Raw genomic sequence first — 53149 nt, 5'->3', positions numbered from 1 at the left:
TGTGCACCTCTTTCAGCTCACCTCTGTCTCAAGGCTCTGTATTATCCAGCATGCCAGACACGAGGAGACAACTTCATGCAGACTAAATGCAACTTTCAAGGCAGACAGATGTGTCCAGAGCCAACCCCAAAGCATCGCTGTGCTCCTGGCTAACTAACTGCTGTACCCTGGCCTGTCACAGCACGTATCCTCCCTGTGGCGTGTTACTAGCCACCCACAAATCCCAGCATGACGGGGCAGATGGGCTGAGGAAATGTGCGGTAGCGGCAGGACTGCCCCAGCTCTGCCCACGTTGCTTCACTTTAGTCCCTGCCAGCCTCACTCACGCTCCCGTCATCCACCTGAGTGGGCCAGCAACGATGCTGCCTCAAAGAGGAGCCATGTCACGCTAACCTGATCCCTCTGGCACTGCTCGCTCCTTCCTGCTTTTCAGCTGTGCGCCCGCTCACAGCAAGGAAACTCTCCATCACAAACTCTTTTCTGAGCTTCCTGAATTTCCAGTCTCCTCCTGCCTTCGTTTCTGTAGAAAACACAAAATAAATCATTTTAAAAAGATACTGTTAATCAGAGAACGAATCTAACAAGTCTTGCTCTCCCCTCATTCCTCATGATTCATGCTAACCAAACGAATTGGCATGAGCTTTTAAAATAAGCATGCATTACATGAAGGAGTTATTTTCCTGAGAATGGCAGGCACCAGAAATCATATTTGCTCTATCCACTTACACTCTCTGCATTTTAGTTTGGAGCATCAGGGAATTCAGGAAAGATCACGCGACCAGGCCCTTTCCACAAACTGCATTTCCTCTGGGTGAGGTGGCTCACAGGACAGCCTGCGGGTGCTGTGCTGGAGATGCTGTACGGCAGCGGAACGAAGTCTGGACCCAGGTCTGCAAAACAGTATAAAGATGTAACTGAAGGGAGAAACCATCCCCCACCATGAAGGGCCTGCAATATGAAATGGAAAGTAAGGGATACATGGTGGGAAGACATTCATCAAGGTACAAAAGAGGAATTTGAAAGTACAAACAGGTCTACTTTGCAATAAAGCAAAAATTGCTTTGCCAGCTCAAATAGGTAAAAGCACTTTCCACTTCTATTTCTTTAAGACATTTATTGATATTGCAAGTGAAGTGAGATGCAGAATTATGAACATTTGATGATTCCTATGAGAAAAAATGCTCAAAAACATGACATAAACAGCCAGAAGTCAACATTTTCCTAGAACTTTACAAAAAATGCTGCTACATGAGAGGGAGAACTGAAAGAAAAATTAGCAGATAATGAATAAAACCAGTTTAGCATGTTATGAGGAATATCTGGTTTTATTCATACCAAATGTATCCCTCAAAGCAGAGGTGTTCCTCCTCTCAGGGACTGGCACACCATCTCTGTGGTGGTCTCAGAACAGGGGAGCAATGGCTCTTGGTGTTGGGAAGTTCAGGAGAAAATGCCAAACAGTGGAAGGTCCTGAAAAAAGCCCTGGCGAAGGAAGTACAAGTCAGGGCTTGTACTTACCTAGCACAGAAGTGCTGGTGTTAGTGAATGAAGCAGTTGCCAGCCTCACCTTAATTAACCTGTTATTTTCCCCTTGAGTAAAGAACATTTTCACATCCCCAGTGTTACCTGCATGAAGGCAAGATGTGAATAAAGTAATAGCTGAGTCCAGTTTTGCAGAACCACCAACTACTTGATCTACTACACAGATAAACTGTTGCCCTCCTCCTGCTGTGGGACAGTGTGGGCATTGCAGAAGTCATGCAAGCCAAATGGGACCTTTACTTTCATACAGATCATTAAAACTGCATTGCTTAATAAAAATACTATGCAGTTAGCATGCATCTCTTCAGCACTTTGAGGGACTGAGCAACTGCAGAGAGATTATGTCTTTCTGCTACTGTGCATATGACCTTCAAGACAGTTTCCAGAAGCATAATGACAGGGTAGAAAGATCCATTATACTTGATGGAGTAGAGAGGTAAGTCCTGACAGTTTTATGTAGATAAAATAATGTATAAACTGCTAGACTACCTTGGCTCCTCATAAATCTTCTGTGCCCTAAATCCTCTTGTAGACAAGTCATGAGGTGCTGCTACCATAAATGGAAGCGTGAAGTTCAAGAGTATTAAGTTCAAGTCACACAGTTACCCAACACGAACACCCGTCTATCACAAAAGAAACATGAACATAGTGAGAACATTTATAAGGAAAGGATGCTATTTTTTAGGCAGAAGAGTCCTGTCTGTGCAAAGCAACTTTTACAGCAACAAGCACTGATTTCATATCAGAAGCAGTGAATATGAAGATTTCTGTAATCGCTTCAGTATCTCATAAAACAGGGATTTATAAGAAGACATGAAATCCGCAGGTTGGAATCCTTTGCGCTCAGCTGTAGATAGTGTTAATCATAATGTTGTTACTCATTACACACAGTAGTTACTAACAATTTTCCAGGTAGTCCAAGCTGTCAAGTTTGCAGTTGTTTTATCTGCTATTAACTAGTCACTATTGCTGTGGTTTGTCGGTGTGATTTCACCGTGTCTGTGAAACAGAAATTGGGGAATGCTGGGCCAAGAAAGCTACGTGGCCTTATGGGTGAGGAAGAGGCAACTGAGCTTTTTCCCCCCGCAGATCTGAGGGAAAGAGCAAATGCTTCTTCCATCAACTTACCTCTGAACACCCATTTTTATTCAGTTGTTCAGTAAGAGCATTTCCTAAACGCCCCTATTTGGTCTTTGTAGCGTGCAGGAGCAAAGGGCCTTTTCACATATGTAAAATCAGCTTATAAGGCAGGGAAGACTCAAAAGAAACCTGCCTGCCCCCTTGACTCTTTCCCAGCCTGACTCCAAAGGTAACTGTATGCTTTCTGTGATTCATCTTCCTCCCTGTTATGAGACTCCTGCCCCAGCGCGCAGGGCTGCCAGCATCACGGAGGGCCAGGAATAACGGGAAATACTAGACTGCTATCATTCAACAGACCCTTATTAAAGGGGTGTTAGGCATCTAACGAGGACGCTGAACCCTACAAGGAAACACTAGTACTCATTTACAAACAGAACTCAGCATTTTTATTCATTGATTGACTTCCTGCCAGTTTTGATATTTGCTATTACCAGAGAAGAGCATAAAGACACAGTACAACATTGTTAACCAGTTACGAAGGCTGGAAGGGAAAGCAAATCCCAGTACAATTGCAAAAAACTTGGTGGAGTTTTCAGATTTTTGAACTGATCAGCAATGAAGCAATAAAGATCCTGCTGTACTGAACCAACAATAGGACTTCCACTAAATTTGTGGTTTATTGCATTACATTTTAAAACTAAACATATCCATCATGATACATTTGTTCACCAACCAGGCAGATGACATTTTTCTTCATGTGTTATATGCTAAATGGCTAAAATTATGCAGTAGTTGAACTAGACTAGGACTAGTAGAGGTAGATATTTAATGGGCAGTGCCAGGCAGAAATATTTTGTAAAAGTACTTTTTGCCTTTTGTTATGAACAGTTAGCAAATGTAACATTTTCAATTAAAACAACAAACACCTTAGGAGAGCTATTCTAAGATGCTTTGGATTTTCTAGTAATACTTATCTTGCAACGTTCTTACCAACCCTTTGCGATGGTCCCTTGTAAACTGACAATCTTTGCCCTCCGAGTTTTCTGCCATGATTTACTTGAAGACCAACATACAAAGCTAGAATCTCTGTGAACATACTACTGTTTGATTGTACCACTCTAAAAGTGATACACGCTTACAGCCTCCTTGACACAGGAAGACTGTATTTACAGTATTTACAGCTTCAGTAATCTTCCCACTAATAATAAAAAAGCTACTTTACACTTAATCTAAAATGGAATTTCTATTATGCCACCTTCCCATAACTTCTTAGTCTCCTTTTGCCCAGCTGCTTTATCAGTTTCTCTTTGCCATTCTCAATGCTGGCTGTATGCTCTTGGGAGGGCAAGTCTGTGCCCAAAAGAGGCATTACAATTGGCGGTTAGACTGTAGCTTTAGTTTCCAGAAAAATACAATCATAATGAAACGACTGAGTTTTGTTAAAGTGTATGCCTTTGCTTCTTAAAATATCAAGTAGTTCATAATTGGAACTGAAAGCAAGAGTCTTTCCCAAGCTCAGCAACCATTTTTTCCTACATCTGAAACAGCTTCCATTAACGAACTTACAAACTATTTGATTGCTCACCGATATTACTAATTATTCTACGTCTGCATCATTTTCCTCCACAGAATCCCAAAGCGGTAGGTCAGAATTTATTGTGTATCAACAAGAACAACTCTCACTTTCGCATAGTTTGAGCTATTTTACATTTATCAGTCAAGTACAAACTGCATTCATAGAACAAACTTTCTTGGAGGGGGGGAAGGTAGGAGAAAGACCTCAAAACTAGCTAGATATTCAACACAGAACACATACAGAAAACATTTAAAACTATCATGAAAATGGAAAAAAAAATATTTTGATTCAGGAATATATAGCTGGATTATTGTATCAAGTGCTTTTGTTAGTGTTAGTGTTACAGGTCCAAAGCACGTGCAAGGCAAGCACTGCAGGAATCATGGCACCACTGCTCTAGCCCTCCCTCAAGGCATTGTGTAAGACAAAGATCTGAAGTTTTTATATTTGAACTTGCTCACATGATACTGAAATTGTATTTGCACCTCTGGTTTCTTGGACTGATCTCACCCTACTCTCACTGGTGTTTTCCTTCTATAAAGATGATGACAATTCAGTCTGGCAGAAGATCAACTTGTTACATCAACTTCTAGGGTCTACTGTACAGTGGAGCACCTCTAGATCTGTAAAAACAAACCAAACACTAAAGACATTTTATTAGGCTAATTACATGGAACTTTCTCCCTACTCTAGGAGAAAAACTGAACAACAAACTGCCTCCGGTATTCTGACTGACACACCACACATCAGACCTTGATTCCTTCCCTGTGAACATGGAAATACTAAAACTTGTACTGAAAAACTTAACTTTAGGACAATATAGAGGCTCTTAAGGCATTTAAGAGGCAAAGAAATGAGTTCCTGAATGGATCAATTCCAGAATATTTTACCTGTTCATTCACAGGTATTGTTTTTCTTTGTCTGAATGCTCTAGCTTTCCGAATGAACAAGGAACATGCTAAGCACCCCATGTATCATTTTGGGCCAGTAACTATTTTGAATTACTTAATAGCAATTTAAGTCCACTTCTGACATTGACATTGCTTCATGCAATGTGCATTAGCACAGTCTACAATCTCTGTCTAGGAAAAATCTGCTGAACTCACAAAAAAAAATATCCAAGGCATGTTTCATCAGCAGTGGCTCTATTTATGCTGGAAACCTCTTTCTCCAAAGGAAGTCTTGAAGAACTGAACCCAATTCTGTCATTAAGAAGCTGATGTTGCAGGTCACTGACCATGATGGCAGTCCCGGCATGTTGTGATGCCCTTGGTTTACTCGCCAGCTTTGGCAGCCTAGTACCAGGGACTATTTTGGATTTCAGACCATGAAGGAAAGTTTTCACTGTAGCACAGCACGCTTCTACTAGTTTGTAAAACACAGATTGCACTGGATTTAATTTCTAGCTCTGTAACTCTTCCTCAAAGTTAACATTGCATCTGACAGGAGAGATGGGAAGATGAAGGAATAACAATTCCTACACCACTTAAAGAACCTTCTTTTTCAAGAAACTCTTCATTTAGTCTCTCGCATTTCCTGGGACAGCAGTCTTCTGGAAGGGGATGAGGAACCTTTCTTTAATCTGAAAGCATTATCTCAGAAGCACTATGGATGCCCTTCAGCAAGGTTACAAGGAAGTGTCTTTGGGGGAGATCACAATAGTTGTGTGGATGGAGACTTCTGGAAGGTCCACAATAATATCCTTTCCCACTTGCATAATGAAAGATAACAAATACCTTCTTGCTTTTAGTTCATCTGCTTCAGCACAAAAATAGGCAGTGAGAAAGTACAGGAAGTAATCCCATTTATAGGCAGCACCCAAAAAAAACTGGAATGAGGAAAAAAGGTTTGCTTGATGCAATTCACAATCTGTTAAGAAGTATGAGCATTCATCTGCCTCCAGCTACAGCATCAGAAGCAAAGAAAATGGCAGCAATACTCAAGAGGCAAGGCCAAAAGCTCATAGCTTGTGTAGACAAGACCAAACTGTCTTCAGTAGTTGCAGAAAACATGCAGTCCAAGTATCTCAGGCTGCAGAAAAGACTGAAATCTAGACATATTTATGACTAGTCATAACTGACCAGACCATTAATTGACCAGAGTCAATTAAATGCTCTAAAAGTATTCTAGTCCCTAAAAGCCTGGCTGATTAAACACACAAATATAGCAACACAACTTATATTTCCAACATGAACCACAACATAAACATACACAAGCATAGTCTAACCACGAAGGGAAAGTGGTGCTGAATGTACAACAAAGAAAGAATTGTTCTTTCTACAGTTAGAAAACTACAAACCCCAATAATCTTCCAAAGTTTCTTAATTGTATGTGTCAATCATTGAATTCCATGATGTGGAAGAGGAACACCAGGTATGCACTTGATACTTCAACTAAAATCCTGCAGCAAAGAAGGCACTCACTTTAAAAGCTGTAGTTTATTTTCTCCTTGGTTTTATGTGATGAGCCTATAAAAAACATTTGAGTACTTATTTCTATATTATTGACACAGTAGACTTGTAGACTGTAGCTTGACTTGGAAAATAAAATTCAACATCACACTGGTGGAACTTAAAAGCCAAGTAGTAAAGCATTCTGTGTTATGGGACTTCCCAGACATTCAGCCTTCATATATAATGCATTTAAAACTTAATATATACTCAACATCCACGCATCAGCAATGACATTATTAGCATAACTGGACAGCACAGTAAGCCAACCCTGAGCTGCACTCTACTGAACCCATTCATTTTCAAAGTACAACAGAGATTGGTTTAAATATTCACACAATTGTTTTTCAAAACATTTTATTGCATTATATTTGGTACCTTATGTTTGACAAAGGAAATTACATCTGTAACTGCAGGAATAAGAAGCTGGTCTGTTATTGAAAAAAAATCTTGGGCCCCTTAAAAGTTACAAAGTCTTGGGCTTGCCTGAAACAACTGAGCAAGAAATATATTCTTAGAAATGTAGGGCTTCAAGTATTACAAACCTGTGACACTGTGGAAAAGTTCCAGAGGTATCTAAACTGCAGCACTTTTTTTTCTGCATAACGTGTACAAGGCCTGCTGAGGTTTTAAACTATTAGTCTCTTGATCAGTCAAAATGGTAGTCAGGAGTTCTTCTCTTTGCAACTTCAAGCCATAGTATGTTCTCATTTTATTTTCACTCTACGTGAAAAATGCATGCTATCTTTCTAATTAGTTGGTGCCACATCACAGTGCATAATTTTATTTGGTTCTTGCATTACAGTTTTAAAAAGTTTGGCCAACCTATGCTGCTAGGTTCATCTCAAAAACAGCAACGTTGATTCCCCCCAGCCCACCCCCCTAATTTTAATTCAAATACAGATATAGTTTTAACTGGTTCCTTCAGTTAAAAACTGTGGTGCAAGAACACCAAACTGATCGTGTACAGTGAATTTCAGAGACACAACAAGCTTATTGAACACACTATGTTTCTTAATTCTGCTTGGTATCTGTATGTCCCAGCTTCCACAACATCACATGTATGTTGTAGGTTTCTCTGTATATTCTGATTCACATTGCATACTTCCTATGGACAGAATCATCCCGTATCAAAATCAGTCAGATGCTAAAGCCCCAACAACTCTTTGTGCTCAGTGAAAGAATCCAGTGCTAAAACAGCATTTTTGCTGTCTGAGATAACAGTAATCTCACAAGACAATTTTAAAGTAATATTTCTGCCACACACCTGCTCTGACGGCTATGAGCCTCCAGATTTTATATAAATTAGTTTAAAAACATGGGTAGGTAGGAAAGGATAAGGGTTTTTTTCTTCAATTTTAGCAGCTTTTAATTTTTAAGAAACCGAACAACCTATATCCAGTAATATGTTAGATATTTTATATATATACTTTGTCAGCAGGATAAAAAAAGTAAAACTATTTGAAGGCAACGTTTTTTTTTCCTTCCATTCTCTGTGTAAGTTAGAACAATTCAGCAGGTGCGTGACAAAAATATTATACACCAGATATGGTCCAATGTTATTTTTTTCCAATAAAGTTGTTCATATTTCATTGGCCAGTTCTTCAGGTTCTGCAGAACTATCTCCATTAACTGTGATCTTCATATCCTCTTCATATCCAGGGGGCATGAAAGCCAAAGCATAAGGGAAAAGCTTATGACAATTTGCTCTGTAAGTTTCAGATGCTTCTTTACAGTCTCCAAGGCTACCGTCACATAAAGCTTCTAATACCTCCATACAAGTCTAATTAAAGACAAAAATAAAGAAGTGTTATGGTTTCTTAAACATTCATCTCAACACTCACAAACAAGAAATATGATACTCAGAAAACCCCCCACCTATTAGAAGCACTGTTTTCAGGTTTCTATCAAATGACATTTTTCTAGTTAGACACAACATGAGATACCAGTTCAGCCTGATTTCAAATAATTCATTTTAAAGTAATTAAAAAACCCACCCCAGCTAGAAAACTTAAATGAAGTTGAAAAATGCTATTTTTTTTTTAAATCTGTTCCGTATTTTCCTAAAAAGTTTGATTTTCACTGGTTGGCAACCAAGAAGTGGGCTGACTTGCAATTAAATGAGTGGGAGAGGGAGGTCCCCCACTAATCTGGGGATACATTAAGCATTTAAGCAATACATAGCATGCATTCAGATTTTTAATCTTCACAAATAGAAGCAATGAATCCAGAAATATATTATCATTTCCTAATAGTAGTTTCTATCAAAGTGCTTTCAGATAGAAATTGGAAGAATTCTAGAATATAACTGAAATGTAAAAACAGCATCAGCTGAATAAACATAATGTGATGTCATGACATTTCTGTTAGGGAAAAATATTTTACATTTAAGTGTGACAATAGAAGTGTGTCTGCAATTAGTGAATTGAGGCAGTTTATTCTGGTCATTACCACATCCTTCAGATATAGCTTCAGTTTTATATTCACTTTTCTTCATTATTTGGCAGAGGAAAATGAAGTTTCCTGCTTTTTTCAGCTTACATTCAAAAGGTGAGAAACTGCACTACTTACTGAGCTAGAAACTTCATAAACCAAATAAAGTTATATGTGCAGGTAAGAAGCTATTTTTTCAAAGGTTACTGCGATTTATAAAGTCTGTCTATATGATTTGCCGATGACTTGGTTCAAAGTTTAGCTTCCCTTCAAATTTAGGAAGGGAACACATTACTTGAATATTTTTAGCACGATGTACTAAGTAGGTCTTTATACAGACTATTGTTTCATCTTTAATTATCATTAAATTTAAGAAAACCTTAAACACAAATCTTAATTTCTTTTATCTTAAGGTGGAAAAATTATTTTCAAGTTCATATGAGAGCAGTAGATGAACACATCTTTTTAAGCATAAAGGGAGATGAACACACCTTCTAGAGTTAAAGCCTAGCTTTAAAATGAAGTTACTAGCTTTACTGGTTGCTAGGGCAAGTAATATTGGTATCTCTTCCAAGACATTCAGGCTATGAAACTGTGTAACTTATTCAGGCTTAAGCAATTAAAAAAATACATATATATATTTTATATCTCTCCATCTTGTCGCTGTAGTGCTTTCTTGCCTTTTACATGACAGGACCTATCTTTCACTCAAATCCATCAGTCAAAGGGCTTCACCAATACCCACTGGCACTTAACATCCTTCCACCTTGTGTATGCCAGCATTACTGTAGTAAACTAGTCTTTTCCACTCCTCTGACATTTACTGTAGCTTTTATTTGTTCTATAAAACCCTGCTTGGGGTTTTGAGGTGTTCTTCAACACTTTTCCTGCTATTAGCTTCATGTGACACTGGCCTCCATAGAAGGTCAAATATATCCAGATTTATGTCTGGAATGTGTCCCAAGACAATCGCTACTAAAAATCAAATGAGATGATAAAATTTAACCTCTTTGCTCATGAGAATGCCTAGACTTCTTCAGAAGTTGTCTTTTTAAAAGATGTTCAATTTTCCTTCTAAAAGTTTGGTAGAACTCCAATTCTTGCCTTACATTAGCACTAAGAGCACTTAAATTGAACTTTTTCAGTTTTTACCATGATGCTACCTATCTTTTTTATACATTGCCAAGTCAATAAATGCTTCTTCCAGTGCTACAAAATAAAGTTATGCCTCCAAAAACACCCAGTATTTTTGGTTACAGTCTAATCTTCCTCCAGTCCAATTCAATTCCATTCTTAGGCAAGAAATGCAGCTACAAGGCAATGAATGCTACTGAAGAAAGTTTAATTTTTAGTTTGTTTTCTCTCCAACTCTATTGATAATCTAAATTAAGCTCTTTGAGACAGCTCAAAAAAAAAAATAGTTTATAACCTGCTAAATATGTACTTAAGATATGAGAGATTTGCATTTACATCCCATAGCAAGATCAGCTAGAGAAAAGATGTGAATCCTCAACATCCAAGGCAAGTTTATAAACCACAGCAAATTGTCTTTTCCTGCCTCTGTCCCCTCTGTTTTGTCCAAAAATTCTAGTGGGGCCTTGCAAAATCCCTCACAGTTAAACTTCCACTTAACCCACCATATTCCCAAGAATGTGATTTTTAGAAAATGCTGATTTTTGTCAACAAAAGAGTATATTTTACTGGAAAACTTAACAATTCTACTTGCAATAGGTCTAAATATCCTGGAGTCCCCAGAGATAAAGAGCACAATAAAGTAATAAAGTGCCAGGGGAACTGAGAGAAATGAAGCATCCTACAGGTTGCCTGCCAACCTGCCTGCCTGTCTGCCAAAGAATCTCTTTAATACTTAATTAAATGTACTGGACGCTCTTACATTGATGCCAAAGGAAATGAGTTGATTGGGATACAGAAATAGTTTTGAAGAGACTCTTCCTTGTGAGTTCTTGGCTGTTGAACAGCTAAAGCTCTGACAGACTACAACCTTTTCCTACTGGGGAGCTTTAGCATCTTTTGCTATATGACTTCTCTTACGCTTTCCTGTTAGTTGTGGCAATAACGCACTTTCTTTTACTAGCTAGCTATTTTCATATCACGTATAGGACAAAACTACATTAATTCAAATGTGCAAAAAGGATATTAAATGCTTCAGTTCAGATGAACCCAATATACCTTTCTCTCACATGATATCCTAACCTCCTTACTACACATGCACAGTGATAGTTTCAGCTTCCTCTTATCTCCATAACTTGCATAAGACTTCTGTAGATATATGAAAAGAAGTTGTTTACCATTTATAAATGTCTGTTACCTGAAGATTTCTGTTAGTGAGGGATTCATCCAGGGTCATTGCCAGCTCTACTGCTCTTTTCTGACTGGAAGGATCTAAATAGTACATCATTTTGGCAGCTACAGGAGAAAAAGTTTCATCACTCAGTAGAAGACTGAATAAGTCTTAATATATACAACCATAAAATAAAGATATTAAGACTAAGAAAGGGGATGCTGAATTCTGTAGTAGTAGTTCAAAATGGAGACATTTGGAATGTTACGTTTGACATTACAGCAAATAGAAGCAGAGCTTCAAGTCTACTATCCAATGCTTACGAAGGTATATGGAAAAAGCGTTGAAACAGCTAGGCTATGTCTGCCCTGCAAGGTAGGAGCATTTTGCAGTGTACTGTGTAGTCCCTGAAGACAATGAAGAGAACAAATCAGACCTGCTGCAACACACCACAGTTGCTTTCTGGCAGCAGCGCTCAGGTTTCCTTCCCACAGAAACCAGGACACAGAAGAGATGGAGGACACATAGCTCTGGTTGTAACACGGTGTCAGGACACACACATGGCATGGTCCCAAGTCCCACCACAGAGATGTAGCTGAAGGGGCTTGATGTCAGAAGAGATACAGAGAATGAACTCGCTGCTTTTGGTGGCCACGTCTAGGCAGACCGAGCCACAACAGCAATGCTGCCCTGGGCAGTATACATCCTGTTTCTCATGGCGTAGTATAATACACACTGTAACATGTCATCATTATAGACAGATGGTCTTTTATGGCAGCTGTGGTAACCAGCACTACCTCAGCATCTCTTGCTTGGCACATCAATAGTTCTGGGTGTTAACTGGCTTTTTGGGCACTCAGCACATTTGTGCTGGCAGTCAGCTTCTCTAAATACCAGAAAAATCTCTCCAAATATCAGAAAACTTCATAAATTCAAAATATTACTTCACATACCATAGCCCATACAAATTATACCACAAATGCATTAAATATGTTTCCTTTAAAAAGTCTTATGATACATTCAGCATGTACCAGAAATGAAAACAGGGCAGGGAAAGTCCCAAAATTTGTATTTTAGCAGCACATAGAAGGAGAAACTGAAGAAATTCACAGACAAATTGAATGGTCATGTTTTCACAAAGACTCAGATAGATAGAAGAAAAGCATTCCTGATGGCAAGAGTGTTTTTTTACATCATTGCTGCAGATACTCAGAATCTATTGCTAGATAAGCACTGAGAAGAGACGGGGAGAGAAAAAGGATAGAGGCAAAATACCTGATAACCTATGTGGTAGTGAGTCATAGTTCTTTTTAAGGAAAGCTTCATTGAAGTTCTTTGGATTAGTTGCTCCAAAAAGCCTATTCATTTCTTGGTTTAACACTGTTCTGACTGCATCTGGCAGATCCTTACTTTCAGATACTATTAAATCGGGGGAAAAAAATTAATAGAAAGTGACACAGGCAATCACAGTACGATCTACTTCATATTAAATCCTTTTATTTTAATATTTGTTGCATTTACATTATTAGTATAATTGAAAAAATAAATCTCAAAGGCAGTTGCATAAAATTAAAAAAGGTAAATAACTGGAGCCAGCTGGAAAAAAACCTTAACTGTGACAGTTTTCTGATGCTTACAAAAATCCAAAGCCTTTTTGCTCCCCCCGCCCCCACCTTACTGATTAGTCTATTAGGCCTAAGACTGAGGTCATAAAAATATGTTCTTATATGTATCTTGTCTTTAGTCATTAACAGAAAAAGTGGCCTTTGGGGCAAGGAAAGAGAGAATCCTTCCAATCTTCTAAGAAAGTGGGACATGATTCTAACTTTCTCCTCATACACTGACACAGGCTGCGAGCAGAGAAGCCACATTCTTCATTCTGCAGTTCCCATTTCTGCAACCACCAGTGAGTTCACTTACTCTTTCAGAGGCACATTATACTCCTTAAAATCTTAAAGAGACTTACTAATACCTGTTGAAATAGTTACTAAACCCAGCTGTACTCATAAAGATACTTAATTTTAACACAAGTCACTTGTTTAAAAAGCTTTCCAATATGCATATTAAATATTTTGAATGAATTGTGTAAACAGTATGAGAACTAAAACCAATGACTGTATGTAAGTTAGATATCAGATGGAGGCATGCACAGATGAAGTCATATTAGATACATACCACTGCTGAAGAGATGAATCATACACTCGTGAAGCCAAGGATGACTGGAGTCAATAGCAAATGCTCTCTTCACAGACTGAAGCATCAGAAGGAACTTCTCTGGAAAAGAAAGCATTGACAAAGGGTCAAAAAACTGTAGTTGGAACTAACTGCATTGTGTTGCAGTATTATTTAGCGTTTGAAATTACAATGATCAGAACAAATTAAAAGCTGAGCATGCTACAAAAGCCATTTTTCTAACACTCCTTTAACCACTGAATTACTTTTCAAACTAGTGACTACATTTGAATGTAATAAGCTCTTAAAGCATAATATTTAACTGATACCAGAAGAATTCAAAAGTCAAGTAGCTACCAGAAGTAGCTCAAAAGCCCACTTTTCATAGCAACTGCATAGCATTTCTAAATTATACAGCAAATAGTTTTGTCAACACTTGAATTTGATGAATGACTACAGATGAAAATGAGTAACTAGGAGAAATGCAAGTTGGGAGAATTAATTCTACAGTCTCATGGCTCACAGCAAAGAAATGGGATAATCACCTAGCGTTTCAAACTTCTGATTCTTCACAGAATGCTGATGGCTGGGGTGTCTGTCCAATGAAAAGTTATATGCATCTGCAGGCACTGACTGCTTATATCTCATCAATATTTTTTGCATAAATTTGAATATACAACTTTAAGAATCACAATTTACTTTCTTTCACTAGTTTTCTCACCTACCTTTTCGGAAATAAATCTCAAAGGCAAAAAGATGAGTATCTATTTTGTTCTTCACTAAATTCTTCAGCGGCATTAAAAATTTAATGGCTTCTTCCAAAGGTGCTTCAACCTACAGAATCAAAGAATCATCACACAGCTAAGCCACAAAACTTAAAACTATTGACCAACTCCCCAACAAGAGGAATTAGTTGTTTCTGATTTTGAGTCACATCAGAAAGAGTTACTCTCAGAAGGCAACCCACCAGATCTACACATACAGGCAACAGAGATATTTATGACTACTTTATGCTCACAACTGAGTCTGTTCACGCAAGCTTCAGAAAGGTTCCTGAAGGCTGTCAAGTCATAGCAACATTCTTAGCTAAGATACTAATGGCAACTAATTTAAAGATGTTTGAGGCAACTAGATATTCACCATGGTCACTAGGGCTCAGTTAGCATAATCCAGTAAATGGACTGCTTTAACGCAAATAATTCTGTGCCAAGATTCTTTACAGAAAGCTCTCATGCATTTAGAGATTGAGGATAATTAGAACAAGAACCATCTGTTGTCCTTCTTACTTATGTTTTCGTGAATATAGCTGTTCTATAGGAATCGGTTACAAAATTTAGTTGTAGTCCATCAATGACAATTTAGTAATGTTAAAACAATACACTATTTGCACTGCAGAAATAACTGAGCTGAAGACAATGATGGACACCTTACGTAATTCCCAGCTGATCATATACTTTAGCAGTTTTCATAAAATATTTTCAACTATTTGTACATGCCATTATGAGTTCACATGCATCGGTTAAAACTGCATGCTGAAACTGTTTAATATTATAACAGATTTCAAAGCTATGTCTTTAATGCCAAGGCTACGTATCAACCAATCAAGTCCAGGTGTAACTTTTCCAGGAAAAAGGTTTGCAGGTGACCAACTACATCTAAAATAGTCTTCGGACCCCGGCCAACTGATTTTGAAACTCTGTGTAGAGACCTTCCGCTAAGTAGGGAAGATTTGCCAAAGGGCTGCATTATATAGCTGTAACTATTTCCCTACAATCTTGGCAGCAGACTAGATTTTCCTAGGATATCCCACTACATCAGAATTCAATTTCAACATGCATCGTTGAGGCAGTTTCATTCCCAATTTGCACTGTAACAAAACTGCTTTTTCTTGCAACCAGCAAGCTAAGCAATAGGAATACTCCAGACAGTATTCCTAATCTAGTTTTTATAAAGCCACTTGCTTCCTGGCTCTATAATGAAGTTCACTGTCTCAGATTTCAAATATTGCCCTCCAAGAGCCAACAACAGTCATCCTTGTGACATGAAGATACTGAATGCTGTATCTATCAGTACTTGGATACTATCCCTACTGCTATTACTAGAAATTAATTTTTCCAGTGTACTTCTTTCAATACCATTCTCTACACTTTTTCCAAATGCTTTCCTGCTCCTTCCAGGTACAACTTGTATCACAGAAACAGTCTTCTGGATCATCTCCCTTCTACACATCTCTACATTCTTAATTCAAACCTCAAAATCCATCTCAGCCTAGTCTACTGCTGTTTCTAAACAGATTCTTTATCCTTTTATTTGTTTGCATTCAAAACAAATTGCAAACAAATGCTGTTAAAGCATTCAGTTTCTTAGTGTCTCCCATTTGCCCTATTTGTTCCACAGATTGCCTGTGCTCATATAAACCAGAAATTACTGTAGGCCATAGGGGTGATGACAATCATCCTGCCTACAGAACAGAAAGATTTCCATCTGCTTAACTAGAGATCGGATATAATCAGCAAGCTAGTGCAATTCATATATGAAGATAATTCCATCTGCAGCAAAGTGTCTATGACTTCTTGACTGCTGCCTTTGAGAATGAGAAGCAGAAGCAGTGATTTTGTCACATTTTTGACAGTATACCCAGCAAACTATCCCAGAAACATTTGTTTCATAAGACATGCCACTTGGGAAGAGAAGCCACACAAAAACCAAACATGTTATCTGAATGGCTCTCAAATTATGTGCATGTTCATAGTAACTTTTCTACAAATTTGACTCTTCTCCAAACCAACTGCTTAATATTACGTTAGCAAGCACCTTTGCCAGTTTTTCAGGGATAAGTTCTTCTTTTGGACCTCCAATTTCTTCATCATCATCATCTTTCTTCTTTTTCTGATTCCTCTGTTGCTTTTCTTTCTCAGCATTTTTCTTCTCCTCCTCCAGCTGTGCTTTCTTCTGAGCTCTTCTCTGCTTATTTCGTAGCTTCTTTAGCTCCTTGTCAGACATATTTGCTGTAAACAGACAAAGGGCAAAACACAGACTATGCTGACTTCTAACATTATCCCATCTCAATCAGTTGTCAGTTACTGTATTTATTCTAAAATCATATTTACTAACTAGTAAGGCTGCCATTGCATTTTTAAGAGTTTATTTACTAGCAATACAAAAATTTGACAGTCTATGCTACTGCTTCATAATTCACAAATTCCTTTCTGAAATCAGAGCAATAGGAATTAGAACAATAGTATAACAAGCTGAAGGCAGGACCAAGTAATTACCGCATGACTTCACAAATGTAGTGCCAGGAGTAAAAATACAAACCAATACACATTGATTTATTCCTTAGGCATTACACAACAGGAAAGTTATCTTTAATGTAGTGATTAAATGGTTTAACAGAAATAAGGTGAAACAGTAATATTTTGGGCATAGGCAGTTTCAGTTTTGCTTTTAATGCCCAGTTTTGCTTTTAACACCCTATAGACATTTTACATTTGATTCACATTCAGATTGTGCCTCTCTTCAATTTAAATTAATTCTCCATGCTTTAAAAGCATCAAAAATCAGCTATGAGAAATTCTATTACATTTCCACCTTTCTTAATTTGAACCTAAAGCTATACAAATGAACTGAGATGGTAAATCTTAAAACTGGACAAATTCCTTTTGAAGGATTCAGCTGCTTCTATTCATACCACTTGAGGTGCCCCAGGCCATAATTACTTAAGCTGTTCTTCACCCAGAAAATGGACAGAGAAAAGAAAATAAAGGATTTAAATGTCATTTTTGCATCAATAGCGAAAGATGACAAGGTTTATGTGGCTACTAATTGAACCTCTGCATACTGATAAAAGCTTAGAATGAGTCACTCCAAGCACACCTGCTTCACTGTTTCTTCACGGATTAACCACCATGAGAATTCCATGTATTCCCAGATATTTTCATAACAAAAATATGATTTTACCCAAGAAATTCTGTAATTGCTAGAGATATGTTTAATGCCTAGATAAACAAAAATATGCATTAGTTTAACTTTCACTGCACTAATCTTGCAGGCCAAGTTACAACTGCCCACTTTCAGTTGCAAAAAAGCCCCCTTACTTTGGGGATCTGTCAACTGTAAGAATATTAGGTCTTCACAAAATATTAACTAGTGAAACTGCATATACAATAAATCATGAGGGTGAAATACCTGTATCAGCCTCATGTTCTTTATTTTCATCTGTTAGGGGATTATCATGCAGCTTCAAATATATCTCTATGGCAATTCGTGCGGCCTTGAAGTAAAATGGATGTTGTCGAAGTACATCTTCTAGTTTTAGCAAGTCCACGTAAGACCTAAGCGTAATCTTCCTCATACAGTAAGTGTGGAAGTCAAACTGGTCATCTGTGATTTCTACAAAATGCTAACACAACAGAACATTATTTAGCAAGCATCTGCAATTGGAAGTAAACCTTGATTTATTTATACACGTTTTCCAAAAAAAGTATAGAGTAATTTACTAAAAGACTGCTGTTTAACAAGTAACTCATGTTTCAAAAAATTAATGTACAACCGAAACAAAATAAAGTCATAGTAAAAAACACAGAAGTTATCTTAGGTCAGAACCAAGATTCACCCAATCCGCAACCTCTTTAATAGTAACCACCCTCTGACAATTTGCAGTTTATGGAAAAAGGTTCCACCCTTGTTATATTTAAATAGTACTTGAAATTTTTCCTTCTATGAACTTGTCTAACTTTTTAGTTTATACCTTTGACTTCCACAAAATAGTGTGGAAACAAATTCCACCCTTTAATCACATGTGGTGTGAGAAAGTACTTCCTTTTGCTTAAGATCTGCTGCCTCATTGTCACCTGATGTCCCTTTGTTTTTGTTTGTGAAACAGTGAGAAGTCCTTCCCCTCTTCAGCTTCTCCATGTGCTTATTATCACATGGAGCTTTTTCCCTAACCTTAACTCAGTTGTTGCTTGTCAAAGCTGAGGATAAAATAGTGTGATAAACTAATCGCACCCTCTTAATGGGGAAGTTATTCCATAGCTCATGTTTTACTAGCTCATTTTTTAAGGAGGTGACAGGAACCAAGTATGATATTCATATGTAAACAGTACCATGAATTTATACAACGGCAGGAAAATATTTTGTTTTATTCTCTAGTCTCTTCATAATTCCCCACACGGTTTGCCTTTTTGACTGCTACACTAACACAATGGCTTTTGCAGCACTGTCTATAATAATTCCAAGACTTCTTTCCTGAGCAGCAATAACTCATGTGGGGCCCATTACTGCTTATGCATATGCAAAGGGTTCTTGTTCTTCCCTCTCCAACTACGTTGTTGAACATTATGTTTCACATGTCATTTTTTCACTCAGTATTGTGAGAACCCTCTCTGCAACTTCCTGTGGCCACCTTTTTTAATCACTTTACATTATCAGTAAATGCTGTCCTCACACTATTCACCCCCTTTCTCTGATCATTTATCAATATATTAAACAATGGATACCATATAGAGATGGTCATGCATGCTCTGTGGTAAACACCTTTTCATGTGAAAACTGACTATTTGCTCCTACTGTTTCCCAGCCACTAACCAGCTCTTAAATCCATGATCAATTTCCTTTCTTTTTCTAGGACAGCTTAGTCCCTTTAAGATGTGAAGGATCATATCAAAAGTGTTTCTGAAATCCAGAACAGATTTTAGTCAACTAGACTGCCATAAGCATAGCTGGCATCTCTAGAACATAATTAAGGGCAATGCTGCTTCTTACAAAAGCTTTGTTAATGTTTTCTGAATACAACATATTTATCTATCTTTACTACACCTTCAATTAATCCAATAAATAAATTAAATGTAGTGACTCAATTCCTTAGATGGCATTCTCAGAATTGTTTCCAAGTCAGCACTACATTTGCTACCCTCTTCTGGTACCCGGAGTGATTTACGTTACAAGGGTAACAGTTGAGCAGTTTCCTAACCAAGTTTCTTTAGAGGACTGGAGTGAACAGAATGTTTTAAATCTCCTTAAGTCTCTCCATTTGTAAAAAGGCATAGCTTTGCTAAGTACTCCCCTTTGAGCACTTCCTTTACACCTCAACTATCTTGTCTTGTTTCTGGCTCCTAATGTGTTTGGGAAAATTGTGTTTTTTTTTTTTTTTTTTTTTTTTAATTTTTTAGGAAGTTTTAAATCCAAACTCTTTTTTAAGCTTACCTAATTATGGATCTGCATTTAATGTGCAAATGTTCTCTTTTCCCCTTTCTGGATACAATTTCTACTTAAAGTAGAAAGTCTTTAAGTCTTTATAGTTCTAATAGTTCCTTTTAATCTAGAGCTTTTTCTTTTTTCTAAAGGGAAAGGATCTCTTCCAGTTTTTTTAATAGGTTTTTACATGTATTCTATTAAGACACTATACTTAACGAGACAATAACCAAGATGACTTCTTTTTGTTTTTTTGGGGTTTTTTTTGTTCTTTTTTTTAAGGCTAGACTTGTCAGTTCAGTGATCTTTTTCGGACTTAAAGTACATACACTTTTGGGTTGTACCCAAATACCTGTTTTCACATACCCTGCCTCAAATAAGACTATTTTTGCAAATATTCTGTTCTTTCCTGTACCTTCAAAATACTTCATACAATCTCTCTTTCCAATACATATATTACAAAGTTATTTTTTTTAATGAGAAAATGTAGTTTGATCAATCCTCCAGTATCCAGTAGAAAACAAGATCTCTGCAGGAGCTGCAGGAAGCATACTTATGAGCATATTGTTCAAAAAGGAAATATATCAGCATGGTAAATTTAAGCAAGCATTTCCAGCCTAGGCAGTTTAACTAGATACATACTCTCTCAATTTCATGGCATTTCTTAAGTGCTTCTCCAAATTTATTCATTGCTTTGTAAGCTTGCGCACATTCTGTCTGAAACCACATGCACTGCATTTCATTCAAGTTCTCTACCGCCGAGGTTCCTTCCTGAAAGGAAAAACAGCGTTATCAAAAATTTATCTCACTCAACTTGTCAACAGCTATTTCTTGTATCTCACTCTAGTTAAAAGCACACATAAAAGGGCCATCAAAAATGTTAAATTTCAAAACTGGATTCCTGCATGTTAGAAATTGCCATAATTAAGGTTATTCCTTAATATGTCAGAGTACAAATGTACCAAAAGGCCATAATCTTTATTTATGTAGTCCCACATTTCCACTGAGGTTTCTGTTTCCTCCACCCAAAACACTACCTCAAGCAAAGAACAAGATGGAATTGCTTGGTTCATTAATCAGGGCTCCAAAGTGAAGAAAATCATTCCTCTACATTCAACTTTTTGGGAGCCAGAAATACATAATGAATAGCCAGGTGGTGACCATTTACCTGTGACATTTCCTCATTTTTCAGATAGAAAAGGTATTCATTCAGTGTTTTTTAAATGATGTACAAGTATATAATGCTTTGCAGCACGAAGAGAAATGGCAGAAGCGTTCTAACATGTGGCCTGACACTGACACCCACAGGGATTTTTACTGAAACTGCCATTTGTTTCTTCCAGAGACTTGCTGATTGAGCTAAGCCTTAAGATCATAAAAGTTAGATAACAGTAAACACAAACAAAATATTCCGCAGGGGATTTGCCCCACATATTATTCAAAACAGCTATAAATTAAACACAACCAACCCTCGTAAACTTAGAACACATTTCTTCTGCTTCTTTAATGAAGTTTGCTTTCAACATATATTTTGCACATTTGGAGTTGATAAATCTGTCTGCTGTGTCCAAAGCCTGAGCCTCATCCATCCACCTTGCAGCTTCTTTAATATTCCCAGCATGCTTAAAGAGAAAGAAATTTAAATTTAAGCTCAATAATTATAAACATGCATACTTTATCCACTGACTGTTCAATACCATAAGCAAATTCTTTAGACTTTTCTTTTTTATAATTAGCTCTCTTTAGGAAAAGAAAAGATCTTTAAAGGAAAAAAGCAAAAAAAAATTACTTTCCCCCATTATGGAGTTACAAGTCTTTTAGCACTAGAAAAATTTCCTGAAAATGCCTAAGAGACACTTTGGTTAATCCCACTCTGACGAACTACAGTAGTGGATTTGAGAAATTGGTTTTGAATCTGAAAACAAAAATAAAGAGAAGGCATTTAAAAATACGAATTCATTTGTGTGATTATTAATGCTTAAATAAACTGTGAATTGATGATGATGCACATTTTGCAGTATACTTTTCCTATATTCACTTAAAAATCTTCATGTGAGCTTATTCATACACAGTAAAACAAACAAAAAACTCCAAATCCCACCACTTATCTGGAAACTCACTAAAATTCATGAAACTTTTCCATGGATCCTACATACGTCTTGCTCAAGCAAAAGTTAGCATTTCAATGTTCATGACAAAGTCATTACAGGAAAGCATAAGCAGTGATAAAGATCTTCCGGCATAAAATAATAACCTCTGATCACCAAGAATAAGCCAAACAAGCTTACCTTATAGATTTTTGCCTTCACAAGGAAGAGTTCTATCAAAGTGGGAGTACTTTCTATAGCAGCATTTATATATTCTAGAGCCAGGGATGGCTGTCCAATTTTATCATAATGTTGAGCCAAGTAGTACTGGACCCAGAGTAAAGTGGTTGGAGGTTCTTCTTTACCATCATCTGGAGGGAGAAAAATAGTGGGCTTTTTTCCTCCCTGTTTGGTTTATTCAAGCAACATGCCACAAGGAAAATCCTATAAATACAGCCACTGAAGTTAACTCTGTCTCTACATCAGGCTACAGCACAAAACCTGGAAGTGCTTCCAAACTCCCAGGTCCAGATAAGCACCAAGCCCATGTTTTGCAAGACCTGGGCACCTACTGTACTCCTCCCATGCCCTGATTTTAAGGGAAAGAAAATGGGTTGATGGTTCAACAGGGAGTTGCAACATGTCCCAACCAGTCCACTAATCTGGGCAGTCAAAAGGTGCAGGACTTCAGTGCATGATGTACAGCACACATGCCATATAGTACAAATATATCCCGATACATCTAACATCTATAAGACATTCATTCCATGGAAGTCTTGGCAGCTTTTTATTCAATACTGTTTTGGGTCAAGGGTATAGCAGGGAGTCCTGCTAAATGCAAGTCATGCCCAGTAACACAGCAAGCATTCCAGTACATTCAACATTTATGTTTTCGACCAAGAGATTTGAATATTTTTCAAACAAAACAGTCCCTTTCTATTCCAAACTTTTAAAAAGACTTTTCATCTCTACTTTTGACAAATTGTCACCTTCCACCTAAACGTATCTTTATGCTACATCTACAGGAAACACTCCTGTATGCAAGTCAATGTTGAAAGTTAGAGAGCTTTGCTTGAAATCCAAAGTACTGAAGTCTTAAAAGTTAAGTTCACTGCTTAATTATGACCATGATGCACAGCACCTTGCAAGGAGAAAAAAAAAAAAAAAAAAAAAAAAAGTGATGGTGGTGGTGGGTGCTAGTCCTTCCAAAAGGTTCTGGTTTTTCAGCTTACAATATAAATTAACTATGCAATTACATGCATTTGGCTGTTTATTTTAAGGTAGTGGAAAATATTTATTTGAATAGAATTTACTATCATCAAAGCAAATATTGAATTAAACTGAAATCACAGCAACCCATTTCCTTAAATCAGAAAAGCATGAATGCATTTGAATGGCTTGGAAAAATTTAAACAGGTATTGCACAGTTATATTGTAGATTACAGCATTAAACTCAAGAGAAAAAGTTAACAGGCAACTTAGATGACAGTTTCATATGGAAGCATTGCATTGATGTTTCTGCAAAGAAGGGAATTAGCTGTTTACAATTTCAGTGAAAATGTGCTTAAAATTTTTCAGGTTGATCCCATTTATTAATGTAGGAAGTCACTCATACTATCTTAATTATTACACTATTATAATCACTCTCCAAAATTTTATGACCATCTTCTATTGAGATTTTATGCAGTAAAAGTTATTTTTTAATTTTTTTAAGAGAATTTCTGTTACAAAACAGTTGGGCAAACAACTAAAAGAAACATCATAAAATCCCCAGAGAAGAAACTATGAAGGCTAGATTCAATATATGTAGAACCATACCACAGAACAAAATAGTTGCCAGCCAAAAACATGGAAAACTATTTTTTCAATTCTCAAACAAAAACCCACCCCAAAAATCCAAACCAAGAAAACCTGAAGACTGTACTATCATACCAAACTGGTATTAATTCCTTTTTGTTTCATATTGCTGCAAATAAACATTATTACATAACTTTATCATTCTCCAGGAAACTGCAAAATTTGAAACTTAAGTCTTGAAATAGAACTCTTGGACTCAAACCTGCAAAGAGATGATTACTCTTCAGGATCCAGTAAAACATTTAAAACAAGCAAGTGGATTTTGAGTATACACATCAAATGGATTACAGCTGTCCAATTTTAAGCAACTGTGGTTTGGTTCTGTGTTTTCAAAACAGAGATACAAAGGCTATCTCCATTTCTTCATTGCCCTCTGATTCCTGCCTCTGAATGGTCACATATTGCTCATACCACGCAGTATTTCCATAAAATATTGCATTCTTAGCACTCACCATTTGGGTTAAATAACCTGCAGCTCCTTAGAGATGTTTCATAACCTACCACAAGCTCTTCTATAATTGCCACCTATATGTGCAAGACAACACAAGACAAAAAAAAAATCTCTAAGTAAGACGGTATTTCCCTTTAACTTGAACTATTTGGTGTAACCCAAACTAGTTGTTCTTGGTAAAAGACTTTTGCTATATTCTAAATTACAACACATATACATGGGAATGCACTCAATCTCACCTCTGTTTTTAACAGAGGCTTTCTCTAAATTAGTTAACACTTAAGCAGCTTATAATTAGCAAATTTTGGTTTTTTACACTTACTGACTTGGCACAGGGCTATGTATGCTTGTATTTGATTTTTCTAGATATACTAGGTGGTAACATGCAACAGCGCTGACAGAGTAAGCACTGAAGAAAAAGGCCACTTTCAGCTATGAGAGAGGTCATGTAAAGAGCTGAAGAGTTTTCCTACCTTCTCCTTGTCTTTGTACAATGACCTCAAAGTATTGAAGACTGGTGGACAACCTTTGCTGAAATTCATCCTTAGAAACTTGTCCAGACATTCCTTAAACTTTTCACCTTGAGAGGAAAAAGACCTGTTGATTTTGTTTTACCACACATTACTTATTAATTCTAGACTGCTTATGCTGTCAAAACAAATATGTAAGAGAAGAACATGAGTGTTAGCCACTACCTGCTTGTCAAAAATGCACTTACCTGACAAAAAGTTTAACGGCAATCTTCTTGGAACTAGTCCTCTTGGGTATTTAGTCCAGGCCTCTTCATAGATCTTTAGCCTCTCCAACATATTGGCTGGAACAGAAATGTACAGTTTACTTTTTCCTTTCTTTTTGGCAGAAAGTGGTGATGGTGGGGATAATTATGTAATTATATCATATATAATTACATATATATGTAATTATATAATCATATAATTGATAATTATATCTAGTTTTAAAAAGTCAGAATATATAGCAACTACCTGCTGTATACTTCCTAAAGAATATTCATTTGCATTTCATTTTTTGAATTTGCACTAGTAAATGATTTCAGGTTTTCAATGTCTGTAAGTTCTTCTTCCAACAGTGGTTATGACTGCCTTTTTCTTATATAAAAAAAAGGGGATGGATGGATGGGCTTCTGTCTCAATGCTGTGCTAAACTCTTGAACAAAGAACCATTCATGACAACTGCACTTTTGTCCAAAAACATGTGTTACCTACAACACAAGATTAAGATGACAAAGAGCAAAAGAAAAATTCTAAATTAACACTGTCTTCTAAGAAATTCCCTTCTTTAAGCCATGCACAATGAGATTACTGCATTTTTGTTTTTCTGGTTTTAAATAAGAGACAGTAAAAACAATACAAGAAATAGCTAAAGCCTTCCTTAAAAAAATATACACACTGTAACTAAAACGCAGAACATAAATGGAAGCTTCCTTAAATAGCTCTCAGTAAGTTCACCAGATTTCAATACATATGAAGTGCCATTTGTGCAGAAATAGCTTGCTTACTACAATATATCAAATCATTACCTGGTTTAAGTGCCTTTTCTAGGCCTTTGTAGTAGGCCCAGTTTTCAGGATTCCTTTCTTGTAATCCTTTGTAGACTTCAGCTGCTTCTTCAAGCCTGCCAAGTTGGAGCAGAAGTTCTCCTGTGTAAAATCCAAGAAGTTTTTAATTAAAGAAACAGGAGAATAAAACGAGGTAATATTAATCACTCTACAGTAAGAATTAGATAATCCTCAACTTCATGCAGATTCTAATTTCTTAGAAACAAATCATCACTGTGGCATCACAAACTAGCTGACAGATAAGCTTTTACTTTGACAATAGATGCATTTACAATAGGTTTTCATATCTCAGCCAGTAACTCTGTAGAGCTTACTTGAAAATTTAATGTTAAAAGCAAGATGCACACGTTTATTCTCACTTACTGAAGTGACTGGTTACTTTAAGCACAGTTTTTACTACACAAGACAATTAAAAGCAGTACATGGTATTTTATGTATATAACATCTTGAAAATCAAATTAAAATTGCAGAGCTGCAAATAAAAAAAATGGTTCTTCAGTCTGGTATTTCATAGAACTAACTTAATTTTTAAACCAAGCTATCAATCACATTAATGAACTCTCAGGATGGTGCAAGCACATTTGCTTTTAATCATACTTGGTTATAAGATATGATGGTGAAAAGTAAAATTTGGATCTAACAACTGTATACAGCATTTACTGCTGTTAGCAACAGAAGTAGACTATACACAAGAGGTCATACCGTGTCATTCCAGATTAAAACAGGACTTTCTTGCCCTGTTTCAAGAGCAAAATGCAAAAGTCATTGTTACCTCTCTTCCTCTCTATGCCACATAATTGCCATATATAATTTTGTAAAAAGACATTGCTACCTACAGATAGGCTAACTTGGAAACTACAGGCAATATCGAATGCCAGGGAAAATATCAATAGCTCCCTCCGTAATAATGAAAGAATCTGGAACATAATCCTAAATTCTTCCCCTGAGGTGCAAGTTAGCTTTGCTAACTTAAATCTAACAATGGCAAATACCCATGCTATTTCCAGCTTTACCCAGTTGCATTTCATTCACAATGGCTTTTGTTTGTGCATATAAAATTCATGGGCAGTCATTTATTAGCAGGCTTTTCTATAGCATGCACAATAGCTAAGAACTAACATCATCACAAGAGCTATGCTTAAAAAAAATTAAATCAGTAGTACCCTGTTGAAAATGACCAGACTGTAAAAAGAACATTTCCTTTTTCCAGTAATTTGCTCCAGCTTATGCCAAAACAGAGCTACTATGTCCGAAAAAATAGCATCCCTACACCCATTACTATTTATATACAAACCAAGTTACCTAGTCACTGTGAGTGACAGTGGTGAGTTGCCTGCAGTAACTTTCCTTGAGGAAGCACCTGCATCTACACACTTGCCACACTATTGTAGTGGCTCAGGGTTCTTCTTGCAAGACCATGAGATTACTGTTAACAGGACTAACAAGCAGGCTATAAAATCCACGTGCATAATATTGTAGAGCTAAAAAACCTCTTTGCTTCAAGCAATCATCCAGATAGATTCTAGTGTGGTCCACTAACAAACGATACCTTCAACAGGTAGGAAGTTTTACAAACAGTGACAGGACAGTGCAAACATCAAGCAGGAGAGAAACATGCCGTACTACTGAACAAGTGCATCTCTAAACAGAGATGCAAGAGCGAGCCTCCACCATTCTGCAATTCTATGTATGGAATATAATTTATGTTTGTTCTAATACTATAATGTTATAATATTAGTAACAGATGCTTCTACTGGGTTGCCCAGCTGAAGAACCTGTTTTCATATGTTGCAAAAGTGAGTATAGTTAAAAGCTTCCTACTTTGCAGAAGATGATTCTGCCCCCTTCAACAAGTGGCCTCTTTGCCAGGACCACTATCCAGCCTGGAATGGGATGGGTCTGGGTACACTATCTAAACAGAATTTTCAAGCAGCAATTCAGGATCATCTGTCCAAATACTCAAAAATATCAGCAGAGCACATCTACCTCAGGAGAGGAGTATGATAGACACAAAAGAGCTGCAAGACAGGCAGTCTTTTACTACTGAGGAATTACATAAATCTAAAACCAAAGCAAAGATGAAATTGCAAAAGAAGGAACAAGCTGACAGTACAGGCATTCCATTGTATACTATGCATTCAGCTGATCTGAAAAAAGTTAGTTTTATTTGGAGTTTCTCAGCTTATGCAAAGAACAGGTATTTCCATCATCTTTGTTATTTCTGAACCTAGAAAACAGGAAAGGACTACTTTATTTTGCTTTTCGATACACATACTTACCTGATTATGCAAGACACAGACAGAAAGTACTACAAAGAATGCTTAAAATTCAGAAGTCTCCAAGCTCTTTTAAACAAAGTTTAGCTTCTTAAAGGTACACATGGTCTTGACAGTAAGGTATAAATTGTCATCAAGTAACTCAGTGAAAAAAATACTGTATCCCTAAAATTATTTTGTCTACAGTATTCATAATACAGAAACATGCACGTATACAAAATAATACTACCTTCCAGAAGTAATTACCTTTAGTTTCTTCAACAGCCAATTTATCACAGATCTGCTTTTCATACGTACAAAGATGCTCCAAAGCTTCTTTATATAGTCCTGCCTCCCGGAGGACTTGATTTTGATACAGAAGCAGTTCACTGTACTCATAGTCCACTTTATCAGGTGATGTCTGTGTAGGAAAGCAAGACACATGAGAAAATTCATCCTTCTAGGACGCACTTGGAATTTAATTTGATTAAAGAAATTGCACCAAGCCTTCACATCACAAAGGAAAACAGCGTTTTCTTTTTGGCTTAAGCAGCAATCGATATAGGAATTCCATGTTTTCCTCTTACCTGCTGTGTCTTCCTAAATTCCTCTAAGATTTTTGCTGCCATTTCATAATCTTCCAGCAGGTGGTAAGCAATAGCATAACCAATCCACGATGCTCGCTGTGCAGGTCGGAGCTGAAGCAACTGGTATCTTGTTTCCTGCAAAAGAGTAGCTACTAATTTTCCTGATTCAATTCTGATGCTCTGTAGAATTCACAATGCAATACTCTGTCCTCTGTATTCAAATATTTAAGGAATGTCACTAGCGATTAGTTTTATGTATGTAGCTATATTATATATAACCAAAAGTAAGAACAAACTTTTTCTTGTACTTTCTGATTAAAAATAAATTTAAAAACCACACCATTTCCAAATAAAAAGACTTTGGAGTCAGACTAATTTATTAAAGTACCTCATACATGCTTTTCCTGTCCTAGTGCTCATGAACAAAATGCAATTAAGGATCTTTGGTCTGAGCTGCAGGAACATTTACTATACGTTGGTGCTTCCCATTCACTTTGGAAGCATATTAAATCATTGGAAGTGTTTTGGGGCAAAATAAGTCATGTAAGTGCATCTCTATTCTTTGGTCAGAGAATAATTACAGCTCTAAGATGCAACAGATTGGCTTGGAATCATGCTGTTTGAATCTGAGGGGAAAGTAATGACTTGCTTTGCTACAGACTCCTGGAAGGCATCTCCAAGTAGTTTAAAATTAAGGAAAAAAAGTTACTACCCACTAAAAAGCTTGAACAATCAGAAACAACAATTAACAAACAACTAAAGTAACATAGAGAAGTTTGGTCAGAATGCAGGAAGATCTCTCAAATCACTATAAAATGGGAGAGGGTAGAAGGTAAAGCTAAGAAAAAACTTACTCCAGGGCTTGAGAGTAAAGTTGCACTCTTCAAACTAGCATATGAGCAATCATGAATTACTGGCTTTTAAGCATGCTAACATTGAACACTTAATGTATTCTATAACCACGTGTTACTTGTATGCTTAATAATTACATATTGGTATTCAAATTTATCCAGAAGCTGTTACAACAAAGAGAACATGGAGTTTGCAAGTGAACTTTAGAACCTATGCTAAATTTTGGCATACCAAAATTTCCCAGCAAGAGATGAGTCAAGCGTGGAAGTGACCAACATGAAAAAGAGTGATTAGAAAATATTCTAAACCAGTAAATTCACCAGGGACCTATTTTAGCTGGTGATTCCACATTGCTCCAAGAGCAAGACTTGTTCTTGGCATACTAACATTTTTCCAGTTTGAAGAGGAAATAATTGATCGAGAAACCAACTAATGTGTTTTAACAAATGCAACTTTAATGGACAAGGAAAAAACTGAAAAGAAACCTGACAATAAATATTATCCAAAGTCTCTTGGGTAAAAATCTCAAATTCAGCAATTTTTTTTTTTTTTTTGTGTAGAGAAAGGGAATATCTTGTTACCTCAGGCTACATAAACTGAAACACAGACAAGCTCTTAGGCACACAAATGTAATTAAGGAAAAATTAATCTTGTTTTAAATAAGTCAGTGTTTGAATTATAAATCCTTAGGGTGACCACTGTCACATTTCCCTGCATGGTTGGGCAAGAAACACAAAGATCATCTATAATAATTGTTTGGTCTGCTCTTAAGTGAGCTGCACAGTGACCACCACAGATTCAAGATAAGGAGGAGTCTTGAGCATGAAGACAGAAGAAATATAAAAGGATACTTAAAAATTATAAACATGTGCAGCAACTAAGACTTAGCCTTAACCACACAAACAACTTAGCAATATGCATAATAAACAGAAGTTACTACTTTTTAAGAAATAAAGGTAGCAGCAAGCTAGACATCAGTTTGCAATTCAAGGAAATGCAAAAAAGCTAAATACACTGTGAATAGCAGAGAAAGCAGTAGAATGGTTGAAAGGTTGTGTTCTTTACAGAAGCACCACAGCCATCACACTACTGCTTCGTAACGGCTAGTCCATGATGCAGTCCATGTGACACTGCAAATCTGGACAAACTGACACAAGTGCAAATGAAAGCAAATATAACTGGGCACTGCAGAAACAAGCAAAAAAAGAAAGAGGGTTTCAATCTAAATTACCAAACTGTATCCAGTTTTACTCTAAAATAAACAGATGAAAACAAGAAAGTAATCTAAACATTTTGAGAGTACTAAATCAAGAAAGAAGGGGAACATTCAAGAGTTCTGATCCACAATCTTACAGCTCACAGGAAACATAAGGAGATACTTGGAGCCAGTGGAAGCTGCTGTCACTAACACCTGGGTTGGCTGGGAAACAAAACACGCGCCACACAGCATACTGCTTACTTTGTATTGTTACCCACTGCTAAGAGAAAAGTAGTGGCTACTGAGTTAGAGGTTTCTATGGGTAACCAGGAGGAGAAATATATGGTAGGTGGTAAACAAAAAAAAAAACACCACCAAACAAACAAAAAAAACTCCTTTGCCTGAATATCAGTCTTCATCAGAACACATAGCCTGGTGGCTAGCTACAGGAGCCTTTCAAAGAGTAATAAAAACAACAGGAATTATCTATAGCTGGATTTTACAGCATTAGAAAAGTGTCCTGTAGCAAACAATTTTGCACTAAAAAATAAAGTCATTTAATATGCCATTAAATTTTTATACTTTACAAAAATTGTTCAGTAGAATGTCCGTCTTTACTTTCATAAACTATTGAGTAGTACACAGTTTTAACACTTTGGGCTTCTGTATATTTTTTAAAGTTGCATGTAACAATTTGCAACCTTTGCTGTGATGTGACAAACCGATAATAAATGTAGTATGCATACTTACCCTGTAACCCTCAAGATCCCTCATTTGAATCTGTAGCAGAGAAAGATCTCTCAAAATCTGAAGATTGTCTTTATCCCATTTCAGTGCATTTCTATAACATTTGATAGCTTCATCATACTTCTTGTCTGACCTCTGAAGAAGGCCATACACATGCCAACCTGAAAAACTCTGTTAAGGATACTACTGAATGCGAGTAGGGAGAACACAGATCCAACCTAGCAGTGACTTAACAGTTGGTAAAACCTCGCAAGCAGTTTATAAGCAGACAATAACATTACTGCAATCATTGCAGTTCTTTTGTTCAGCCAAACAAAGAAACAGATTGCCAACTGAAGATACAGATCTCTTCACCAGCTAGGTGCATAGAATGCATATAATGAACTATAAATTCTACCTTTCTGTATGGGGAAAAGGGGTGAGAAATCAAGTAGTAGCATCTCTGAAAAGACTATCAGGCTTGCGTAATACATTTTTGAATAAGGGCTTATACTAGACAACTGAAGTGCCTGCACTTCCCGCATATTAAGTATATGACAAGGTCTTACGAACATCATTGCAACTACCACCATTTTTAAAGCAAACCACATGCATTTATTCCTAGTTGGGCCCACTATAAAATTCTGAAATTTAGAGTTACAGTTTAATGATTAAAAAATGCAAGCCAGAATGATACTTGAATTAATGACGACTGTGTGGATAGCTGCAAAACATATGCCCTTTAGATAGTTTAGACAAAATATTCTTCTGTATTAGACATAAATCTTACAATTCTGAACTCCCAGTTTGAAGACTGCTACTACAAAGTCTTGCTGCTATTCCATAAATCAAGTAGTTACAGAAAGTCAAAAAAAAATGAAAAAAACCCAAAACATACACTCCCCCTCCACACATACACCCCCTCCAAAAACCAAACAAAACCTCTTTCCCATTCATAAATAAATGCCATATTTCAAAAAGGATACAGACATGACTCTTTAAGTCATTCCTTAAGCCTCTACGAACAAGTTCATATGCTTCCTCTTTCTTCCCTAGACAGTTTAACGTTAGTCCTTTCATCGCCAAAGTTTCTAAATATTAGGATTAAACAAATGTAAGTTATTCATTCTGATAACAGTTTTTAAGCTTAACATAACTTTAAATATCCATAATTGCAATTTTAGACCCATTACTAAGTTAGCAGCACCAGGATTTTGCATTCTTCTTTCACAAGGAAAGCTACACTTTTGAAGATTATTCACTTGTGTATCATACTCCACAATAAATTCAATGCAGTATTTATATCAAAAGTAAAGCAAAATTTTATTTTAAAGGCAGTAAAAATTATCTCCTCTGCAGACTTTTGGAGAGAAAGAAAGTTTACTGTAAAAGAATATTATAACCAATCAAGCATTTATTCACAACACTCTTTCTTGAGACCTCTATACATCCACCCACACCAACCTAGCTGGCAAAGAAAAAAGTTCTTTGGACAGTGGAAAGAAAGTCTTGACTCCACAGTAAAAGCAGGCTGAAAAGTCGGTGAGGGACAAGCACCTTTTCCTTTTCTTCCTAAAAGCTATTCCTCCAGAAAAAGTAACAAGACTGCAAAGTTAACACACATACATTGCTCAGTGCTATTTGACCTCCCCTTTGTCTTGCACTTTCTCCTTCACACGAACTGAGAGTTATTTCCCCTTAAAAGTGATTTAAGCAATCCATACATGTATTAAGAAACCTGCACCATGATAAAATGAATATTAAAGATGCAGCATCACGATAAAGAATGGCAATCTATCACTACCAAATGCTGATAAGATCTGTCCTTAAAACTGCAAATTTTACCAGCAATGAGTGTTTATCATGGTGTAGGTTTCTGGAAGCTCTGATTACTTTACCTTAAGAAAATGTATTTTAAGGGCAAATGGTTAACAATAAAGTGCTACAAGTATTTATAAAATTTAAAAATTATTACTCTATCCTAAAGCATATTGCAGGAAAACACAGTGAGCAGATGCCATTTGAAAACTCACCTCCATGTTCTGCAAACTTTGGGTTAGAAAGGATCTGTTTACAGAACTTCAGCCCATTTCTATACTGTTTATGTTCATAACACCTCTGTTGAAGAAGAACAAAGTAAGTTCATTCAAAAATGTAGAATGAAACTCTTTTCCCCCGCATTCCAAGTTAAACATCAGTGAATCCGTAGAAAAATGTATTAACATTTTAACAAGTCTCTCTACTTTCCTGTAATTAAAATTCTTTCTATCATCAGATTAAACAATATGTTAATAAGAACACAAAGTTAAATGTATGTCTGAAGACACATTACAATACAGAAATTTCTCAGGTAAAACATCATGGGAAGTGTAAGTACCTAAATGGATTCAAGCTTCCTTTAAAAAAAAACACACCTTATTTAATAACATATCTTGGTAAGCATTCAACTCACTTTAGCTTAATTATCTTCCATAGAACAACTGTAAGAATCTCCAAAAAACATACAGGCAAAAAAGAACTCAGTTTATACCATCTCTGAAAGCAACCTCTTATATCGGCTTGAACACCACACGTACCCTGCATGCATCCAAACTTTCAAAATTGGTATGCACTACCATTATCTTACCATATACACATTTATGATGCAAAAACCTCAAATACTACAGTAACTCTACAATGCAATCCCCGTCTATGAATTACTATGCAGTATACCGTGACATTTCAAAGCTTGAATCCAGTAGTACATTCAAAAGATCACAAGTGCCAGAATCACCCACTCCTTTGCGAGACTAACGTTCACTACAGGAGGCCTGCCCATAAGCAGCGCTAACTTAATCATTTGAACCACAGGAATTGAAACTCAGTTTGATTACAGACACTGCTTCAAGATCAGCATGTATATATATATATATTAGAAGAAAAAAGAAAAAGCACAGAAAGATACTTAGTTACTCTCCCATTTACAGGTGAAGTGTTTTTATTAAGCAGGAATCTCTGAACCCTCAGAAGAGTTGACCTCTCTGCCAGTGCAGAAAGAGCTCTCTGCAAGACAACACTCAAGTCTCGCGGTGTCAATGCTTTTGGAATTACCTTACAAGCCAACATGAGCAAGCGTATATCAGGTCTATAAAACTCATGATAAACTACTTTTGCAGGAAGTTTTCAGGACAAAAGTTATCCACAAAATGAGAGCTAAAATGAGAAATTCAGGGTCAGCAAGTTCTACAGGTATTCCACCGTCTTTGAACAAAATTAGCATCTAACAATTTTTTGAAACAGAATTTTGTTCAGACCAAGAACTGTTTTGATGTTATTCACCTGATTTTCCATAACATTTCGTTATGCTTGTTGCTGTTCTGGAAGTGATTTGATGCCTCCTACCCTACACTGTTTGAAATTTATTAAGACTAAATGAACAGTGAACGAGTGAGAAACGTGGCAGTGATTTTGTGACAATAATCACTCTGGCAGCATCTCCTGAACTAAGCCATGCAGGTCTGCCCAGCTGAACAACTTGCTGAAAACCTGCTGGAGACAGAACCGGTGGTGTTCTCTCTGCACTTCTCTCCAGAACTGCATCACTACATTTCATTATTCTCACCCACTACTGTAATTCACTTCTAGCATGAAAAAGATTTCATAGTATTTAAGGGAATAAATAGGCACTACGAGCTCAGTGTATGTTTAACAACATGCTTCACAAGGTTTTGGATTTTTTTTGGTCGCCCAGAATTAAATCGTTACTAATTGCTAGTGGTTTTATTGACACAGATATTTGTCCACAGTGCAGCTGACTAAACCCCAAATCTACACTGACCCAAAACACATTCATTGATTAAGTCTGCCAGAGACCTGAGCACGGACAAGTTCAGGAACAGAACTCCACATACATTAGGATTACAGGCAACAATCACCCCTCATCAAAATATTACACAAAGGAATAAAATAAAAGCAATCTTTACATCTTCCAATTCTTTCTCTTAACAATCCATGATGTTTTCTACAGGTTCTTCCTAAGAATATGTACTCTATAATGTGCATGGAGTAAGTTTCCTGAACTCTACTACTTTGATCTGAAAAAGATTAAGGAACTCTACATAGCAGGTGTTTGCTTGTTAAATAGCTTCTGAATTGCTCATAGTCAAAACTCTGGTATCACCTGCCTTTGGTATCACTGATTTATAATCTCCATCCTTCCAAACAGACATTGAAAACATGAAAAAAACGCAACCACATATCTACAAAGATCCTTTCATTAAGCAAGAGTTCCCCTCCCCCAAACTGGGTGTGCTATTTTGAGGCATTTGAAGCTTGTATTTATTTTTTTCAGTTTAAAGTCAATTTAGAACATATCTGAACTACTTTGTTCTTGCCCAATAGCTCCTATATGTTTGTATACATAAGGTGTTCATAGCTATTATTTTACTTACAGAAAACCCCTTGAAAAAAAGTGCTGTTTTAGCATACATTACTGTTTTTACATATCAGCAGCATGGGCTTCTACAGTTCATGTACTCAGCATGATGAAAGAATTCCATGTGGCATCCTTCCTGTTAATCCAGTCTCTTCTTCATCAGTCCCTCCTGTTCTCATTTTTCCCCATAATTAGAAACCTTTGAATACACTTGATAAATGTGTTCTTTGTATATCACGTAACTTCTTGAACTATTTACTAAGATATTCATTATTATGTAGATTAAAGCTCTTCCTCAGAACAGGGCATTATTATCAACATTAAAAAATTCTTTCATCTTCTGGAATTTGGGGATACTGGGAAGGTGCGGAGGGAATTGTATGCATTAAATTCTTTCCACCATAGATCCACAAAGTCATGAGCAAAAATACATGCAAAACAAATTCCTGTGAAGAGTATCGCCAAGTTAAGGTAGCAGAGGGAATGTTCTACAGCCTCAGGACATCATTTGTGGGTAGGAAGCTCATGGGAATACTCATGTGCAAGGCGCACACATTCACGCCTTTGCAACTTCAGGTCCTATGTTACATTTCCTCACAATTCAAAAAAACCCCCAACTTCATATCTTATAATTTAATCGTTGAGATTTTTAGGGAAGATGCAAACCCTGCAAAAATTAGTTATTTGCATAAAGTTTCACACCCAGAATTTTACACAGCTTTGGGACCTGCAACTTGTTGTTAAAGGACAAGTTAATCTTGCAAGGTAGTTTCAAACTCGAAGGCAGCAGCTCCCACAAATGTAACTTGCTGGCAGGGGTGCACTGTTAACAGCACATGCAGGGGAACAGGACCCAACACACTGAGCTCCCCGGGGTCACGGATGAGCGCTCAGAACTATCTGCTCACACAACTGCCTCACATGTACAGTGGAACAGGATTAGTCTGCAGGAAAAAGCATTTGCAGTATTTTGGGGAAACTATTAACAAAAAAACCATTATATTGATAATACTAATTTCTGAAGCGAGTTGCTTTCTGTTTGCCTGCTGTATTTTACTACTTACAAAGTTGTTTCACATATTGCAGCCTTAAACAGTGCCCTGATTTAAGTTACATTAGAAGTTAAAGGAAAAACATCTTTCTAAGTTTTTCCTTTGTTATTTTACAGTGCTTACCTGAATAAGACTGTATTTTTGTCACACAAGTAAAGAGCTAGATTAACATCTGTTTATTTTCACAATTAATTAGGCTTGAAGTATATTGCAATGCATCTTAAAATTGAATCTTTGTTCCTCTAAAAACACAAACAGACTGACTCTGAAATGCCAGACTTTGATTTAATAAAACTGTAGAGGGATGCTTAGCAATTTACTTGTCCATTAGCCTCCTTTCATTATGCAAGGCAATTGCGATGCGAGTGGCATACGACATGAACTTTTAAAGCCAGTTTTATTCTTTTGCTTCTGTTGGTCCACTGCCTGTGCTAATCTTTAAGTAGAAGTCAAAAGGAGGAAGAAGTAATGTTATAAACACTAATTCATACACTTTAAGTCACTTAAGCAAATGGCTAGACTTTCTTAGGTTTTATCTTACTATGATACCAATGCTGCAACTTCAGTGTAAGAGTAAAGAAACACCCACCCCTGGAAGACAGACCCAAATCCTACAGCAATTAGAATGGCATTCACAACAGCATCTTACTGATCCTAGTTTACTGGTTCTGGAGGCTGGATGGCTGCCAGGAGCATAAAACTGAGTAACAGTAGATGATTTTCAAGTCCTCCTAAGAGAGTTATAGCTCAAGATTCAAAAAAAAAAAAAAAAAAAAAAAAAAAAAAAGTTACATGGATGTTATGGGAGTGGTCAAAAACCGTCCATCTACCTCAACTTATCTGCTTCATGTTGCTGTTGCATCAGGAAGGGTGCTGCTTATTTTTCGTTTTTCTCTTCCAAAGCACAGATAGAAACACCAGCAATAAACTTCGGGGGTGGGGTGGAAGGCTATACGACTAAATTACAATACATTATTTTCTGGATATTAAATGGAGTCATACAGGTGAAACAAAGGCTGAAGACTTAGAAGCATAACAAACAAGGACTCTACCTCCACACCCCATCCTGTCTCCTCTTCCCTCTGCTAAAAGGAAACTACAGAAAGTAAAGGGGAATAAGAAGATGCTCAGAGGGAGCATTCAAAGCAGGAGGGATGCAAAGAGGAAGGAATCACTGTGAGGGGCTCTCTCTGCCCTCAAAGACAGGATAGCAAGGCAACCACCTAGCAAGAGAAGATTATGGCTTATGTAAAAGGAAATATGTATAGGCATCTGGTTTTTTTGCTTTGTTTCATTAACTTGCCTAGTTATTATTTACACATTTTAATTACTACCTGCTTTGAAGAAGCTGCCTGCTTCACTTTAATAAATCACTGGTCACAGTTCAAGGACAGCTTACAGGTGACAACACAATAGGATCAAGCACAGGGTTTTTTGTTTTGTTTTCAAATCAGTCATACAGATTACTACTTAGGCATCCTCCCTGAACACAGAACCACCATTTGTTCCCACTTAGGTAGGTGTGAAAGCTGTAAAACCTGTTACAAAAGTGGTACTGCCACAGGGATTTAAGAAGGCACTGTCACAAGTGGAAGGGGCATTTGGGAGTTCTGCAATTGGCTTTTAAGTACAGCTGTTCAGATGGTCTACTGGCTACAAACATGAAATCTTATCTCTAAACAGTTCTATTCTATGTACTCTGACAAACAGTCTTTCACCTTGAAGCTTAAGGAAAGTCAGCCAAGATGAAATATATGCTAGTAACAAGAAATAGTTACACATAGACTTTTTTTTTCCTGAGTAACAAAAAATACCTTGCATTATAAGTTTTACAACAGAATAAGCTCACAATGAAAGTCATAACAAATTCTCCTTTTAGGCTACCAGGAAGGGGGGGGGGAAAAACAACACTTAAGAACTTGTACCCACTTAAGTCTATGGAAAGGTTCCTATCAAGCCATGGAACAATAGCTAGCCTAAAAAAAAAAATTGTCTGAAACTGACCATGTACTTTTGCCACCTGAAGCACTGAATGAAGAACCAAATAGTCATACCTGCATATATCCCCCAATGAAGAAATACAGAGCTCTATTATCAGGTGTTTGGTTGATCAAGGCACACGTGAGTGATTTCCTATACACAGTCTCTCCAGACCCTCAGGTTAATACTTTGAGTCTATTTCATTCTGTTAATGGAAACATTTCAAATGTGTAAGTTTGAGTTTCCTCATCCTATCTATAGGCACACTCTACACTTTGAGAAGGGGATGGGAGGAAACAAATCAAATCAAGAGAGGCTTTTACTTCTTCAGAAAAGGAGGAGGAGATTGTTTGAGAGTGGGTCCAACAGCACCACTCAGATTCCTCTGTCTCAGGACATGCATACACTTACCTACCTCTCCAGATGAGGTTAGGGACTAAAAAGCTTAAATGAATGGGAGAGAAGGAAGGAAAGCAGCACATGACATCATGACTGGTACAAACCTTTGTGAATCTGTGGCTTGAAGGAAGAACAGGGACAGAAACATGAAAGAAAAATCTTCTAAGAAAAAGAAGATGGTAAACACTGGAAAGGGGAAAGGAAAAGAGTAATACAAGGAAAGATGAGTGTGAGGTAATAAAAAGTCTGTGCGAGAAAGCTCTTAAGGGAGTCAGTAGTTTCTTGGTAGGAGGAGGGAAAAGAACCAGAAAAAAAAAAAAAAAAAAAATCACAGAAGCAGGAATGGTGTCACCTCAAGCACTCCTAGGACATAAAGACATAGGCCTGCTGGAAGCCACAACGGTCTCCATCTAGGTGGTTTCTCTCTCAGATGAATAGCTTGAGGTAGTTATGCCCAGCCCGTCAACCCTTAAACTGGGAAAGCTGTTGTACAGAAGTAACATATTTCGTTTCCAAAGATTACTAAAAGAGAAGAGTTGCCTCTTCTAAGCTGAACCCCTGCACACATGTATTTCGAAGCCAGCAGCCACTGCCTGTTCATGATGCTCAACAGGTAGACGCTCCAGCCATGGCTTGTGACAACACGCACTGCGGCATACAACAGCAGCACAACATGGAGGACCAGGCCCATTGCCTTTCCTGCCTGACTCCAGAGTCATAAAACCTAAGCTTCCAAAAAAGTAAGGTTAACCCTAATGCTTCAAAAGAAAAGAAACTGACTCTCCACAGCACAGCATCTCTATTAATAGATTTGCTACCCTTTAGAGCTTTTAATAAGCTACCAGATGTTTCAGAATATCTAACAAGCTTCTCTATACATGCTGTGGCCAGAATTAGAGCATACTTTAAGCATGCTGAGACTTTTTCACGCCCTTTAAATCATGTTCTACATTATAGTAACAAAATAACACCTGCTTTAATACAGTTCTATGAAGTAAGTTAAGAAAAACTAAGACTTTTGGGCAAAATCAGTCTTTGGACAGCAGGTGCCTTGTATGTATCCTTGCTCACCATGAGATAGCAAGAGCGTGGAACGTCACCTCTGCATTTCTTACTTGATGCCTGCCATTAAAAAAGGTGGAAAGACTTCACTATTTACAGGTTACCTAGATATCTAGCTGCCAGAGGGAGGTGGATTTTTCCCCCAGTTTTCCAGTTTTGAATATTCCCTCTCTAGCATACCTACTTTCTAAACTTTGTTATCACACTTACTGCTAGCAAATAAGACTGACTTGGATTCTTAGCAATTCCACTGGTTACCCGCAAGGTTATACACAAGGAAAACTGACAGGCTACTGATTACAGTATCACTTTCAAGGACTGCTGACAATAGCACCAAGAGGACTTTTATCCATACTTAATTCAGCACTGCACTGTATATATTATATAAAAAAAATATTTTCACAAATGCATTTTAGGAATATTCCAGTAATGTTAGAAAAGCCCTGGAATTTACAAAAACACGCTCTGTAATTGTTTGCTGCAGGTAAGCAGGCACCACATTCTACCTGTCCCTCACATGTTCCCTCTCAAAACAAAGGCATTTTCATGGTCAAGTTCGTGTGTTTTCTACTAAAAGGCAAAGGTAAGAGTCAAATACTTTCTTTTAACGTGCAAGTACATATCTCATCAAATACACAGCATATGGCTGTCCTGACTCCGCCATTACACATGAAATATTTTGGACATATTCACTTCCAGGAGCACAAATCCTCTTTATTACAAATCAGTCTTCATGTTCTACAAAAGTTTAAAAACTAAAATATAATGACAGGAATTACTATGAATCTTAAAAGAAGTTTCAGAGCACTGTGATCCACACTGTAGCCAGGTTTCATGCAAGTTCTGGCAGCATGCTTTTTTCAGCAAGATCTCAAAAGATCATGCTGTGTGGAACTTCAGACTTCTGATCTGAATTTAACCCAGCGGGAGCAAAGGGTTCAAGATCAAAACACAATAGACAGAGCACTCCTTTCTAAGAGGGGCACTTGAGCAGATGCCTGTGCCCAGCCTAGCTGATTCAAGAGTGGTTTAAACCACTCTGCAGTAGCGGAAAAAAGTCTCACAGGAGTCCCTCTTGCCTGAATTTCACATCTGATTGAGCAGGTGAGAAGGGGAGCTAACAGTGTCTCATGAGTGAGCTGAAGCTAGCCATAGGAGAGCAACACGAAGGAGAAGCTACCTTCTCTCTTACCTGGAAGGATGCAGAAGTTACACTTTTCCTCAAGAATATGTATCAAACCACAGAATTGCAGAAGGGACCATCTGCTTCCCAACTGTGCTGAATGGCACACCAGAGCACCATGGACTGCTTTCTTTGTACCCTTACTTATACCCGGGTATGCTGGGTGCAAGTGAAGTTCAACACAATGTCTTTGGATGGGCGCTGAGAGCAGGGCAAGAGGATACAGCAAACCCAGATGTGTGGGATGGGACCACATTCCCAATCATTACGCTCTCTGAACTGAAAGAGTAACAAAACAATAGTGTGCAATTTCTACCAGAAAGACAGAATTTTACAAAAAGCTTTATAAAGAACTTTTAACTGTTTCCTCTTCTAAGGTTACATATTTTCTTGGATCACAAGGAAAGAAATAAGTCACATTTTTAATTCCAGTATCTGCAGATTAATTGCATCAAAACTAATGCAAATTAACACTTAAAAATACAGTGAAAGTAACCCAAAAAGAAAGCAACCAAGAAACCACTTTTCACTGGCAGTTACTACGGCAAAGCAAGCATCCTAATTTAGTCAATGCTATGATGGACGAGCCAAAAAGTAAGTTTTTCTTAACTAAACTAGAACCAAAGTTGGATCCAGTCCCAACAAGCAACTTTAAATTCTTATTTCTAGTCCATCGGTACTCAACCTCTCTTCTTCAGCAGCTCACATAGCCTATAAGTGTCCTCATAAGAGGCAATGTATTGTAGTCTATTCCTCATTATACCAGAGTTGTCAAATAATAAAACCAATATGCACATACGCAAAGGTAAATTTCTACTTGCACCTGCAAGGTTCCCAGGACAAAGTATGATGGGGAATGGGCTGCCCTGCTAGAACAGTTCAGGGATTTCACTCTCTGCTACCCTCTTTCCTGTGGGCCTCCTAGGCTTGAGCAGAAGGCAGGCAGGCAAACCCTTTCAACTGTGGCAACAGGGACTCAGGGACTCCAGAATTTCTCCCAGTAGTGGCCATGAATGCGTACACTTGTAGCAGCACATGGCTGTGTTGGCAGCTGCAATCCAGTAAGAGCATTTGCAGCAGAACGGCTTTACCATACTTCGCCTTAGTGTCGGCCAAGGTGCACATTTAAGATCCATCATATGCATGTTTGACACTCAGACGCTGTTTATTTCTGCTAGCACAGTTCAGATGCAGCAACTTAGAGACTCATAAGTCCAGTCACTGTGCAGCTCAAGGGGGTTTTGCGACGCAGTTACTCTTGCTCCAGCTAGACTAGATCAGGTCAAGTCACTGTAGCATACTAATACCAGCTAAACATAGTAAAGAAGATCCTGCAAGCTAGAAGCATTAGGAGTAACTACTCACCATGAGTAAGTGGGTCCTTTGAGCACTGACCATATCAAACAGCTCATCAGCTCTAGGCAAATGCTTCCACCACACTGATCCCAGTTTCACGACAAACGCAAGATGCATAAACCAGAAGACTGAAAAACTAGACAAACCTAGCAGAGATGCATTTTTACTGAAAAACTGAGACAAACTTGTATAACTTTTCACTATCAAACTAAAACCAACTATTCTCTGTGATTGCTGTACAGTGTGGATGAACAGAACTTTTATATAGCAAACAGCTTCAGCAATTGCAATTGCCTAATTTAAGGGACTACGAAATCCTCTTCCAGCAGTCTGCCTTACTTTGTGATAGTGATTGATACTTCATAACTAGCATTCCTTGGTAGAAAATATTAGAGGAACAGAACAGGTTTGAGGTGAAATTAGTTAGGGAAAAGATAAGAAACAAAGTGGATCTTTCCATTTAATACGGGGACAGGAAAATTCTATGCTTTTGAATTGGTCTTTTATTTCTATAATTGATAAAATCAGCTAGGAACAGCTGCTGACAAAAGCTCTCCTGGAAGGAAAACGAGAAATTCTTACTCACTGAAGAAAGACACTTGCTGAAGAATCCATTTTATTCAACATCAATTCTGTTGGCCACTACTTTTACTTTAGTCTCCCCTCCTTAGGAAAACTATGGTGAATGTGTCTGCATGCCATTTAAGATCAGCTGACTTCTGTCCAATATGCTAGATCCCTTATATGTTCAGGCTTCAGGTCTGAACTTAGCATGAAACTGCAACAGTATCTCACAAAAGATCCAGTATGGACAGGATACATACTGTTTTTAATAATAATCTGAACTGTAAAGCAAATCAACTCAAATTCCAAGGTACAGTAAGAATCAAAACAAAAGACCTAAAGCAGCCCATACAACAGGTTGTTCTGGGCTTACTTGGACATTTCAACCCGTTTCTGTATCACAATGGAGCCTGTGACACATGGTGAGGTTACTGTCATTTTCTACCTATGCATCATGTCCAGGGTACTCTTTACCCTTAACTCTGAGGTATGAGAAATGTTGTTTTGCAGCATTTAGCCATTGCAAAATATTCAAATGAGGTTATTAAGATAAGAAAGGTTGTTCTTCAACATTACCAGGTTTGCTAGCTTGACTGTGTGATCTCACAGAAGCAAATAGAGATCCTTAAAACTGAGATCAGTGAGATCTGCTACAAGACTAGCACTGAATAATTGTTCATTTTCTCTAAATCTCCTATTGGCAAAATCAGAAAACACTTGCTGTTATCACCACTCTTTGTAAAAGTTGCAGTGACACAGCGCTACAGCTGACTAGAGATTCAAACCTGCGATGCCCAGACAGCGCAATCAGCAAAAATTCATTAAAAAAAATTGAAAAATAGGAGCAAAAGCGACTCGATCAAATTCTAACCAAAATAAAGGGCAGTACCTATTGACACCATATACTATATGAAATGGATCAAATCCATTTCCCCAAATAAGATTAGTTTCAGATTATCACCAAAAAAAGCATTGGGTTCAGCATCTATAACCATAACAACATAAGACTGTCTATGATCATACAACCATTAAGAAATTAGGTTAAAAGTGCTTCTACTGATGGGTCTTTTTTTTCCCCCCTCAGAACTGAAATGGTTAAGGAACTAAATTATGCTGTTCACAGGAAATTTAAAGCAGGAAAACTTGTTTGCACAATTTCTGACACCCTTAATGACAAAAAATGGCCTAAATTGGTGAAGAACCATTAGTAACAGTAGTATTACTCAAGTAATACCTTAATAATATCCTAGAGTCTCAAGCAGTAATTCATTTCTTTATCAAGTTTGGGAAGCACCCCTGGAAAAACAGGAATAGGTAAGACACACTGATTCTGCCCAAAGCAGGTGGTCTGTACTTTAGTGCCATCTCAAAGTTTCATTCAAGACAATTTTTCTCCTATTGCCAGGAAAGCTAAGTGGGGTATTCCTTCTGGCAAAGCAAAAGCGAGTGATTGACACCTCAGCAGCCAAGATACTGGAGAAACCTTGTTAGCAGTTCCTTGTTTCAGATGATATGTGGTGAAACTACAGAGGTGAACATACTTGACTGCATTTGCATTATTGTACAGTAATGATGATCGCATAAGAAATGCACTAATTTATTAGGTTACTGATAAAAGTGTATTTCTGGAAATCAGTTTTTAATCTGGGATCAAGATCACTTAAAAGGAAATCCCAAGTGTGCCACCTCAGCAACCCTTAAAGTCAGCATCTAAACTTATGAGATAAAGCATATATTACTTGTAAAGGACAGATGATGCTGGTGAAAGTCTCAGTGGAGGAGAAGCACAGGTCTGTCTAGCTTGAAAGCAGAGGGACAGGAAGCAGATTCTGGAATGAAGGAACAGGTAGATGGCCCAGCAGGAAGGACTTGGCAGATTTACAGCAGAGCCATTGAAGAGATGCTGTTCAACAGGCTTTTTTACGTCTTTAGAAAGTTCATACATCTTTTAGTAGAATCCACATATACTTGTCAAAGTCAAAATAAGAAGGAGGAAAAACAGTTCAAAGATAAACAGGCTCAAGCATAGCAGCATTATCATGAGAAATGACCAACTGGAAGTGAAACCCAAATCCTCCCTCATTTGCAACAGATACCTTGATTATTGCAATGCCCCACTGGAGGCCACAGGTTCTGGCCATGCCTAATCAAACCCTCCTGGCACAAAAGGCAACCGATACTAGGATGAAAGATGTATGGCTCTCCAGACATCATGAAGACCACATATAATCACCAATGATGAGCTAGGAAGCTCTGACACATATACGATATGCAGCATATGCATATACAACACTAGACCAGCACGGCATCTTACATCTCAAGCAAGCTACTTCTACAATATGCAGTAGAATTATGAATCAGTAAGAAACTACTTAAATCAGACCTGAATACACTCCGTGCATCACCTGAAGTGTTTGTTCACATTATAAAATACAATGTTTCACTTATTAAGTAAGCACTTACAGTTTCCCTGTCCCCTTGCTCCCAAACTGTAATTAGCTAGTGGCTAAGCCTACCAGCAACTGCGAGAAGTATTTGCACCATCTTGTTCTGGCAGAATGCCATGAGCCCAAGGACCATATCCTCTGCTGCTCAAAGGAACTGAATAATTCTTCCTCATAACATCCGGTGCATGCAATACCCTTTTTATTTAATGCTTCTTCAATACATTTTCAATATATCTAACATCTATGTCCAAACAAAAGTTAATTTAATATTGTCAATGGAATCTGCGAAATAAAGTTTAACACATTTCATGAATCATATCTGACCAGATACAGTCATAGAATAATTTGGCAGAATGCCAATAATATTCACCAGTTTTAATTGACAAAACTCAGTCAATTCTACTTCCTACATCTACTAATTTTACCTTTACTAGTAAGAGGGAAAAACTGGAGCAAACTGCTTTTTCCGTTACTTTATAGTGCTTCCAGCCTTCTGGGTACCAAAAGATCTACTTTTTTTATTCCTTCCTTAACTCCCGTGTCTGTTGTTTTATCCTCTTCTCTACCTTCACCTGAATTCTTCTTGAGTAATCTCTGTACTGCTTAGAGAGTTTTTGTGTCCAAAAGAATGATGTGGACTCAGTTCATTTAAAATGTTCAAAACGATCAGAAACAAGTAGGGGAAACTGTGGATATCCACTTTTTCTTCCGAATTCCACAGAATCATTGAGGAGCAGCAGCAGGAGAAGCACAAGAACATCTACAGACTTCACAGTAAGTAGCGAAAATCTGGTCACATGCTTATATCTTCAGAAATAAACTAGACACTTTCTCCTCAATGAAAGCACAAGTTCAAGCAAAAAAAGTGAGAGCAAATGCCGTGACCATTTTCTTATAGAAACTAATCATGCAGATTCTTTTCTCTGCACTACAGGAACACCAAACTCTGAAATGCCATTCAAACAGGAATTTTTCTATTAGAACCTCCACATACCTATAAAGTGACTAGGAGAGGTTAGTCTACTTAGTGCGTTGCAACAAACAGAGGCAAAGTGCACACATTCATGAACTCAGAATTTGTCAGTTAAGTGGCAATGCTGGTTTGCAACCAAATCTACACACAAAAGAAGTTTACCAATCACTTAAGACCCTTACTACAAAACAACCCTCCCCCCACCCTCAAACTCTGAAGACTAATTATAGCCTTTCACTACTAAAAGGTAAATTCCACCTCAGGCTGGGCCAGCCAAAAAAAAACAGGCCTCAGGCTTAGGCCTCAAGTTAATAAACACAAAAATATCTTTTTTTTAAAAAATATTTTATTTTATACTTCACTTAAAAAAAATAAAAAGCCGCTGGCTTACTTAACTCCTGTGTTTACTATTGTCATGAAAATTAGAGTGCGAATGATTTTATACTTCTGTAAATAGTCTGTGTGTTAGTAGTTACCTATTTGAATGGTAATGCATCTTTTCAATGCTACTTGGGCTCGTTCACAAAGCATCTGCCGAAATAATCTCATCCAGGCATGCTCCACAGGACAACTCCTAGGGTCTGCCCAGGCCAGGAGACAGCCTGAGCTGACCCAGGGCCAGCCAATCAAACCACCCTCCCTTGGCCGGCGCAGGCTAAGTGGTCTCATCAGTGAGCCAGCTGTCCAGGGAGACTCAGGCTCCCCTTCAGCAGGCTGGCCTTACTGCTGTTCAGCCACCTGTGGGCCCAAGAAAGAGGGGGTAGAGGATAAATGAAGGATTACAGTCTCCTGAAAATGAGGGGTAGATGAGGAAAGGCTGCAGGAGGAGAGAGATGGAGTGAAGGTGCTGAAGAAATAGGGAAGTAATATTTCTTTGGGCTTGTGCTGATAAATGGGACTGTGTAAAAGAAGGCTTATTAATTCATGGCAGGCACGTAATCAAAACTTTACAAAGTAAGGTCATTATCTATACTAAGGCAGACACTAGGTCATCAGCCAAACTGTCAGCATGATGAAAACTGACTTCAAGCCTTTTCTATTTTGCTGCACATTACAAAGGCACCTAATCAAAGGGCAGTCTTAATATCAGACTATATGTCACAGGCTCATCTCTGCAAAATGCACGAAAACACCAAAACACTTGAATAACTTTTTAGCTTACCCCAGTACCTGAAATCTTTGTATTTTATTATAGATTTTCAGTTAAAAAGAGGACAAAAAATTGCTTTAGTCTATAGAAATCTACTCGGACTAGGGCAGACCTTTGTCATTTCTCACTTGGACTAAGTTGTGAAGCTTTACCCAACATATACGTATGTTTTATGCCAACATTTTCCCCAAAAGCTCTTACTCTTCTCTTGTTCCTGCCCTCCACACAAATAACTAGGCAACCATGCATTGAGCACAGAAAAAAATAACTTAGTTTTAAACACGAATGGGCTCCTTTGATTCAGTTCATCTTGTAACTACACAAGTCATTCTCAATGCAAAGGAAGATGAGTAAACGAGCAACAAGACTATTACCTTCCCAGCTCATAATACACCAAAGATTACATGCTTAGAACAAGGCTAACTCCCAGGCAAAACTGAGTCTTTCAAAGTAGCAGCAAGCTGTACAGTTCATTCTGTCTGTTCTTCAGCCCTAATTGAAGTTGCATGTCTCATCATGACATGCCTGTACCTATTTATAGGGATTTCTAGTTCCACAGATTTATTTCACTTTCATGGAATATTTTGTAAAAAAAGAAACAACAGATCATGCACACACCACTTAAAGAGCAGAAGTTTACACAGCAGTAACTGCACTGGGTTTTTTTCCCAAAAGGACCACAGTACTTGTCTTATTCCTGATCTCTGGAAGGATGCACAGTACTCTAAGCCTCTTTAAAAACAGACATGAGCTTTTTAGACAAAAAAGTCATTTTTGAGAAAGACCAATATAGTCCTTGACAGAGATGATAGAATCTTCTAAATAAAGTCACAGAAACCTGTCAGTAACATAAGTTATCATTTTCCATTCACTCCAACTCCTTAGAAAGGCAAATGTCCCACAACACTGGATCAAAGCTGAAACATGTTTCTTAAGGTATAAGTTGAGCTATGCACTTTTTTGTGGTATTTTGATGGTGTAATATCTTAGTTTAACTCCAAAACCTAGGTTTATTGTCTAATTTCTAGCACAGTTTGTTTCAGTCACACACTGGTCGCTGCCCAGAAAAAAACAATTGTGGGACTTCTAACGAGAGTTAAATGCTAAGCTAAACTTTAAAAAGTCTCCAAAGCCTTTGTCGTTCTTCACCACCTCCTCTGAAAACCATCTTCCCCACTGACAAACAAATCTGATTACTGTCTAAGGCAAAAACCCGACTTAGAAAACAAAAAGCGACCAAGGTGCAAAAAAGCTACCGTAGGGAGCAAATGAATGAATGAAGCGGCCGCGGGGGTATTTTTTAAGCAACCGCTCGCCTGCCCAGTTGAGCCTGGCGCCCGCGAGTTCTCGGGACAGCCCTCACACCGCCGACGAGGAGGCCGCAGGATCCGCTTCTCGGCCCGGCCGCAGCCCCGCCGCCCCCGCGGTGCAGCCGACAGCGGGCACCCGCTCGAGTCTTTGAGAGCGGGAAGCAGGCGGAGAGGCGGCAGCAGACCTTCCCCCAAGGGCCCTGCCCGCTGCCGCAGAGGCCAGGCCCGGCGGCCGCGGAGCAGGAGCGGGGCGGGTGACAGGCGCCCTTCCGCCCGGCCTGCCCCGGCCGCCGGCGGCAGCGCCGGGCGGGAGCCCGCTGCACGGGTTGCCGCAGGGGCCGCGGCGGCGGCCCGGGGCCCGAACGGCGCCGGGGCCGCCGCCCGCCCCGCAGCGGCCGAGCCCGCGGCCTCCGGCCCCGCCACTCACCAGGATGCGCTTGAAGAGCGCGTTCTCCTTGGGCGGCAGGCTCACCGACGGCATCGTCCCGCCGCGCCCGGCCCGCCGCCGCCGCTAGCTCCGGCGCCGCCGAGAGGCTCCGGGGGGGTGGAGGGGGTGGGCGGGCTGCGTCCCGCTGCCGTCGCTCGGTCGCCGCTGCCGGGAGCCTCCCCGCCGGAGTCTGGCCGCCGCCGCCGCCACGGCCTCCCCACCCCCCCCCCTCCCGCCCGCCTGCCCTCCGCGCTCCCGCCGGCCGCCGGCCCGGCCCCTCCCGGCCGCCGTACGCGCGCCGGGCTCCCCCTGCCCCGCGCCGAGTCCCAGGCGGCGGTTCACGTGGTAACTGAGCAGGCCGGAGAGAGGCGCCGCCAAAATGGCCACCGCCGAGGGCTTCCCCAGCCGGGTCACAGCGCCCCGCGCGCATGCGCCGCGACCCCGCCGCCCCGCCCTGCCCGCGCCCCGTGCAAGGGATACCGGGCGGCGCTGGGGCGGGCGGCGGCAGCAACTTCGTGTATTAGGTTGGGAAAGGCTGGGGGACCGCCTAGGGGCACGCTGTGCTGGAGAGCACCGCGCCTCCGCCTGCGCTCAGGTGCCTTCGCTTCAAGCTTTAGTTGCCCAGTGCGGCAATTTATAGTCCTAAGGAATATAATACTCTCTTAGGTGCTTTTAATTTATACGTACGCTTAAGAAAGCGGTGAGTAATTACTACTGAGGGCAGATTATATGTGTAATGCCGTGTTTTTCAGCAGTTGTGCCCACGCCCGCAGTTGTGACACTGCTCTTCTTCCTGTAACATCACCCTAGTCTCGCAGAACCAGTTTTATGCACGAACAGGACGAGCGGCCCACCCTTCCAGCCCTGTAGCAACCGGATGACTTGCGGACTAGTCAACTCTTGCTCTCTGGGAGCCACGCACTTTGTTCTCACCTTTTTCCTTCCTGGAGCTGTGCAGATCATAACACATGCTACACATGTAGCTGTACAAGCAATTAAATGGCGTGCAGTGTCAGCATGTTCTATTATAAGCAAATGCAATTATGGGTGCGATGATCTGTCTTTAGTAAGAGCCACACAACCTGCCTGCGTTCTCCTGTGAGGTGGATGTCCCACCTACCAGTGCCAGGCCTTTCACCACATATGGCATCATAAGCACCAAAAAAGGTCCCAAGTGCTGGTCCTGGGCCGTGGATTTGAGTGCTGGGGCTTGTCCGCTGAGGCACCTTCGTTGGAAAACCACAGCAGCAAAGGAGGCGTCCATGCGCTCACGGTGCCGAGGGGAGCTGCAGCGCAGGTTGCCCGTGAGGTAGGAGCTGACAGACACCCACACGGGCCGTTTGGCTCGGAGGAGCGACGGGATAGGAAAGATGCGGCGGGGGGACGGAGGCGGCCCCGGCTGCCCGTGCGAGGCGGTGCGCCCGCGCGGCCGTTGGCCGTTGCCCGCTGGCCGTTGGCGGCTGACCGTCGGCAGCGCCCTCTCGCCGCTAGGCGACGCTGCCCCCCCCCCCCCCCGTGCTGCCCCCCCGGTGCTGGGCGGGGCGGAGCGGGCAAGATGGCAGCGCCGCTGCGGCTGGTCAAAGGGCTGCGGCTGGCGGCCGGGACGCCGGGGCTCGGTGAGTGGCGGCGGGAGCGGAGCGGGGTTCGGCCTGTCGTGGCTTTCCAGGGGGTTGGGCGGGCGGGCGGTGTGGGGCTGGAGAGTCCGTTTTGGCCGTGTTTTAGGTCTGTTCTCCGCCGACGCTGCGGGAGCGTTGTTGTTCGTGCGGGCTGCGGCCTTTAATTAATTTAATTGCATTTAATCGAAGCCAATAAATCTTCTCATATGTTTGAAATGAAGGGCTCCTTCTCGGGGGGCGGGGAGGCGCCCCGGCTGTGCGGAGGGGGGCCGGGAGCTGTCAGCGCGGGGCAGCAAACGGGAATGGGAGCCCGACGCAGTAGGATGGGGCCGGTCGTGTGGTCCGGGGGAAGGGAGAGGGCGTTTCTCTGACCTGTGCTACGCTTCTGCTTTCCCCGTCCTATCTCTCGTTCCCCTGCGCTCTGGGAGCGGATGCTGTGCTGTGTCTAGAAAGGGGCAGAGGTCATTTATACGATAAAAAGTAATAAAGATAATGGGATTTGTTTAATTTTTTCCCCCTAATTGTATGAGTGTCAGTGATTGACTTGGCATTCAAAACCTGAAGAATATTCACCTTTGGTATTTTCTGTCTTTTTAGTTTTGACTCGTTCTGCATTTGTTGCAAGAAAACCTAATTATGACCATCCAAACTGGTTTGGAGTTGGCTTGGCTTTTGGCACCACTGCTGCCCTGTGGGTTCTAGTAAGTGTCTGTACTTTGTTTTGCTAAATTTAGCTATTCCCAGATGCTGGTGAATTGAAGGCAAGACTACAATCTGCTTGCATGTGGTCTATAACAGGTGTCAAGATTGAAGCAGGTATGGTGACTAGTTACATTTCCCAAAGTCTATGTTTTGATTTTCTTTATAAAATTGAACAACTTACTAAGTTCCTGTCTGTTGCAAGCTTCAAAAGAGACACCACCTAGGAATTAATTCCTTAAGTCCCTTGGCTTAAGGAACATTGTTTCCCCAGCTGGTCTTCTTTTTTAAGCATACCCAGGAAGACCTAGGCATATGCTAGGGGTGGTATGCCTTAGTAAACTTATGTTTATTTGCCATTTTTTTCTCATTTTTGGTTGTATTCAATTGATTAATATCCCCTTTTCTTGAGCAAAATGCAGATTGAAGATGTTCCCTGTTTCAGAGAACTCATAAGCTTGATAAAGCAAGCAGGATGATGTAGTAGCTCTCATGAGGAAATGTTATATCGGATAAGCAGCAGTCATAGGACCAAATCAGTTTTCAGTGTGGAGTGGATTCCCTATGGGTTTTTTTCTCCCCATTCTTGGGGAACTCTTTTTTTTTTCTCCTTACTGTCCGTCGCTAGCCTGCATGAAGTCTTTCTAAGCAAGGTGTAGAAAAATGCCTCACTGGACAGTTATAATTTATTTTTTATTGCCTGATTCCCAATAATTACATGATGGCTTACATTCTGACACTAGGAATTTTATATTCTGTAGAACTTGTTTTGTACTCTGGTTCCAGCTGTATACTCTATAGCTCTTCAACTTATATTGCTATTTAATAGCTTTTCAAGCACCATAATGAAGACGTAATGGAATATGAAAGAAGACAAAAGGAGAGACAGCATAAATGTACAGGATGCTCATAGTAAGTATGCAAATATAGATGCTACTGATGAACACAAATTCTGCAGATCTTTAACTTTTGTTATCAATCAAGATTTTGAGAACTGACTTTCCTTCTTCCCTTGTTATTTACTTTAATATTTTACATCTCAGCTTTTGCTATTCTGCTAACTCATTCCCAGTCCTAAAGAAGCATAACTGTGCTTCTTTATAAGGTGACTAATTTACATACATTATATATTATATCCATTATGTATCCATTTGTGTGCATATTCACTGCCAGCTTTT

At 38.8% G+C, this 53149-nt stretch overlaps 2 protein-coding genes across 2 annotated transcripts; one reads left to right on the top strand and one right to left on the bottom strand.

Moving 5' to 3' along the window:
* Positions 1-6988: 6988 nt before the first annotated feature.
* On the bottom strand, positions 6989-50087 carry NAA15 (N-alpha-acetyltransferase 15, NatA auxiliary subunit). Its single transcript, XM_064510724.1, has 20 exons — positions 49657-50087; positions 33373-33457; positions 32326-32430; positions 31364-31521; positions 28564-28698; positions 28244-28397; positions 25683-25802; positions 24864-24959; positions 24619-24725; positions 24147-24219; positions 22039-22208; positions 21220-21372; positions 20393-20521; positions 17744-17957; positions 16370-16563; positions 14281-14389; positions 13559-13657; positions 12659-12802; positions 11411-11508; positions 6989-8431 (listed from the first exon to the last, which is right to left on the bottom strand). Exons 1-20 carry the CDS (start codon positions 49708-49710, stop codon positions 8231-8233), a joined length of 2598 nt encoding a protein of 865 aa, XP_064366794.1. The 5' UTR covers positions 49711-50087; the 3' UTR covers positions 6989-8230.
* Positions 50088-51162: 1075 nt separating this feature from the next.
* Positions 51163-52884, top strand: NDUFC1 (NADH:ubiquinone oxidoreductase subunit C1). Its single transcript, XM_026106121.2, has 3 exons — positions 51163-51272; positions 51870-51973; positions 52801-52884. Exons 1-3 carry the CDS (start codon positions 51212-51214, stop codon positions 52882-52884), a joined length of 249 nt encoding a protein of 82 aa, XP_025961906.1. The 5' UTR covers positions 51163-51211.
* Positions 52885-53149: the final 265 nt, after the last annotated feature.

The sequence above is a fragment of the Dromaius novaehollandiae genome, chromosome 4 (assembly GCF_036370855.1).
Source record: "Dromaius novaehollandiae isolate bDroNov1 chromosome 4, bDroNov1.hap1, whole genome shotgun sequence".
NCBI classification, from domain to species: Eukaryota; Metazoa; Chordata; class Aves; order Casuariiformes; family Dromaiidae; genus Dromaius; species Dromaius novaehollandiae.
The sequence above is the reverse complement of the archived record's forward strand: the minus strand, read 5'-3'. Positions and strand labels throughout refer to the sequence as shown.

Bases quoted from the DNA above. Each gene is read 5' to 3' on its own strand.
- NAA15 (XM_064510724.1), bottom strand. From the start codon at position 49,710: ATGCCGTCGGTGAGCCTGCCGCCCAAGGAGAACGCGCTCTTCAAGCGC. The intron at 31,522-32,325 runs GTATCCTTTTTG...AGAGTTTTTCAG, and splicing joins TGACTTAAAGAGTCATGTCT to GTTGGCATGTGTATGGCCTT. The intron at 11,509-12,658 runs GTATTTTGCCTC...TTTCTCCTGTAG, and splicing joins ACTACCACATAGGTTATCAG to CTGCCAAAATGATGTACTAT.
- NDUFC1 (XM_026106121.2), top strand. From the start codon at position 51,212: ATGGCAGCGCCGCTGCGGCTGGTCAAAGGGCTGCGGCTGGCGGCCGGG. The intron at 51,273-51,869 runs GTGAGTGGCGGC...CTGTCTTTTTAG, and splicing joins GGCCGGGACGCCGGGGCTCG to TTTTGACTCGTTCTGCATTT. The intron at 51,974-52,800 runs GTAAGTGTCTGT...GCTATTTAATAG, and splicing joins CTGCTGCCCTGTGGGTTCTA to CTTTTCAAGCACCATAATGA.